We start from the raw sequence: 71,496 nt of genomic DNA on the forward strand, positions 1-71,496 counted from the left end.
TCCAGGATGCCTCGTGTCCACAGCAGTGAGAATTTGCCTTCTGGCAGTGCTTCCCAAAGTCACCTGATCCTAGGACCCCTGCGGTGGGGGTGGGTAGGGGCATTGTTAAAAACGCAGATCCCTGAGCCTACTCCGTGGTAGATCCACCACCCACGAGCCATTCAGTGCCCACAGGTGAGTCTTAAGATGACCTTGCATGTTTGGGAAACTCCACAGCAAATACTTTCTGTAAAAGGCCAGATGGTAAATATTTTAAGCTTTCGGTCTCATCCGAGCTCTGTCACCCCTTCCCCACCCTCCTTCTTCATAACCCTGTAAAATATTAAAAAGTCATTCTTAACTCTAGCGCTATACAAAGACAGGCTGCTGGCTGGATCGGCCCGGCACGGTGTGCTCACCCTGCTCTGGGAATTGCTGAGGTGAGACGCTCCATGTCTCTACATTGACTAGATATTGTCAAATGCTCCCAGGTGATTTTACAGCTGCAAAGTCTGTGACCTCCCTCTTCTTCCTGGTCGTCTGTGACCACTTTTCCCACCATTCTCACTCTGCCTTTTTTTGACATGCAGTTTGCCCATTGCACCGTTTCTTTATATTACAAGCACTTCTTGCCTGAACTCAGATTTTTATTGATTATGTTTGAGGAGCAGCATGCCAGTCTCTCTCTGTATAAAATCCTTCTACAGGCTGGACACGGTGACTCACACCTGTAATCCCAGCACTTTGGGAGGCCGAGGCAGGCAGATCACGAGGTCAGGAGATTGAGATCATTCTGGCCAACATGGTGAAACCCCATCTCTACTAAAAATACAAAAATTAGCTGGGTGTGGTGGCATGTTCCTGTAATCCCAGCTACTCGGGAGGCTGAGGCAGGAGAATTGCTTGAACCAGGGAGTCAGAGGTTGCAGTGAGCTGAGATCGTGCCACTGCACTCCAGTCTGGACAATAGAGCAAGACTCCATGTCAAAAAAAAAAATCCTTCTACAATGAGCTCATCACTGCTTCCAGAAACCTGTATGGCCTTGTCAGGCTGTCCAGTGTGGGAACTGTGCTCCCCACAAGAGTTTCAGCTCCAGAACAGATGCCATTATCAGGACAGATGTGACAGACAGCTCTCACTGAACACATAGCCACGGCATGCTGGAATTCCTTGGCATTCTTTTGGGAGATGCTAATTAAGGCTTCTGGTTTTTATGATTATCTAGGGTAGAAAATGTATGGGCAATGGAGGCAGTCCTGAAAAATTAAGAAAATGTTGACAAAGCCATGAATAAAGCATCAATATTTGTAAAGAAAAACATATAGTCAGGAACTTTCAAAAAATGAAAGAATCCAGGTCATTGGCAGTGGGGCCTCCAACAAGCTCATGCCAGTCACACTTAACAATGTTTAAGTTAGAATAACAGGAGGGGAATGGGTTGGCTCTGTTTGGATTAGAGAAGAAAGCACCTTGTTCTCAAAATCAAGTTGTTGGCTTGAATAAAACCTGGAATCCTGGAAGACCAGGGAAATGTGACATGGCCCCGTGGCCCTACAGGTGTGATGTCATTGGTTTCATTAAGGCAAAGGGGTAGACTGGAGGCTGCTACCACAAAGCCTTCTGACAACAATGGCCGCTGAGCTCCCTGTACTGCATGAGGTGGGAGCAAACAGGAAAGTCACCACCAGGCAGCCAGAGGAACTTGGCAAAATAGGCAGTTTTGGCCTCTGGGTCATGTAGACAAGGAGATAGCTAGAGCAAGTCCCAGACACAGCAAGGAGGGCTGCTTGCTGCCTGACAGCTTTGCGCAACTGGCTACACCCACCCCTTCTATCCTGTACCCCTGCATGTATGCACAAGGTGAAGCATGCACAGGATGCCATGTGCACAGGATGGGGCATGAACAGCATGCCGCATGCACAGGATGCCACATACACAGGATGCCGCATGCACAGGATGCCGCACGCACAGGATACCGCACGCACAGGATACCGCACACACAGGATGCCGCACGCACAGGATGCCGCACGCACAGGATGCCGCACGCACAGGATGCCGCATGCACAGGGTGCCGCACGAACAGGATGCCACACGCACAAGATGCTGCATGCACAGGATGCTGCATGTACAGGATGCTGCATGCACAGGATGCCACATGCAAAGGATACCACATACACAGGATGCCACATGCACAGGATGCTTTGTGCACAGGATTCTGTGTGAACAGGATTCTGCATGTACAGGATGCTTTGTGCACTGGATTCTGTGTGAACAGGATGCCGTATGCATAGGATGCCACACTCACAGGCTCACACTCTGCTGGCTCCACTGGCATTCTGTGCTCTGGATCTGCCTCTGACTTTCCCCACATCTGTTCCTCTACAAGGAGACACCATTTGGGTACCACTTCTCCCAAATGACACTGTGCCTACCTCAGCAAACAGCATGCACATCTTTGAAGGCCTGTTTCAGGCTATGTGGTAGGTGCAGGTGGTTCCTTCCTTGCCTCTCAAATCACTCAGTGGCCTGCTCAGCTGCTGGAAAGGAACAGCCCCGGACACACATTCTGTGCAGCCACAGTTCTGGACACAGTTCCACCACAGGACTGAGGAGTAGCCATGCTGACTCGGGTCACTCACCTCCTAAAGACATTGCAGGACAAATGGAAAATACCTCCTTTCCTTCTGTCTCCATGCCAGCAGTGAGCTAACAGGAACGGGTCCCTGTATCTGTCTTCCTTTGTCCTCCATGTGCCAGGGGCAAGGACAGCCCAGGCAGTGGCAGTATAGTGACTACCTCCTGAGCTGGCCCACGGTGTCCACAAGCTGGGCATGGTCTGCATTCAATCCACCTGAAGATGAGCACCTCATTTTATTGTTCCACTTTGAGGCCAATTTTGTAAACTCTGAAAGAAAAAGAAATCCTTGGCTAACATCTGTAAAAAACATACCCTTGGCATTTAATAACTGACATTAGTGTGGCATTTCATTGTTTTAATTTTTTAAAAGTCATTTGATATTCTCATCAACTCTGTGAAGCAGGTGAAGCGAATACTGTTATTTTTTAAAAAAATTATTGTCCCCTTATAGATGAAGAATTTAAAGCTCAAAGACAATTTTAGGCCTTCCTGAAATTTTTGAAGGGCCCAGATCTGGTATGTGATAAATCTGAGACTCAGGGCCAAATCTTAAAAATTACTTAATCCTATGATTTTTTTTTTTTTTAACTAGACCATTGGTTGTATTGGTCAGGGTTCTCCAGAGAAACAGAACCAATAGGACACACACACACACACACACACACACACACACACACACACACACACACTTATGTGTATTTATAAAAATGTATTATTTTAAGGAATTGGCTCATGTGAGTGTGGGACTGGAAAGTCCAAAATCTGTAGGGCAGTCTGGGAGGCTGGAAACTCAGGTGAGTGCTAATGATGCTGTTTTGATGCAGAATTTCTCTTTTGTGGGAAACTTTAGTTTTTGCTTTTAAGACCTTCAACTGTTTGGATGAGGCCTACCCACCAACGTCATTGAGATTAATCTCCTTTACTTAAAGTTGACTGATTATAGATGTTAACTATATCTATAAAGTACTTTCTCAGCAATACCTAGATTAGTGTTTGATTAAATGATTGGGTATTATAGCCTAGCCAAATTGATACATAAAGCTAACCATCACAAGTATACCATAGAAATTCTCCTAGTAAAAGTCTCAATTTTTGCCGGGCATGGTGGCTCACACCTGTAATCCCAGCACTTTGAGAGGCTGAGGCAGGTGGATCACCTGAGGTCAAGAGTTCAAGACCAGCCTGCCCAACATGGTGAAACCCTGTCTCTACAAAAATACAAAAATTAGCTGGGCATGATGGCAGGTGCCTGTAATCCCAGCTACTCGGGAGGCTGAGGCTGGAGAATTGCTTGCACCCAGGAGGTGGAGATTTCAGTGAGCTGAGATCACACCATTGCACTTCAGCCTGGGCGACTGAGTGAGACTCTATCTCAAAAAAAAAAAGTCTCAATTTTGTGGCTGGCAGAAGTAAGAATGAACACATAGAGGGATAAAAGGTGAAACTAAAGATTTCTGCAGTGGTCTGTATTCCATTGACAATGTGTCCCTTGAAGGTGGGTCTTCATCACATTCAGCCTTGGATCCCAGCACCCAGCACAGTGCCTGCTATGGTAGGTCATCAGTAACCATGTGTCCAAGGAATATGTCTAAGCCCACCTTATTATCTCACAGATGCTTATCATGGAATTAACCATAACTTATAAAATAGTGGCTGCCAGGCCTTTCCAGCCATAAGAGATGTGCTCTGGAACTGACTGTCTGGTTCCAAGTGTAGCCTCTCCATTTTCCAGCTGTGCCACCTTAGGCGAGTACCTAACCCTCTCTGTGCTCCATTTCCTTCATTTGAAAAATGTAGGTGATCATTGTTTCTACATAGGGTGGTTGTGCAAATTGAATGAGTTGATTCATATGAGGTACTTAACTCACTCAGTGCCTGGCACATAGAAATACCCAATAAATGTAAGCTATTATTCCTATTATCATGTACACATATGCCCTAAATTCTTTTGTGTTGAGCCCCACATTCTTCACTTGTAGGAAATCCAGACTTCACAGATTGTTCTTCCTCAGATATTTTCCAGATTCCTGGGTTACCAGGAATAATTGTACACATTGGAAGTAGATTGATAAATATATAATTAATAAGATTTTGCCTTCTGGAAAAGAATCCCTCCAAATTAAAACAATCATGATTAGCCTAGTGTATTAGTTTGCAGGCTGCCATAAACGAAGTAGCAAAAACTGGGTGGCTTAAACAACAGAAATTTATTGTCTCATAGTCCAGGAAGCCAGAGCCCAAGATTAAGATGTTGGCAGGGTTGGTTCCCCCGGAGCGCTCTGAGGGAAAATCTGTTCCATGCCTCTCCCTGAGCTTCTAGCCTCAGGCGTTCCTTGGCTTGTAGGGAGCTGTCTTCTCCCCGTGTCTTCACATCGTCTTCCCTCTATAAGTGTCTGTCTCTATGTCCAAATTTCCCCTTCTTGTAAGGATGCCAGTCATACTGGATTAGAGTCTTCCTGATGACTTCGTCTTAACTTGATCATCTATAAAGACACTATGTCCAAATAAGGTCCTATTCACAGGTGCTAGGGGTTAGAACTTTAACATCTTTTGGGGGTAACCAGTTCAACCTATAACACCCTGCTTTCATACTGGGCCCAGTAAACTGTAAACTGTGCTTATATCTTGGCCCCAAAGTAATGCCCTTTAACTGGTGAATAAATTCCTGGTTTCAAGGTATTTATGTGCAGAGGACTCCAGCTGACTAATGTTGAGGGCCATGTGCTGTTATTTTAACATTTACTGTTGTTATATTTCAATATCTTTTTTATATCTTACAATAAGCCCTCATTTAGTTGGTGATGCTAGTGGGAAAATATGGGTTGGAAATAAAACTAGAAATAAAAAAACTATGATGAAGGCCAAAACCATGACACACACTATGCTATTACCTTCAGAGGAGAGGAGGCTCCGTGAAATATCAGAGACACTGCCAAAATAATTTTTACAAAGCATTATTACATGGTTGTTGATGTACACACTCTGAGAAGTTATTTCCCTTCCTTGCATTTATTTCCATGTAAAACTGACTTTGGGTTATACAAGGACTTTGGGCTGAGTCCCTCGGTGCAACACTCCAGCTCAGCACTTATGGAATGCTGCATGCCCGCCCACACATCTTCACCCGCGGCTCCATTGGATGAAACATCATTTCCTGAGATATCACCCTGAAATGTATAGGGAGGCAACTGTCACTATATCATGTAGATGCAGTTACTGAGATACACAGAGCCTAGAGGCTAGTAAAAGGCAGGGCCCGTTTGTGCCATAGCCTCCGGTGGAAGAGCGTGGGAGAACAATAGAACCCTTCCATGTGTACAACACTGAGTTCAGAGTGTTCAAGGAGCTGGTTCCAAAGTTCTTAGAAAGATAGCAAAATCCGTAATGATGGGAAAAGATGGAGTTACCCACTGTGGATCCATTCTGCAATGTTTCTCCTTGAAGTGAGATCAAATGCCTGAGCACGAGTTGTCCTGAGGTCTCCTCCTTTTGAAAGAGATTGGCCAGAAATCAATTGCCTGATTGAAGTCAGCCTTGCTGTTAACTAAAGATCAAGCCAGATGGCGCAGGTCACTAAAGATGACTGGTTCTGCCCCTGCTGGGAACAGTTCTTGGGCCAGCTGCTCTAAGTCCCCCGCCAGCTTTCCACAAATGTCTGACCATCTTGTCACCCTCTTCCTGCAGACATGATCAGACACATTCCCTTCCCCTGAGCCTGTCTGTAGGGAACTGTGCAGTGCCAGCAGAGTTCTGGAAGGATGAAGTGCTGAGTCTCTGTTGGGTACAGACACATCCAGTTACTGGCAGGACAGAGTAGTGCTGTGGGCATTTAATCAAGATTCTGTTAGGCAGGGAGGTGTGCTGAGGCTGGAGTTCAGCAGGGAATGAGAGCAATTGCTTATATTTCCTGAGGAGCTACGATGGCCAGCTCAGCACTAAGTGCTTCATATACATTACTTCATTTAATTCCCACAACATTCCAGTGAGGCTGGTGGGTACTAGTACTGCTACTGTCCCTTTTCACAGAGAAGGAAACTGAGGTTCCAGGTCATAAAGAAGTTGCTTAAGCATACAGCTAAGAGCAGGAGAGCCAGGATGTTAGCCAGTTGGTCTGATTCCAGAGTAAGGTCTTCAGGTCTTGGAATCAGAGTTGGTCTGATTCCGAGGTTGGTCTGTCTGCAAAGACATCAAGGAGTTCACAGTGCAGTGGGAGAGAGAGACAAGCCAGCTGGGATTATATGAAATGATATGAGGATATGATATGGTAATGTGATATGATATATTATATGATCTGGTATAATGATATATGATGATATGATATGGTATGATGATATGATAATATGATATGGTAAGATATATATGGCCTGTGATGAGGCTGTGGAAACAGGGAAATAACACTGGATGGAGTCTTGTGGGGGCAGGGAGATCATGAAAGCATTTCCAAAGTTGGAGTTCTAGCTGTGTGTCCCCACAGCACCCTATGATGGTTAATGTTATGTTAACTTGACTGGGCCATGGGATGCCCAGATATTTGGTCAATGTTATTCTGGGTATTTCTGTGAGGATGATTTTGGACAAGGTTAACATCTAAATTAAGAGACTGAGGACAGCTGATTGCCCTCCCCAATGCAGGTGGGCCTCGCCCAATCAGCTGAAGGCCTGAAGAGAACAGAAGGCTGAACCTCCTGTGAGTAAAAGTCCTCCTGCCTGGATGCTTTCAAACTGGGACATCAGCTTTTTTTCCTGCCTTCAGACTCGAACTGAAGGATCCACTCCACTCTTCCTGGGTCTCCAGCTTGCAGACTCCCTCTGCAGATCTTGGGACCTGCCCACCTTTATAATTACGTGAACCAATTCCTTATAATGAATCGCTTTATTTGCACACACACACGTCCTATTGGTTGTTTCCCTGGAGAGCCGTGACTTGTACACACCCTGTTCTTATTCTGTCACAATGCCTGTTACAACATCTCAGCACTGGCCATTTAACTGCATCTCCTACTGAGCTGGAAGCTCTGGTGGATAGGGGCAGGTCTGCTCATTCACTGCTGCCTTCCCTGCACCTGGTACCATGCACACAGAATAAGCCTAGCAGAATGCCTGTGGATGGACTGACCAATGAAAGTAATGAGGTGCTGGGACCCGAAGGCTGAGTGGCATGAGTCATGAGGAGGCATAGGTGGAGTTGGAGGTGGGAGGAGGATGATGTAGCAAAGGTAATGGCATGAGTCAAGCGTCTGGCTGAGAATGGGCACAGTGAGTCTCAGACATCAGTGACTCCAGCAGGGCTGGAGCCTGCAGGGGGGTGGCCAGTGAGGGGGAGGGGAAGCTGGATGGTTGGATCATGAAGGGCTTTGCACAAAAGTTAAGCAGTTCGACTTTATCCTGCAGGAAGTGGGGGTGGCTAAAGAGTTGACAGATTCTGAATCTACCTAGCCGTGTGACCTTGGCCAAGGTATTTAACTCTGGACTTGGGTTTTGCTGTTGTTTGGTTAGTTCGTTTCTTTTTTCCATTAGAAAAATGAGGGAAGTAATGTGTCTGGGATGGTTGTGAGACTCCCATGGGTGTGTCGAGTGCTGTGTAAGGGGAGGCATGCTGGACATCTAAAGGCGCAGTGGGCATGGGGCCCACCTCAGCCTTGGCACACAAGCAAGTCCACAACATCCTTCTCCTCTGAAGGCTGACAATCGGCAGAATGTGATGAATGACTGTCTGATGGCATCAGAGAGTTGCAATGCTGTTAAAAGAAAAACCTTAGACAGATTAAGTTTAACAGAGTTTCATTGAGCAAAGAACAAACCTCAAATCGGGCAGCACTGAATGAGAATAGGTTCAGAGAGGCTCTGGCCCAGCCACATGGTCAAAGAAGATTTATGAATAGAGAAAGAAAAGTGACAAACAAAACGGAAGTGAGGTACAGAAACAGCAGGATGGGTTACAGCTCTGCATTTGCCTTATTTGAACATGGTTCAAACACTTGGCCACCTGTGATTGGCTGAAACTCAGCGCTTGGCACAAAGGTTATAGTTGTGTACAGCCAGCTAGATTACAGTTCACCATGTACAGAGAAACCTGGCTGAACTTAAAAATGTAAGGAGGCAGCTTTAGGCTAAACTTGATCTAACAATGCTTTCCCCATGCGCCTGGCATTTCTGTCTTGGGAGCATCCAGATGAATAAATGACGTCTAGGAAGAGTCCCAAGAGTCCCTGGGAGAGACTCACAGGTGCATGAGAGAGGAGTCTGTTTTGAAAGCAAGGCCCATTGAATTCCAACTAGAAAAATCTCCGTTCGTTTAAGAGCCATGTGTCTCCCTGCACTAGTTTGGTATTAATATTTATCCATGTTCTTAGTATATTCAGATCAGCTGCTGACAAGGCCTTTTCATTGATCAAATACACTACTCTATATGAAGAAACATAGAGATTGAGTGGATTAAATATATATCTCAAAGCCTTCCAAACCCCACTTTGCTCCCAAGATAACTATTTTATTTTTCTGAGCTCTCTAGAGGAAGAGAGGCAGATTAGTTTTCCCAATGGTGTAGTGACCAGGAACTCCAGAAATCTGGGGATCAGCAAGCCACTGCACCATTACAGGGCTCCAGGGTCCTACTCCTTAGCCACACTCCAAGGACCAGGAATAAGCCATTGCAAATGCTAGTTCCAGGAACACGCTGACCCAGCTGTGATCCAGGGATCAAAAGCTAACACCAAACCTGTTGGCTACAAAGCTTCCTGTGAGCCCTGCCTCCCTTTCTACTTAAATGAGTTCCTAATTCAAGGCTGCATGAGGGCCTTTGGGTGGCCATTCACAATCACAAGGAAACCTCAGTTGCAGGAGAGTCTGGGATATTCAGTTTGCAATATAAGAAAGCCCTTAGCAGAAGGTTGGGATAGATAAAGAGCTGCCATATTGTCACTGATAAACTGGGTTTTTTCACCACTTTGTGTCAGTCACAAAAAAAGAACATCCAGCTGGAAAAAGCAATCAGGCTTTATTCACTAGCCAAGGAATGGAGAAGGTGGCTCTCACTCGAAAGGTAGCTTCTTCCCAAACAATAGAAGGTGTGGGGTTTTAAGGACCAGGTGCAGGGCGAGAGAAGCGTGTTTGCATGTGCAGGGCGGGACTCCAGATATGCCTAATTCATAAATATATATGTTCATATATCACCTGTACACAAAATGGTGGAGATTTTCCTTTGGGGGAGGAAATTTTAGCATTATAATGATATGTTAATGATCTGAAGGCAACTAAGGGTCATCTATTCCGGTTTGTGCTGGTTTTGTGGCATCTTATCTTCCTCTGCTCTTTGGTCAGTGGTCAGTAAGCTCTGGTGCCATCCCAGGCCTTCTGGTTTCATTAAGCAGCTGTGCCTGTAGATAAAGGGACTAAAAGAAAATAGAAAAAGGAACTTTCCCAGTGACGTCATCAGGGCTGCCCTGGTAAAAATACTGGCTGCCCTGAAGAAGACCTAGATATTCCTTGTTCAGTGTATGCCCTGAAAGATCAATGCTGGAAGCTGGCAAGAGGGAACATTCTCACTAGCTTTCTATTTTAAACAGACATGATTTAATATATTTACCCAGAAAGGTCTGAGCACACATCCTCTACTCTACCTTCCTCCCCAAACCCCACATCCCAGCAAATCTGTACTCAAGGCATTCACAGTTTGCAGAAATGATTTGCTAATCCAGGCTGGGGCAAGCCCCAAGAGAAGAGCTGACAATGACCAGTTTTCTGGGTCAGAGGCACAGAATCGAATGGGCCAGAGGGAGCCCATTCATCTCCCTTTCTTCCTCTTCAAATGTTGCTCCCTGACCCTTTATCTAAGACTGGATGGTTGATGGTCAATAAAATTGAAGTTCCTAAGCTCCTAAAGAGGTTTATGGAAACCGGCGTTTAGCTGGTGTCTCAGTGTGGCTGGTTGGTTCCTAACCAGTCTCTGCTTCTAAACTTTACCTCCAGGGCCAGGCGGGTTCAGGCACGTTCCTGGCGGAAGGTGCTCTGATGCTGTGGAAGACAGTTTCTTCATGGATTCCAACTGCTTGATTTGTGGGAATGACTCAACCATGCCTGTTCTCCCCCACCTTTGATGAGGCATCTGACACTGAGTTAATTCATTTGCATGGTGTAGACTATAGTAAATCCAGTGTTGGGACACTGTGTCATCTTCTTTCTGATTATGATGGTAACAAACGCTTGCCATAGGAGACTGGAAAAATCTATCCTATAGGAATATTGGAAAATCTATCCTGTAGGAAGAAAGAAAAAACTCACCTAAACTTGTACCACACACTGTCAAATCTGGGCACTTTTCCTTCTTTTTGTCTTTTTCCCCCTAAAGCCACAGGCGTTTAAAAACAACCTGAGCATGAGTCAGCCTGTCTGTCCACATCTACATACATGTGATCGAGGCCCTCATCTTGCAGATACAGATCTATTCTCTTGCAGAGACTCAACCTTGGACAATATCATTGCTTTCCACTGCAATATTCATTACTCCATCAACAAATTTTTATTTTTTATTCTTTTGAGACAAGGTCTCACCCTGTTTCACAGGCTGGAGTGCAGTGGTGCAATCATGGCTCACTACAACCCAAACTCCTGGGCTCAAGTGATCCTCCTGCCTCAGCCTCCTTAGTAGCTGGGATCACAAGTATGCACCACCATGCCCAGCTAATTTTTTTTCTTTTTCTTTTTTTGTAAAGATGGAGGCCTCGCTTTATTGCTCAGGCTGGTCTCAAACTCCTGAGCTCAAGCAATTCTCCCGCCTTGGCCTCCCAAAGTGCTGGGATTATAGGCGTGAGCCACTGTGTCCAGCCAGAAAGTTCTATTTTGTATAGCTAGCTTAACAAAACTGCTGCAGTGCTAGCCCCTATTCTTAGTCTATTGCCCATCTGGCCTCCACTATCTGGAAGATAGACAGAAGAGCCCACAACCTTCTCCAGACAACAAAGAAACTGGCCGGTGAAATCATCAAGAGGCTAGCTGGCGTCTGGGGGGTGTGAGGGAGTGCATTGCATTAATGAAGTCTTTTTATTCTTGGAAAAGTGTTTGGACAAAGGCTGTGCTATGCGTATGGCGTCTCTGCAGCTCCTGGACATATGCTCTGACTGTGCTACTTCTGCACACGAAAGGTCAGCATATGGCTTCCTTTCTCTTTCCCCGAGGAAAGTGACAGGCTGGTCATGGATGCCTCACCTGCTGTTGCTCTCGCTCTGGAGAAAGAAGTGTTGGAGGCATCACTGCCAGTAAATCTTCACTGGGCTCCCAGCAGGCCTGGCCTAGCTTGACCCCTTCATGGGTAACAGCAGAAGGCCACCTGCTGCTCCGCGGCTGAGCAACCAAACAGCACAGCTGCTGAGGTTAGGGTTTGAGGTGAAATATAGCCACACACATCTCCCAGGGTCACACGTGGGTAGCCTCAAAGGGCAAATAGGTCTTGAAATGATGGTCTCAGGGGAGAAACCACTTCCATGGCCTGTTCTCGAGCTGTCCAGCTTGGCAGGGTGAGAAAAGTCTGCAATGAATGGCCTTCCTGGGTCTTTCCGTCAGAGCAGCCTGGAGTGTGTGCTGAAGGTGAAACAGCCACCCCAGCGCTTCTCCTCCTCCTCCACACTCCTTCGTCCTTTTAGGTCCCTTGCCCTACCTTTGTCCTTGTTATTGCTGACAGTCAGAGCATCCAGGAAACAGAGCTGGGAAAGAAAGAAACCAGAAGGGAGGAGAGGGGCCTAAGATTGAGGGTTTGGAGAACAGATTAATGCTATGACCTTCAGCCGCCTGGGGACAAAAAGCACCTTCCAGAGAGAAGCCATTGAGCAGTCGCTGACGTTGCATCCATCAGGCTCGTACTGGTTGTAGGATTTGATTTTTAAAAGGCACATGTTTATGACTACGTGGCTTTCTTGTCCCACTCTATAGCAAGCTAACTGAAAGCACTTTCCCCCGTGTCAATCAGTTAAAGAGAAGGCTAGCAAATATGTCTGTGACAGAATAATCTTGGTGTTTCCTAATTTCCACTTCATGGCACTGTGGAAAAAGACATCTGAAGGTGCTGTGGAATTATATGGACAAGGCTGCAGGCAGATGGCGAGGCCGTGGAGAGATTCGACTTGGAACCTATTGGGAGGATATAGGGTGGAGACGCGTGATTCTGGATCATGTGAACCCAGGATGCACGTGAATTTCCTGCATCACCTAAGGAGGAAAGTGGGGAGGCTGTTGAGCGAAAGCAGCTTGAAATTCTTCTTGGGATCCACGTTCACGTAATTGATTCCTTCCTTCCTTGCTCCTTTTTTGCCTTTCTTTTGTTGATTGATTCTTTCTTTCATTAATCAAAATCTGTCTTCAAGGATCTCACCTTCAGCTCTGGGAAGAAAGCCCATTAAGCAACCTCAAGGCAGTAAAGAAGGCAGGAAGAGACAGGAATGGTCAGAGTATATTGAAAAACGTTCCTCAGTCAGTCTCCCAAATGTTCGGTGTATGCTGGAATCACCTGGGGTTCTCTGTACCGATGCCGTCTCGAAGACCAGGGGATCTCAGGTGGTGATCAGGAATCTGCATTTCACCAGCCCCTGTCCCCACCCCATCCCCAGGGCATGCTTTTGGAAATCTGCTCACAACGTGTCCCTCCCCCTCCTTCCTGCTTTTATTAACTAGATGTTAAAATGCTTGGAGTCACACTCAGGAGTGTGTGGAGTCTTCTCGTGAGACTTAGGTCCTTGTTTTTTAGCACCAAGTAAACATTTCTAGCCTTTCTGTTTCTTACAGAACAATCCATTTCAAAGCCATACCTCCGAGGGGGCAAGGGTTTTCTCTAGACCATGCAACATCACTGTCTCTGGCCCTGCGGCTGTTGGAGCGGTGGGTACAGATGTGCTGAAGGTGCCAGTTCATGCCCTGAGGCTGCTGCTGAGCTGCTCGGACTGGAAACCAGCACTGAGCCTTGTGTGCACAGAGAAAACCACTGGGGAGTTCAAAGGACAAAAGACCCTTTCAACTTCATCGATGCCTATGGCAATGGCTTGGAGAATAAAACCAGTGCTTTTTTTTTTTTTTTTTTTGAGAAAGAGTCTTGCACTGTTGCCCAGGCTGGAGTGCAGTGGCACAATCTCGGCTCACTGCAAGCTCCGCCTCCTGGGTTCACGCCATTCTCCTGCCTCAGCCTCCCGAGTAGCTGGGACTACAGGCACCCGCCACCATGCCTGGCTAATTTCTTGTACTTTTAGTAGAGACGGGGTTTCACCCTGTTAGCCAGGATGGTCTCGATCTCCTGACCTTGTGATCCGCCCGCCTCGGCCTCCCAAAGTGATGGGATTACAGACATGAGCCACCACGCCTGGCCAAACCAGTGCATTATTAACACATGTTTCAAGCCATCGAATGTGGACCTGCAGTCTTAAAGCAGATCCCAGAACACCTTAGCTTGTATTTGTCCCTGAGGCCTGGCAGATGCTAGCAGTCCTGCCCCTCACTTTCACTCCTTCACCCTGTTTGACAGGCTAACCCCTAGGATGACCATATAATTATTCAAACCACATAATGTTGAGAGTGAAAAGGATGCAGTGGAATTGAACAAAAATGTATACCAGACTATCCTGGGCACACAATCTAACGCTCACTTTCTTAAGAGAAGAAATATGAGATGGTCAGTGTAAATGAAGATAAACTCTGTGGCTCTGGCCAGTTTGATAAGAGGAGTGAGGAGAGATGTATATTTCTGCCATGTAATTCTCAGCCCAGAGGAGGCTGAGGGGCCAGCCTTTGCTCTACCGCTACTTAGCTATGAACTTTGGGCAACTGCTGGCCTCCCTTGTCTCGTCTCCTGCTCTGTAAAATGGACTGACCTTCCAGATCATTTCTGGGGCTCTGTACTAATGAAGGAGTTGTGGGTTCCCGTTTCCTTTCTCCTTTTTCTCCCTCTTTTCCTCCAGCACCTAGTCCTCATTTTTGCATCAGCTTGTGAACTGCAGCACCTGTGGTTATTAATATTAATTTCAAAACTCCTGTTTTAACATGCAAAGTGACCCAATTACGAAATCAAAATTGATTTTAATTGTTAGCATGCCATTACTATACGGTATTCTATTCTCAGTTGTTTACATGCCGCTCTCCTCAAGCACAGTGTATAATAAGTCCCTTTCCGTGAGGCTGGGAGCTTACAGATTCCTTTACTGCAAAGACCTGCATAGTTGGAAGGTGCCAGAGAAGTGAATTATAGCAACTGAATTGAGCTCTTCGAGTTCTGGCAACAGCCAGGAAGCTAAAAAGAAGCTTTGTCTTAATGGTGGCAGGAGCCCAGAACTGCCTCAGTTTAGAGTGATTAAGAGTATTTCTGAATTTCACCCTACTGCTGTCTGAAACAGCAGCCAAGATTGAAGGGCGGGGGTGAAATGCTGCAAACTGCACCAGGAAAGGGGAGGATTAGAGGAGACCGAACAGCTTCCCTAAACCCTTACTGCTCTATGCAGAGGTGATGTCACCAGGAGCTCTACAAGACATAGAGATGCTTTAGGTATGCAATTTGCTAATGTCTTGATACAGCTGCTTATTTAAAATCATCCTTAGGGCCGGGCACGGTGGCTCACACCTGTAATCCCAGCACTTTGGTAGGCCGAAGCGGGTGGATCACCTGAGGTCAGGACTTCGAGATTAGCCTGGCCAACATGGTGAAACCCTGTCTCTACTAAACATACAAAAAAAATTAGCCAGGTGTGGTGGTGCATGCCTGTAATCCCAGCTATTTGGGAGGCTGAGCCAGAAGAATTGCTTGAACCTGGGAGGCGGAGGCTGCAGTGAGCTGAGATCGTGCCACTGTACTCCAGCCTGTGTGACAGAGCAAGGCTCCATGTCAAAAAAAAAAAAAAAAATCATCCTTTAATACAGCCCACTGTCTGTTTGTGTAGGGTCCTGAAGCTAAGAATCATTTTTCCTTTTTTAAATGATTATGGGGGGAGAGCAAAAGAAGGATGATATTTTGTGACATGTGAAAATGATATGAAATTCAAATTTCAATGTCCATAAATATTTAGTGGAACACAGATCACACCCATTTGTTTTAAATGTTGTTCACAGCTGCTTTCCACGGTAACTGCAGAGTAGTTGGGAAAGAGCCCACGTGACACTCTCAGCGCTGTTCTCTGCTGCCTGCACACAATAAATCGCAGCGATGCTGCCGTAAGTTGACAGCCTCTGGAGTGCTATCCCCCAGGCTGTACTAGAACATTTCATTTTATTTTGTATTACCAGCTTTTCCAAAGACTTTAAACTATAGAGAACAAAAGAAGAGGTGGTGAGTGAGTCTGAGGCATTCACTTCCAACTCCTGAGGAGATTTTGCTAAAGACTGTAGATCTCAGAATTCCTCATTTTTTTCCTTTTTCTTTTCTTTTCTTTTCTTTTTTTTTTTTTTGAGATGGAGTCTCGTTCTGTCACTCAGGCTGGAGTACAGTTGCACTGTCTTGGCTCACTGCAACCTCCGCCTCCTGGGTTCAAGTGATTCTCCTGCCTCAGCCTCCCGAGTAGCTGGGACTACAGGCACATGCCACCATGCTGGCTAATTTTTTTGTATTTTTAGTAGAGATGGGGTTTCACAGTGAGAATTCCTCAATTCACCTTGGTTCTTTGCTTTACTTTTTTAACCCGTTCTTACACTGAGGTGTATAGGGGTTAACAATTGAGATGGGATGGAATTAAGCTTAAGCTACAAAATTGCGTTGGGCTTACCTAATAGTTGTTTTCAAATATCTATCTGATGCCCAAGAATGTCTGCCCAGCTTTCTCTTGTTGTGAAAGTACCTACAGAATAGCCTTTTGCCTCTCGGCCCACAAAGCCTAAACTATTTACTATCTGGCCCTTTCCAGGAAAAGTCTGCCTATCACAGCTTTGAAAAATTCCCATCTCACTGTAGAAAAGTCCAGAGCCCTGGCATTCATTGGCTTTCACGCCTGAGCCCATCTCTTCTGCTATAGTCTGATTCCACGCGATTTCCTCACGTGTGCCCTGTGCAGCAGCAACAGCCGTGACCACAGGTTCCAGACGGCTGCTCCTCTCATCTCCTTACCCTCCCGGGGGCTGCTTCCAGGTCCCCAGTGTCCTCTCCCATACTGACTGCCCCCCGGGGGCAGGGGCACACCTTCCCCTGGCTTTATGTTTCTACAAGAGTAATAATAATAGCTGGCATCCACATCCTTACTGTACCCCATGGCCACTTTACACACAGCATCTCATTTTATCTTCTCCCAGCCTGTGGAAGTAGGTTTTATGACAATCTCCATCTTACAGTTCACAAAACTGAGACTCAGAGAGGTTAAGCAACCTGCCAAGGTCGTATAGATAGAAAGTGGCAAACCCAGGCTTGGGGTTCAGAGAGATGAGCTCCAGCACGCAGGCGCTGACTGCTTTGCCACAGGGCTGCTCTGGAAAAGCACCTGGCTTCTTGCAACCTTCCTCTGACCCTCCGTGGAGGCCGCCTTGGTGACCTGATAGGGAGTGGGGGTCCATAGCCCAGGGCTCATAGTTGGATGGGGCCAATTACATGCCTTTGAGTCCTGGGGTTTGGTTTCTTCTCCTCCCCTCTCCTTACTGTCCTGCACAGCAACCCTGGGTTGGGAAGTCTTCCCTGCTGTCCCCATGCAGCTGAACCACACTCTGTACTTGGGTGGGGCTGGGGTGTGTTGACATGCCCCCTCCATGTGTTTCTTTTTAACAGATTTTACTTTTTTTAGAAAAGTTTTAAGTTTATAGAAAAACTGAGAGGCTAGTACAGAGACGGCCCATTACCTCATACCTAGTTTTTCCTGTCCTTAACATCTCACATTAGTATGATACATTTATTTACAACTAATGAACCAATATAAATACATTCTTATTAATGGAAGTCCATAGTTTATTTAGATCTCCTTAGATTTTACCTAATCCCTTCTTTCTGTTTCAGGATCCCATCCAGGATACCACATGACATTTCATCATCATTATCATGTCTCTTTAGCCTCGTCTTGGCTGTGGTGGTTTCTTAGGCTTTCCTTGTGTTTGATGACCCAGAGGTTTTGCAGAAAGTCCCTCTGTTGGGATTAATCTGATGTTTTTCTCATGATGAGACTGGGGTTATGGGTTTTGGGGGAGGAAGACCCTGGAGGTTAAGTGCCCTTCTCATCATATCATGTCAAGGGTACTTGCTGTCAATGTGACTTTTTGGTGTTGATATTGAGCTTGATGACCTGGCTGAGGTGGTATTTGTCAGGGTCCTCCACTGTAAAGTTCCTCCTCTTTTGGCATGCCCTTTTGACCAAAAATCAAAAGTCATGTTCTCCAGTGGTCTTTCTTAGCAATAAAGCTGACATTTTGGCCTGTTTGTTCTTTGTGTCTTATTTCTCAATTGAGTCCATATTTGAGAAGGGAAGAAATAAATGGATGTTATGTATTGAAGCCCTAAGACCTCAATATTATCCCCCTGGCAAAATACTTCACATCTTTGTGGTTCACTCAAGCATCACTTCCTCTTTGAAGCCCTCCCTGATCTCCCCAGGCAGAGTCATTGTGTTCTCCCAGGTGCTCACACAACCCCCCACCTGCCTCTCTTGTGGGACTTTTCTCTTGGCTGCCATAATTCCTTCCTCCTGCTCTTCCTCCACTGGACGGTCAGCCCCTCAGGGACACCAGCGGTGTTCTAGTAATCTCTATGTCCCTGAAACCTGGCCCACAGTCTGGAATTTAGGAGATTCTTAGCAAATGTTTGCAGAATGAAAAACAAGTCTTTCCAAATCTCCCATCAGTGAGGGTTGCCTGACTCCTCCAGAATGGAGATTTACTGGGCCTCCTCTTGGTGATGAAGGCAGTCCCATCTAAGGACCATTCTATTCTCTTTTCAGCTCATTAAGAAGGAGGCAGGGCTGCTTAGCTGGTGCAGTTGGAATAACACTTGAGTCTAGGACCCACATTCAGTGAAGACCTATGGCCCCATCAATATTCATAGCTGTTATTGAATGAGCACCAGGAGGAAGGTAGTCTCTCCTGGGTACTGTGTTTCCTATTAAGTCATTAAAAAAAATCTCTAAAAAGAAGTGCAGTCTTAGAAACAGAGAGTAATCATAAAAATAGCTATCATTGTTGAGTATCATTGTTGAGCAATGCTATGGTTTGGATATTTGTTCCCTCCAAACCTCATGTTGAAATTTGATGCCCAGTGTTGGAGGTGGGGTCCAGTGGGAGGTGTTTGGGTCAAGGGGTGGATCCTTCATGAATAGATTAATTCACCCGCTCAGGGGTAAGTGAGTTCCCAAAAGAGTTGGTTGTTAAAAAGAGCCTGGAACTTACAATAAAATAAAATTCAAAAAAAGAGCCTGGCACCTCCTTGCTGCTTCTCTTGCTTCCTTTCTTGCCATGTGATCTCTGTACAGCCAGCTCCCCTTCACCTACCAGTGAGTGGAAGCAGCTTGAGGCCCTCACCAGATGCCCAATTTTGAACTTTCCAGCCATTAGAATCAAGAGCCGAATAAACCACTTTAATGTATAAATTACCCTGCTTGTTATACCTTTATAGCAACACTAAATGAACTCAGACAAGCAAATAGTATAAGCTCTGTGTTAGGTGTTTCATACATGTGATATTTCATTCTTACAATTCTGCAAGGTAGATTGTTGCCTTGACCCTATCTGAAGGTCATATGACTAGAGGCCCAGAGAGGTAAAGCAACTTGCCCAAGATGACAGAGCTATTAAAGGTCTCGACCTAAGTGGGTCTAATTCTAAATTCTTTCTAGGTCAGGTGTGGTGCTCACACCTGTAATCTCAGCACTTTGGGATGCTGAGGGAGGAGGATTGATTGAGCCCAAGAGCTCAAGACCAGCTTGGGCAATATGACAAGACCCTGTCTCTACAAAAATAAAAATAATTAAGCAGGTATGGTGGCATGTGCCTGTAGTCCCAGCTACCCTGGAGGTTGAGGCAGTTGGGCTGGGAGATTGAGGCTGCAGTGAGCAGTGGTTATGCCACTGCACTCAACCCTGGTTGAGAGAGTGAGAATCTGTCTAAAAAGAGAAAATATTATTCCATCTCTACTGATTCTACACTGATTCCCTTCATAACTTTCTGCTTTTTCTCATTTTCTGCTTCTGCAATTAGCTGAGTCTAAGGAACCAATGTGAGAAAGGACACAGTATTGGCCAAGAGAACACAACAGATGGACTGAGGTTCTGTTCTTTTTTTCATAAATAAGACTCCATTTTTATAATCTTGCCCTAAGGAATGCTGACTCTAAACTATTTCTGTACATTTTTTCTGTCTTCACTGATATGACTGACTAGTTTCTTGATTTTAAGATGAACATTTTCCCAAATTTTAGCATCCTCTAAAATTGGAATGTGTCTTACAATTTTATTCAACATGGATTGAAATCAAGTTTCTCTAGAGGGGATTTGCAGATAATTCTATTTAAAGTTGTCTCAAGTTGGTGGTCTTACCTACTTGGGTTCAAATTCTGCAGGGAATATATTTTTCCTACCTTCACCCAGTGCCAGTGAGACTTAGAAGTCTTCTGCTGTTCTTTTTTGTGGAGTGGATTTATTTCTCATTTACTCCTACAATGAAGGTATAGCCTTTGATAGCCCAGTTTATTTGTAGAGTCTTTCAATACTAGCCATTTTTTCTTTCTTATATGGTTGTTCATGCCTATAATTCCAGCTACTCAGGAGGCTGAGGCAGGAGGATTGCTGGAGCCCAGGAGTTCAAGGTACAGTAAACTATGATTGCATCCCTGCCCTCCAGCCTGGGTGACAGAGCAAGACTCTGTCTAAAAGAGAGACACAGAGAGACAGAGAGAGAGAGAGAGAGAGAGAGAGAGAAAGTTATCTTACAGCTCATGGTGTTCTAGGTCCTATATTAAAATATGATAATTTATTGAGGTCTGATGTTAGTTTCAAGCAGTGTGGTAGCCAGTCTCCAAGGTGGCCCCCAGTGATTTCTGCCTTCTGATATTCACACCCTTGTGTGTTTCCTTCCACACTGAATAAGACTGACCTGTGTGATGAATAGGATATTGTGGAAATGACCAGGTGACTTCCAATGCTGCATCATAAAAGACCTTGCTGCTTCTGTCTTGTTCTCTTTTGGATCACTCACTTTGGAAGAAGCCAGCTGCCATGTTGTGAGGACACTCAAGCAGTCTCATGGAGAGGTCCATGTAGCCAGGGTGATGACCTTCTGCCAACAGTCAGCACTGACTAGCCAGGCATGTGAGTGAATCAACCTGAAAGCAGATCCTTCAGCCCTAGTCAAGACTTCAGATGACTGCAGCCCTTAACCTCATGAGAGACTTTGAGCCAAACCACCCAGCTAAACTGCTCCCAGATTTGTGATTCACAGAAACTGCAAGATTACAAATGTTTATTATTTTAAGTCACCAAATGTTGGCATAATTTGTTATATAGCAACTAATACAAAAGCTAGAAAAATACTTTTTGAAACAAAAAATTTTACTTGTCTTTTCAAAATCAGTTTTTATCTCCTTGTTTTCAAATGATCTCTTCCACATTAATGAGGGAATTTCTGTTGTTTTCAGGACAACTGAGATCTAAAGCAACAATGAATATTTGCTCAGTTTAATATAAAGACTTGCAAGTGACTTTGTGCTGTATATGTCTTGCTTTGTGCTTGCTTCAAATTTTATAGTTTCATTGAAGAGATTTTTCTGATAATGATATAAGTAGGTAATACAAGTAGGAATAACTTATATATCACTATTTTTAAAAGAGTAGGAAAATGTTGATTGGGTTAGTTTAAATCCAGAAAGAATACTTGCAAAGATGTCCTTAATTACCCCAAAATGCCTTAGTTTGGGAGTACCAGCTAAAGAGCTATGTTAGGGTACTCATCAATATTGAAGAGACCATGATAACCCCTGGTTGCTATTCTAAGCTATGTATTTAGAGGTGCTGCAGGTCTTTCCTTTGGGCTTGCTGACACAATTACATTTTAATAAAGGTTTAATGTACACACCCTTTGGAAAGCTTACTGGTTTTTTTTTTGTTTTTGAGACGGAGTCTTGCTCTGTCGCCCAGGCTAGAGTGCAGTGGCGCGATCTCGGCTCATTGCAAGCTCCGTCTCCTGGGTTCACACCATTCTCCTGCCTCAGCCTCCCGAGTAGCTGGGACTACAGGTGCCCGCCACCACGCCCGGGTAATTTTTTGTATTTTTAGTTAGAGATGGGGTTTCACCGTGTTAGCCAGGATGGTCTCGATCTCCTGACCTCGTGATCTGCCCGCCTCAGCCTCCCAAAGTGCAGCTTATTGGTTTTTTATGTCATCTTTGGAAAAAGCCATCTTGTGCTGTCCTGTGCCCAAGACATCAGCTAAATCTATTAAGATTGATTAATGAAGATTAATATAATGTTTTCCTCTTTGGATTCAAATGGATTATTTTAACCTGCATTTTGATTATTATTGTTGATCGTTGTAAAAATTCAGTGGTTTCTAACCTTTCTTGCTCATCGAGATCTCCTGTGGAGGTGTTTATTTAATTTTTTAAAAATATAGGTAATGGACTTTTGCCTGATTTCCTAAATTAGCATCTTCAGGGGTGGGACTTGGGAACCTGTATTTTTAAAATTAACAAACTCTCCAGTTGATTCTTTGAGTCATTCCAGTGCATTGGCACTAACAGGGACATCAGAAGACACTGGATTCACTCCCTGCCATCCACCGCCACCTTCCATTCCAGCCTCCAAGTCTGCAGCAAGGGAAGATGCAGATGGATTTAAAGAACCATGGAGGATCTGCTAGAAGATACTTAGAGATAATTTGGTCCACGTGCCTTCATTCATCAGATAAGGGGACCCCTACTCCATGAGCGAAGTGAAGTGACTTACTTTCTTGAGGGATTTTTTATTCCATTAGTGTTATGACAATGTAGTTGAAAGTTACAAGTTAGCAAAAACAAATACAAAAACAATGGTTGCCACAGTCTCCATTCTAGGGGAGGGATGTCATTTATCATCTGGACTGCAGAACGGTTTAATTGAGAAAAGGGAGGCCTCCTCACTTTGCAAGTGATTGTACAGTAGTTTTCTTGAGGAGGCTTTTCTAAGTAATTAATATAATAAGTAGGAATGAGAATGCATCTCATTTTTAGACTGGGTAAATAATTGGTTAGATTATTTTTAATTCAAAAGGAAATATTTCACTTGCCTGGGTGCAAGAGGCTTAGAAAAAGAACTAATTCTGCAGTACAAGTAGCAGGATTTCTGGGTTAGGGGCTCATCATAGCCTGAGAGAGGAGGTCATTGGTAGGAGCTTTCAGGCAAGTGAAAGGTCACAGGATCCCTGTGAATATCAGTGGGCAGGAGATTTGAAAAGAAGGAATGCCCGTGAGCAAAATCTCTCAGGGCAGGGCGGGGGGTGGTGGTGGCTGGGGAAATCCAGGACCGTGGTATCAGTGCTGCGACATTGTGATTTATAATAAGAAATGTATATGCGGTCCCTGTTTCCCGGCATAAGGCTCCTAATACCCTTGGAATCTCCAAAGTAGTGTTTTTCTTTGTTTTTTTGTTTGTTTGTTTCTTTGTTTTTTGTATAATGATGACATAATTGGTGGGGTGAGGGCTCCGGATAGCCTCAGCATGGGGCTGGTTGCTGGAGGAGCCAACCTTGTAATTAGAGGGTTGGGACTTTAGTCCCATCCACCCCCTACCCTACCTCTAGATAAGGGAGAGGGGTGGAAGGTTGAGTTGATCACCAAAAGCCAATGATTCAATCAATCAAGCCTATATAATGAAACATCAGAAAAACTCACAGGACAGGATTCAGAGAACTTCAGGCTGCTGAACACATGGAGGGTGGCATGTCCTGAGAGGGCATGAAAGCTCCACACCCCTTCCCCCATACCCTGTCCTATGCATTTCTTCCATATGGCTGCTCTTGAATGACATCCTTTTATAATAAATAAGTAGTAGTGAGTAAAGCACTTTCCTGATTTCTGTGAGCTGCTCTAGCAAATAATCCAACACAAGGCAGGGCTCGTGAGAACTCACAATTTATAGCCAGTTGGTTAGAAGTACTGGTGGCCTGGATTTTTATTTGGCATCCAAAGTGGGGTGGGGGTGGTCTTGTGGAACTGAGCCCTTAACCTGTGGGATCTCACTCCGACTCCAGGTCAACAGTGTCAGAACTGAATTGAATTATAGGACACCCAGTTACTGTTGAAGAATTGTTCAGTGTGGGGAAAAACACACACATCCATGTTGAGTGTTGAGAATGTAGTAGGAGAAAACAGACAGTTTGGTTTTTCCTATCATACACCTGCTCTCTTTGATGCCTGAATTGTGCTATAATTCTCCCGCCATTCTCCCAAGTTTTACTAAAATGCCTTTCGGATACACTAATCTTGTGTTGGTGCTGCTTTGGGAGAGAAAGAAGAGGAATAGCATAGGGTGAAGTGATAAGGCATGAGGATGTAGAATTCAGTGGAAAAGGAAGATGAGAGAGAGAGAAGAGAGAGGGGAGAGAGAGCATGCACCAGGAGGAACCTAATCCCTTGGAAACTCCCAGCAGAAATGGGACAATGGGCTTCATAAAGAATGTGGAATGGGCTCAAGTTATTTTTCTCAAATAACATCCAAGGGAAGGGTAATCCCCAGAAGAAAGACTTGGGAATTGACATCCCAATAGCAGACAATTGGATTACATCACAAGTTTTCTGCAAAATGAATGAAAACATTCATGTCATACCACACACCCTTCTGCCACATGAAAACCCCAGGTCCTGATGGACATTCCCCCTAGAGGCTGAGACTGCCTTCCCTCATGCACATCCAGCTGGTCTTTGGGCACTGTTTCAGTGCTCCCCAAAGAATAAAGCCACAAGTACTCCATCAAAAGGAAGACAGCTTTACAATAGCTAGGGTCAAATGCTTAATTTAAACCCCAGGAAAGAGCAAGCGTTGTCAAGACAGAAGCGAGGGATCCCCCAGCTCTTCCCAGCTTTTGTATTCTGTGATTCTTAGGAAGAGAGGGGTCAAACCCTGGTTTTGTACAGTAATGAATAAAATGGCCTGGCTGGGTGTCAGCTGGCCTGCTAAAGTTGGCAGCTGACAGGGGAGAAACAGAGAACTTCGGAGGAACTGGTTCAATCTGCATGTATGATGTGTTCACGTAGACTGCCTGCGTATAGATTATATAACATCCATGACATACAGAGAAAGGCTTTGGGTTCCTGAGAAAGAAAGAAGCTCAGAAATAGACCATTTCTAGGGTGACACAAATCAGGATACAGATTCTAGTCTCACATATGGGGTGATCTCAGCTGCCAGAGGACACTTAGCAGCTAGGGAAGCACAAACAAAGGAAGTCATTCCCATAGTCAGGGCCCCTACTGGAAGCTCAGAGAGTCAGGGGTTGCCTGGCAACAGCAGAGTCTTCCTGTCTTTTCATTCACCCCTGTCAAGAGCATAAGATATCTCTTTCTTTTTTCTTCTGGACCTTCATTTTTCACCTAATTTCACCCGGAATTTGTTAGGAACCAGTGAGATATGTTTGAAGTCTCATAGGAATGCTGGTTGGAGACAGATCATTCTTCACAGGAACCTGAGCCCTGCAGAGATAAATGCCATGCCTCTGAGGCGTCCAGTTGCACCTACAGTTTTGCCGAATCTTACTGTGGGCAAAATGTGATGAAGGCTCACAGCTAGGGGGAGGGAGTTGACATGGTCCTGAATGCCTGAAGAAATGGCAGATAACCTATTTATGAATTTGTATGATTATTCCTACTGCAGGCCATCCTGATGTTTTGGAGAAGCAAGCTTTGTCTTGCAGTCCGAGATTCACCCCTGACTATCTGTAGTCACTTTGCCTCTTGAGGCCTTGCACTCTCAATCTCTATAAGAAATCAACTTCTCCCTGCCCCCAGCGTGGTGCTCTTAGGAGATTTGGTGAGAAGGTGAAAGAAAACTACTAGATTATAAAGGCTCTTGAGGATGGGATCATTGCTTTTTCATTCCTATGTACCTTACAGGCATCTAGCAATGAGTTTTTAAAAATATATTATGTATTCATTATTTTTGCCTATAAGGTACATATATTGTCCATTTTGTTGACAAATAAGAAGCACTTGTATTTCTTCTGGCTGCATGGTACCTGGCCTTTCCATTCCATTGCACCATTGTGTTTGGTTATTAAAGGAAAGGGTTACCCCAGAAGAAAGGCTTGAAAAGTGACATCTTGCTAGCAAAACCTGGATTACATTATAAAAGATTTTCTATGAAATGGAAGTATTGAGATCGTAGCATACATGCAGCTGTGTATACCAATGTGTCCTAATATGTGCTCACCCAGTGCATTCTTGCCATGCAGAACACAGAAGGTGCCAAATGGGATTCAATATTCCTGGCAGCTCTGAGTATTATGGAAAAGGGAGTTCACTGTGTATCAGGTCAGATCAGGTCTGGACTATTTTATGGAGAGGAGATGCTCTTCTTTTCCTTGAAGATTTGAGCTTTTGGGTTGGGGAGAAGGGCAGAATTTTACTGGGTGGAGGAAGCTTTGATGCTACCCACTGGATATTTCCTGCTAAGAAGAAAACCGATAAAGGGAACAAGGCCCCATAAGAAGCACCCAACTTGGAGCTGAGTAAGTCTGTAAAATTGCATGGAAGACTCGATGCTGTTGGTGGGGAACTCTTGCAACAAGCCTTCTACTTTGTGTTCCTAGTAGTGTGAGCCAGCAACTTTTAAAATTTTGTCTTCTTTTCCCTGGTTTTAAGTTATATTGCTTTCTCTTGCCAGATCTGAGGCATTTTTTAAAAGGGAGCATTTATCCTTTAACAGCACATGCTGTCATATTTTGTCCCTGTTACAGTCCTTTGAGGGAGGGAGCAGCCTCTGCTTTGTCACACGGTTGGTAGGGCTGGGAGAGAGCCAGAGCCCAGGATGTCTAAGTGACTTCCCAAAGCCACAGAGCTAGGAAATGGTGGAGCTGGGACTTGACTCTGTTGGTGGCCACACTCGCAAACCCATGCTCTGTGCCTTTCAATTTATTCTTGCTAGGCTGAACTGACAGTAGCAGGTCGAGAAAAGATGGCGCCCTCCTACAAATGAGGTGAATTTTCAAATAAGGTCAGATGGGTCAGGCTCTAAGATCAGACCTATTTTTTGCTTTAGACAGGGTCTCGCTCTGTCACCCAGGCTGGAGCACAGTGGAACCATCACGGCTCACTGCAGCCTTGCACTCCTGCGATCAAGTGATCCTTCCAGCTTAGCATCCTGAGTAGCTGAGACTATAGGCATGCACCGCCACAACCAGCTAATTTTTTTACTTTTTATTTTTTTGTAGAGACAAGGTCTCACTATGTAGCCCAGGCTGGTCTGGAACTCCTGAGCTCAAGGGATTGTTCCACCTTGGTCTCCCAAAGTGCTGGGATTACAGGCATGAGCCACCACACCCAGCCAGATCGGATCTATTAATCCACAAATGATTGGTGAGTCCAATCATCATCATCCTCTACTCCAACTTGGATATAGCTTTGTGATGAAGCTAGAATATCTGCCTCTGTCACATCAAGAAGAGGCATCTCAAAATACAGACAGTGAGAGTTCAAAGTCTTGGAACTGGAAAGATCAAGGCAGAAGCCTCTGGGTACCAGCAGAAACCACCGAGAAGCAGGACTGGAGAGCTGAGGGTGAGGGAAGAGGGGAGGGTGGGGTACAGAGATTCTAGGACCTGAAGAAGTGTTCTCCGTGGTGTGGTAGAGTGGGGTTCATTGTGTTGTGATCAGGATGTTGATCAGAGTTCCCTCAAAAATTATCAAGTAGTGATTGCCAGGTTAACTTCACCACTACACTACTAGTTAGAGTTGTTAAAGAGCAAGATTGCAGAGCTGATTTCTTTTCCTGTGTCACGTGAGGTGGTGCCTCCACCCCTAAGTAGAGCAGCTAGCACAGCAGTGTGGTTCTTCATGAAGGTGAAGGCTGGGAGTGAATGTTGGGTAGTTCCTGAGGCCATGGGGAGGAGTCGCTCCCAGGGAGGGCAAGAGACAGGGCGGACCAAAGGAATGTGGCTAGAAAGACATCCATCATATCAAATGGAGACTTCAGAGATGTCCAGAGACCATGATCAGCCGGTTTTGTTGGTTCCGTTTAACATGCAGAGGAAAAGGTGGAAAGCACCCTCATTTGGACACGCTGCCATACGCATCTTTAGAAAGGTTTCTTTGCAGACATCAATCTGATAAGGTAGCCCTGGGCTGGCTCCTGTCATGATGGTGCCTTTTCCCTCTGTCCTGTGACACCATGCTTAAGAGGGTGGTGTTGGAGTTATTTGGAAAAGTATTGTTGTTTTTGTGTAATCGTTTGATATTTTTATTAGATGAGGCCCTGGACCTGTGATTTTAAAAGGCTACTTGGTTGGAATTTTGTTTTGTTTTGCTTTGCTTTGCTTTTATAAAGAAAGGCCAGGTAACTGCCTCTCCTATTTTATTTCCTTTGGAAACTGGTTCTTGTGGAGGTGGCGCCTGGCACCAGAATGAAACTGAATTTCCTCCACAGGTGATGCAAAATCAGGTTCTGTTTGGGGTCATCATCTCGGTTGTCATAAAACTGCACATTTTAAAGTTTCTGGGTGTAAGATTGCTGAGAGCCCTGTGCCTGCACTGGGGGATGTGACCTTTGTTGTGGCTCTGGGGGTGAAGTTGGGGTATGCACACCCAGGTTTACTCAGCAACCACTGTTGGCTGTGTCAGCCACGTTCCTGTTCCCAGAGCTCAGTTGTTCATGTCTACACCCACTGATCTCCTGGCAAAGGCATGTTCTCTTTCAGGGAGCCATCCAGTCATGCAGCTGAGGAGGTGCCTCTGTGAGCTCCCCCGATCTGTCTGACTCACGAGCAGGATTTCCAGCATTCTGGGCCGTTCAGCTGAGCGATAATTTTGTCTCAGGCATTTGCAGAAATGGCTGCTTATATGTGCAGGCACGCGTGCTGCTGCCCCTGAATTCTCCATAAAGTCAGATGGTCCACTCAGCTGGCTCCGGAGACCCTTTTACACAGTCACGGAGTAGAAAATCAAGTAAAACATTCATCCCGTTTTAAACACTCCAGTCCATTGAAACTAGTGGTATTGTGATTGCAGGTGTTTTTGTGTGTTTGTCCGGGGGGACTTTGTAATCCTGGTGCCGGGTTGAACGAAAACCTCAGCCTCTGTTAGTATTGTCTGAAACACACTGCTTGAGGAGTGTGTGTTAAGGACACTCTAAAAAAGAGACTTGTGGGAGGTTTCAGGCATTTGGAAGTTTTAGATACGACTTCAAGTAAGATTCACTTTCGGGTGAGGTAAGGAGCTTCTTGATTTTCCTTCTGTTGGTTTTTAATCCAGAGGTGGACAGAGATAGCATTTGCAACATAGAGCCAAGAACCCAGCCACAGCTCCTTGCTTGGCACTGCTCAACATTCCAGCAAGAATCCACGCTGCTTGGACCAATGGCTTTAGAAGTTGAATTATTTAGGCTGGGTGCAGTGGCTCACACCTGCAATCCCAGCACTTTGGGAGGCCGAGGCAGGTGGATCACCTGAGCTCAGGAGTTCGAGACCAGCCTGGCCAACATGGTGAAACCCCGTCTCTACTAAAATTATAAAAATTATCCAGGCATGGTGGTGCACACCTGTAGTTCCAGCTACCTGGGAGGCTGAGGCAGAATTGCTTGAACCCAGGAGGTGGAGGTTGCAGTGAGTCAACATCATGCCACTGCACTGCAGCCTGGGTGATAGAGTGAGACTCTGTCTCAAATTAAAAAAAAAAAAAAGAAATTGAATTATTTAAACAAATTTTCATTTAATTCAGTGCAGCTACTTCTGTAGTGTCCTGAGAGAAAAGACACAGCTGAGGTTGATGGACCTGGCTTCTGATTTGTATTACTGTTTCCTACCTGTGAGCCCACGAGCAATTTACTTTAATTCAGAGTCTGCAAACTAGAGGCCTGCTGCTGAATTTGCTTTGCATACTTTTTTTTGGCTTGGGCAATGCAGGGTTTATAAAAATTTAATCAGTAACTAACATCTAAATATCAGAGTTTTCAGCATGAATCCAGATTTCTGGCTTCTTTAGAAAAATGGAAAGATCTGGCAATACTGGGCCTGAATTCCCGACTAGAAACAATTGCGTTGATCATTCTTTATCGAGGGCAGTACCCTTTATTTTAATCATGATGCGGTCTCTGCTGGCATTTAAGTTTGCAACCTTGTACTTTGTTGAGCCTCAGTTTCTTAATCCACAAGATAAGCATACCGTACTTGTTTGTTCTTATGCTGCTAATAAAGACATACTTAAGACTGGGTAATTTATAAAGGAAAGTAGTTTAATGAACTCACAGTTCCACGTGGCTGGGGAGGCCTCACAATCATGGTGGAAGGCAAAGGAGGAGCAAAGTCACGTCTTACATGGCAGCAGGCAACAGAGCTTTTGCAGGTAGACTTCCATTTATAAAACCATCAGTTATCGTGAGACTTTTTCACTAACACAAGAACAGTATGGGGGAACCACAGCCATGATTCAATTATCTCCACCTGGTCCCACACTTGACATATGGGGATTATTACAATTCAAGGTGAGATTTGGGTGGGGACACAGCCAAACCACATCACATACTATCCTCAATTCATAGGTTCTTCTATTTTTTTTATTTTTAGTTTTTAGAGATGAGGTATCGCTCTGTTGCCCAAGCTAGAGTACAGCAGCATTATCATAGCTCACTGTAGCCTCAGGCGGGCTCAAGTGATCCTCCTGCGTCAGCTCCTGAGTAGCTGGGACTACAGGTGCATGACTCAGCTTCTTGTGTGAAGACGGAGTAACATCCATAAAGCAACTAATAGGATTTCACACACAGTAGGCCCTTGAGAAACGCTGGATCTTATGGTTTGTGTGCAATCTACAAGGTGTTTCCCCATCAGGAAACGCAGGGGTTATAATTTGGTTGTTGGTCCCCTCTAAATCTCATGTTGAAATGTGATCCCCAGTGTTGAAGGTGGGGCCTAGTGGGAGATGTTTGGGTCATGGGGGCATATCCCTCATGAATGTCTGGGGGCCGTCCTCACGATAACGAGTGAGTTCTCTATCACTCCATGTGAGATCTGGTTGTTTAAAAGAGCCTGCACCTCCTCCTTCTCTCTTGCTCCCTCTCCTGCCATGTGACACACTGGCTCCTCTTCACCTTCTGCCATGATTTTAAGCTTTCTGAGGCTCTCAACAGAAGCAGGTGCCAGCAATAAAGTTTCCTTAGGGGAGAGATAATGGTGGGAACAGTGGAGGAATGTGTGCAAGCTGCACTCAGGCTTTGCTGTGACTTTGTCTTGGATGGAGCCTGTCAGGTTATGAAATGTCATCCATTCCACATCCCTCTATGGAGTCCTCTGGAAAGAAGAATGGGCAACTCTTCCATAGGCTTCCTGTACAGCCTGCAGAACTATGAGCCAGATAAACCTCTTTTCTTCATTAAGTTACCCAGTCTTGGGTATTCCTTTATAGCAACGCAAAGTGGCCTAACACAATGGGGTCAGCTGATTCCTAAGCAGTATGTTGGTTGACACTGTTAATATGCTCTTTTCCCCATTTCCAGACTTTTTGGATACTTCATAGTGTATTTATTGTGCTATTTCAGATGAATAGTTAGATACAGTGGAGTACTTCAGATGAATATATATCCAGTACTTCCCATGAATATATATCCAGTGTATTATTTGAAAATGTAGTTAACATTAAGTGTATCCCAAGTCCTCCTGACTTTGTGGATGCTGTTTACATAGAGTTTATTCATATCTCTGGGGGTGGTAAGGGGAGTGTATTCTTTGGGGAAGGAAACAATTTTTACAACTACTTCCTAATTCCAGCTCGGAAGTCAGCAGGGCAGGCTGATGTGATGTTGAGTCATGCTGGGTTGATATCACGATGACAGAAACCTTAGGCCTCATTTCCATGCCTGGTGCCATCTGACTCTCTTTCTGGAAGGGCTTATGTCAGCTGTCCTCAGTGGTAACAGTGGGTTGAGCTTGATAATACTGGTTACAGGATTCTGAAAAATCACAGAAAGCCCTGAATCCCAAGCATCACACCTTAGTTCTGTAGAAAAAAATCTAAAGCCAACAGTATTTTTTTTTAACAGAGCAAAAGGAAGCTCATGTAAAACAAGGAGAGACAAGAGCTACTGAAACCCTGAGTGGCCACTTCTGTTTCTCCTTATCCTGTCTAAGCATCTCCCTGGATGCTTAGCATTGTGGGTGGAAGGGACCTGGCCAGCCTACACAGTGGAAGTTATCCTCCAATACTGAGATTTTCCAGTCTCATTACTCACCAATGCTCACTCAGGCAGGAAATGTTGCTTATACAGGTGCCAGGCAACCCCATACCTCTTTCACTCATCTCCCTTAATTATTGCAAAAGGCTTTGGGGTCCACTATTTGGTTGAGGAGAGTGTGGTGTCATCAGAGGTGTGAGAAAGCCTCACCTCCATTACCTGGGAGGCAGAGTGTCAGGGACAGAGAAGGCCTTGCTTTGGCCACAGGCCCCAAGCTAAGGGACCTTAGCTCTCTGGCAGCCCATGGAGTGGGCCCTGCCCAGTCCATACCACTGTCTATTTCCCTCACGAGTGGGACAGAGGCCCTGTGCCTGGATCCTTGGGGACGCATTTGCTCTACCCCGTTCTTCTTTCCAAAGGGCTCCCCAGAGAGATGCAGAACGGAGGACATGCTCCATCCAAGACAGGGTCATGCTCAGCCTGAGTGTGACTTGCACAGTTTCCTCTGCCTTTTCCCCCGTTATCTACCCCATAAGGAGACTTTAGTGTTTTTTTATTTTTCCCATAATACCCTGCCTACTCCATAAGATTTTCCATGAAGATCAAACATGCATAAAAGTCCATTGTAGATGGTAGATCACTCTACTGATGTTATTATTATGACTAATAATAGTAGCTTCAAAGGGGCCCAGTGTTTCCACTTGATTTTCTTTATGCTGTGACTGTTTTATCTTGAAGAATTTTTCTTTTTGCTCACAGGTATTTATATCAGCCAGAGTCCCAGCAGGAAGATGGCATCTTCCACAAGATAAGTGGGCCAAGTTTAAAGATGAGATGATCTACACAGGTCTGGGCAGGGCTATGGGGTTCCCCAGGGGTGGAGGTGCCCCAGGGAGGGGAGTAGCACTAGCACTAAGCCTGAGAGTGCAGCCTGTGCAGTCACCTGTCAGTGCTCAGAGAGTCCCCGTGCTTCGTTTAACCCTCTGCTGTCACATTCTTGAAATCTCGAATACTTTTTGAACAAGGGTTTTTGCATTTCATTTTGGCCTTGGGCCCTGCAAATAATGTAGCCCATCTGCTTCGACCTCCTCCAAGTCTGAAGAGACAAAGGGAGGAAGGAATGACATTGGTTGGAGCCCAGCTATGGGAAGGGCTGTTTAATAGGGTCTGTTGTCTGAGGCCAGGCGCAGTGGCTCATGCCTGTAATCCCAGCACTTTGGGAGGCTGAGGCGGGAGGATCACCGAGGTCAGGAGTTCGAGACCAGCCTGGCCAAGATGGCGAAACCCCATCTCTACTGAAAATACAAAAATTAGCCAGGTATTGTCATGCATGCCTGTAATCTCAGCTATGTGGGAGGCTGAGGCAGGAGAATCGCTCAAACCTGGGAGATAGAGATTGCAGTGAGCCGAGATGGCACTGCTGCACGCCAGCCTGGGCAACAGAGCAATACTCTGTCTAAAACAAAAACAAAAAACAGGGTCTGTGGCCCAATACAGCAGCTACCATCATAACTGAGGCTTCCTATGGAGGAAGAGGGTATAAATTCCCTGGCTCTTTCTCCTCCACCCTCATGAATCCTGCCAGTGCCTCCCACTGGCTGAAACGCACGAGAGCCTGTAAATTCCCCAGGCACAGAACGAGGATGTGAACTGCAGGTAGAAGACCTGGAGGGGGAAGGGAGACTAACGGCACACATGTATGCAAAGAATCAAACGATCTGCCCTTCCGCAGCCTGCAGGCTCCTACCTGTATGGCACCTTCCTGCTCAGCCTCTAGAAACCACACCATCCTCCAGGACCATCCCAACATCTTTGCTGCCCATCCAGCTTGTTCACCTCCTCTGAGCCACTTGTATAGCATATCTGATCTGACTCCATATATTTATGCATTTAAAACTGTATAAATAATTTTAAAAATTTAAAGGACATACTTGAGGACCATCTGAGATACGGAAATGAGAAGCACAGTCCCTGCTGGGGTAAACAGCTGCCCACAGTTGGTTCACACTCTTGGCTGGTCCCCTTCTAAGTGAGTCTAGCCTTAGCCATGTGACTTGTTTGGCCAATGGGACAACAGCAAATGTAACACAAGTAGAGGGTTGAAACGTGCGTGCACATCGAGTCCTGCCCTGTCTTGCTGCTGAAAACTGCTGCCACCACGTGAACAAGACTGGGTTGATCACATGAAGGATAAGAGGTCCTAATTATCCCAGCAATCCACACCATGCCCGCTGAGGCCCCAGAAGCCCAAGGGAGGCCACAGAGACCATCCAGCACTACACAGCTGGCCCAGACCAGAAAATCCTCCCTCAAGGAACTTAAAGAATAGTCCTGAACCTGCAGGAGACAGATGTGTGGGCCAACAGTGACAGAGAGCACAGCAGTTACTTTGTCAGAGGCTTGTGTGGGTCAAGTGTGCAGAGCAGGGGAGCGTGGAGGGGGCCTGTGGGGACAGGAAGGACTGACAGAGGCCACCACATAGGAGCTGAGACCTGCAGAAGGAGCAGACGCTGGCAAGTGTACCAGCAGCAGGAGGATGCTCCCAGTGTTGGAGGACCCCAGATGCAGGTAGACATGAGGCAGACCTTGGCATCTGAGGGCTCTGCAGGAATCGTGTGCTGCTAAGGGGAACCTATGAGATGGGCTCACCCTGAAACAGAGATGCTTCCTGCAGCCTGGCGCGGAAACTCAAGGGAAAGATTGGCCAACTGATTGTTCTCTTAAATATTCGGTTTGACTTTCCAGGTTTTTATTACTTTTTATTACCCACATTTGGTGCGAGGGCAAATCTGTTTATAGACACCATCGGCAGGGCCTTTGTGAGCAAGTCTGGGACTCTGCGAAAAAATTCTTTGGGAGCCAGCAAGGGCATATGTGTATGATATAGACCACCCAGGCACCCACCAGACCCCCAAGTTATTTGTACTTTCATCCTTCCACCCTGCTGGGCAATTTAAAGTGATTCGAGATGAGACTTAAGGTTGTTAGTTATTCAGCTGGTCTTGAAACCACCTTTGCAAAGATTATGACAGTAAGAAAAGTCTAGGTGGCTGACTCCATCTTGCTTCTAGCCTCACAGGCTAGCTGTCCTTGCTCATTCCTGGGCATAGGCCAAGCTAACCACAGGATGAATTTAGTTTATAATTTAGCTTTGAAGCAAGAATGATAATAGTTCCTTCCTAAAATAGATCCCCTCCTGGCTCAGAGACTGACACTGCCTTTGTAAAACTAATGAAAGGCCATGAAATTAGGATTATGGGAGGGGCCGAATTCTGCTAAAATGTAGCTATAATTCCTAGCTGCTCAAGAGTCATGTGGCCACAGATCACAAGACTAGTGACTTCCCCCAATAGCTCCCTAGTAATGTCACTATTGTGGAGCCTAAGATTGGTCTTTTGAAATGTTTTTCAGACTTTTGCATTCTGGTGATCAACAGACTCCACCCAGACCCATGACTCATGACTCAGTCAGTTCTGTGGCCCCACCCAGAGGTGGACTCATTGCACAAGGGCCCTTTTCCACACCCTTATGATTTCATCTCCGACCAATCAGCAGCACCCATTCCCTAGTCCCCTGCCCATGAGACTGTCCATAAAAGCCTAGCCTCTGAGTTCTTGGGAGACTGATGTGAATAATAAACTCTCAAATACTGCTTGGCTAGCCTTGAGATAATTAAACTCTCTACTGCAATACTGCTGTCTCGCAAAAAGGATCCATGGGTATCTATATTCTCTCTCTCTCTTACATTCTCTCTGTCTCTCTCTCTCTATTTTTGCAGTTCCCAGGGAACACTGGAAAATGCAGTTTGTAGGGAAACATCTTTCTTTCCAGCTCTTTTGATGCCAATAGCAACAAAGAGGCCACATGACATGCTCTGTGCTTCTTGGAGCAGAGCCCAGGGTCTAGTGGTTAACAGGGACAACTAAACTGTACTCTTCGGCCATCATATCCAGGATGCCACATACCATGCCTGGAAAAAAGTCCTCACTCATGCTTATTCTTGCTGTCACTCTCATCTCTCTTGACCCCTTCTATGACAGTTCAACACAATTCACACTTTGTTATTGTGTGAAAGAAAAAAAAATTTTTTTTCCTCATGAAGATCTTGAAGAGAGCTGTTTCTGAGCGATCAACCTGACTGTTGCAAGAAGGCATGTGTTGACATGTTGATATGACTGTGCTTTTCTTTCTTTTCATTGTGATTTGCTTAGTGGGGCAGCAGACAGAGAGGTGGGGCAGAGATCCCTGTGATCCTCAGAGGGACTGTGAAGGGCTGGGACTGCTGCCTTAGACCAAGTTTTCTTGTCAATTGCAATGTCTGCGTCAAAATTTTTCTCCAAATGATGGTGGAGATCCAGCACCTCAGCAGCGAGAATTTGCCACGTGAAACATAAACCAAATTATGCAAAACCCATAAGACATGTGAGCCATCTGGGGGATAAGGATGTCTTCCCAACCAAGACTGGAAATTCAGAAGCTAAAATGAAAAAAAGTAGACTTATTTCTAAAATTTAAAATAAATACGAAATTTTTATGGCAAAATGCAACATAAAGTCATCAAGCAGGACATTTGGGGGAAAATGATAATGCAGAGGACAAAGATATTACATTTACACAAAGAGATTTTATAAATCAACAAGGAGAAAAGTATGAATAATTATAGCATTTGTGAACTTATTAGCAACCTAGTAAATATTTTTAAAAAGATTATACCCTATGACTTAACATTCCAGGATATGTGTATGAGGATATTTGCTAAGCTTTATTCAATATGGCAAAGCAAAACAAAACAAAACAAAAAATCTTGAAGCATTTACTGAGCACATTCTGCATGGCAGAAACTGTGTTAAGTCCTCATTCAACTGTTTGAACAGCACAATGAGTCGGCCATTAGACACAGCCCCTTATTAGGATGAGAAACTCTAGACTCAGAGAAGGCAAGCAATTCAGTCAAGATTATACAAAGAAGCTACATGGCAGTAAATGCCAGATATGAAAAAAGATGAAGCTAAAAATGAAAAAAAAAGAATAACATCAAGAAATGTAAAAGACAGAACTAAAACTTAAAGCTAAGGCCAGGAACGGTGGCCCACACCTGTCTTCCCAGCACGTTGGGAGGTTGAGGTAGGCAGATCGTTTGAGCCCAGGAGTTTGAGACCAGCCTGGGCAACATGGTGAAACCCTGTCTCTACAAAAAATACAAAAATTAGGGCTGGGCGCCATGGCTCATGCCTGTAATCCCAGCACTTTGGGAGGCTGAAAGGTCAGGAGATCGAGACCATCCTGGCTAACATGGTGAAACCCCGACTCTACTAAAAATACAAAAAAATTAGCCAGGCGTGGTGGCGGGCGCCTATAGTCCCAGCTACTTTGGAGGCTGAGGCAGGAGAATGGCGTGAACCCAGGAGGCAGAGCTTGCAGTGAGCCGAGATTGCGCCACTGCACTCCAGCCTGGGTGACAGAGTGAGACTCCATATTAAAAAAAAAAAAAAAATTAGCCAAGTGTGGTGGTGCACACCTATGGTCCCAACTACTTGGGAAGCTGAGGTGGGAGTTTTGCTTGAGCCCGGGAGGCAGAGGTTACAATGAACTGAGATCACGTCACTGTACTCCAACCTGGGCAACAGAGCAAGGCTGTCTCAAAAAAAAAAAAAAAAAAAAAGTAGAAGGTAAATACAAAGATAAAAAGCAAAGAACCAGAAAGTAAAAAGCAAGAGAGAAAAATGAGGTTTAGAAATTTCCATTTTCCCTTTGACTTTGTGTCTTAAAAGATAAAAAATAAAGAGATTTAGAATTTTTTTTTAAAAAAAGAATTAAGAAACAAAACAGTAAAACATAAACTAAGAGTGACAATATTTTTTAAAAGAGAAGACAGAGATAAACGAAGAGCTTAAAAAGCATGGGAATAAGAAATAATAAAAGGCTTAGTAAAAAGTTGGCGTGAAAGGTGACCCACCCACGGGCCGAGCCCTACCCATTCACTGAGCCTGGGAAATGACATTCAGCAGCAGGTGGAGGAGCAGCTGTTTTCTGTCACCCAGCTCTCAAGGGCCTGGGCTGGTTGTAGCTCCCTGTCACTGAAGCAAGCCCTGTGCTGGAGCCTAACCCCGGTGTCTCTCCAACTAACCCGCATGCTGCCCTGGCCCCTGGTATTCTCACCTCCTCCCATGGGAACCTGGGACAGCCACGCCTAATGTGCTGCGTCTTGACCACTTTGCCCAGTGCCTAGGAAGGTCTTTTTGGAGGCAGAGCCTGCCCTTGGCTGGGCCCTGCATCGAACTCTATGGAGCTCCTTGAACTGCAACGCTGGCCCCATGGCCTGATAAGGACCACTGCTACTGAGAAGCTCCAAGGACTGCTCCCTCTCATCACCCCTTAGTGTGCACCCCTGGACCATTGGCCCACATTGGACACCAGACCCTTAGGATGTGGATTTGAATTATCTGCTCTTTCCTGAAACTAACAGGTAATATTGGGGCAGAGGAGAAGGAAGGATGTCAGACAATATTTCATTTATCATTATTATTATTTTTAGAAGGAGTCTTGCTCTGTCACCCAGGCTGGAGTGCAGAGGTGTGATCTCGGCTCACTGCAAACTCTGCCTCCTGGGTTCGAGGGATTCTCCTGCTTCAGCCTCCCAAGTAGCTGAGATTACAGGCACCCGCCACCACGCCTGGCTAATTTTTTTTTTTTTTCTTAGTAGAGACGGGTTTTCACCATTTTGGCCAGGCTGGTCTCAAACTCCTGACCTCAAATGATCCACCCGCCTCGGCCTCCGAAAGTGTTGGGATTATAGGCATGAGCCACTGTGCCCGGCTCAGACAATATTTCAAATCAGATAATAGGACAAGGAGTAAAGAACCTAGACAGTTCTCCAGAGGAGCTTCTGGCAATGTTTCTGAAATCAGGGAACCAGCGGCCCCAGTGGGGTTTGATACTGAAAGAAAGCCTTCTAAGCAGAAACATTAGTTCTTGTCAAGGGTCAGAGTAGGTCTCAGCATGGTGGGCTTAGTGAAGAGGAAAGTAGGCTGGGAAGCCGGCCTGCAGAGTGAGTAGGGGAAAATCTACGCAGCCCCCGAGAGGGAAGAGGAGACAAATTTAGGTTAGACAATCCCAAAGAGCATCAAGTTACTGAGCCACCGTCTTTCTGGGGACAAAAAGGTCTCATGTAAAAGAATGAGCTCACACCCGGGTGGGACGTTTTGCAATTTGATGGAGAGGATGTCGAGTACGATGAAAGGCCTTCAGACCAGCGATCAGAACTTGAGAATGACCTGCTTCTTCCACTTACAGCTCAGTGTTGGCTGAAACACATGTAAGTCACTGTCAGAAATACCATTCAGTTAAAACTCTTCATGAGCAGAGGAGCTGTGTTAAAGGATTCCTTTTCATTTCTTATGAATCCCAGTGTATTCTAGATTTTACGTACCAGACATACCCCTGTGTATTCTGCAGTGGCATTAACATGCACCAGATATAACATATAAGCAGAGTTTTTGCTAGTAAGGAATTTAAGACTCATTTTCATTTAATAACACCATCTTATAAGTAAGAAACCAGGGTTCTAGCAAGTTAACTGGTGTCCCCAAGGTCACTGAGTTAAGAGTGAGCAGATCAGCTCCTGGAACGGCTGTCTTCTGACCCTTAGGCCAGAGCTCTTTCCATTATACTCTTCAGACAAGGTTTTCTATGTCCTTTATAAGCTGTCTCATCAAAATATACCCAGCAAAAGTGCAGGACGTCCCCACTTAAACCTGCAACACAAGTCGGAGCATCCTTTCATTAGCAGACCTGAGGGCAAGGAGGTGGAGAAGAATTGCTTAGGCAGCTAATGGATTCTCTGAACATATGCCTTGAGACACCGCAAGCCCTTCTTTGCATTGTGACATAAGACACAGTAGAAGCCTGCTAACAGTGACAACCCCTTCTGAAGGAATAATAGATCTGTGCAAAAAGCCTTTGGCTCAGGACATCGGGTGGCTTGGTGCAGCTGTCCTGGATTTCTGGAAGCTCGACTTGCTGTGACTCCAGGAGGTGAGAGCTCATGTCCATTCTTCCATCTTTGCAGACACAGGGGGCCTGTGGGCAACCTCAGACCACCCAGGCTGACCCTGTTGCTGCCTGGATAATGCATATTTTTACTTTTCCATGTCTTTGAAGCCTTGACATGGGCTGAAACAGGGACCCCAGGTTATCCCCGGATGAGGGCGAGTTGACAGACATCATGAACATATTAATGTCAGCTTTTCAGAATCACATTAAGATGTGTTCATGTCAAATCAGTCTTGACAGTGAATAATACGAATTAGTGACTTGCTTTGTGAAGGCTGAGTTGGGAGAACAGTGGCTCCAGAGAACCTTGGTTTATGAGTCATTTACACTTTAAATATGAGTCATTCACAAACAGTACTTGCTTTTCTGTATTGTTCATGCATCAGGGCCCTCAAAGTCAGAATATGCTGCTCCAGGCTGATGGGCCCTTTAGGTGTATGTACAGGGTGTTGATGATGGCTTAAATGTTGGTGTTTGCCCCTAAATCCTGGCCACAAATTATTTCTCAGCTTCAAGCTGATATCTCTTACAAGACAATAACTGAGATTCCCTTTAAAGGTGTGGCCCTGACTTAGTCTTCTACCCAGCTCTCTACAGGGATAGCTATGAGTATTGATTGCCCCTTTGGCCCAGCAATTCAAGCTGCTCTTCCTGCCTAGAGCTGTGGCAGTTGAAACATTGGGGTCTGCTCCTAGGCAATGGGGGATTGGCTGGCATAAACCAGTGGCTTCAACAGCTCTGGGGACAAAGATCAAAAGCCGGCTGCCACAGGTTTATTGCAAGTGAGAGTTTGAGTTTCACCCTGACACAGGAAAAATCAGCAGGAATCAAGCAGTTAGGAAGTGCTGCAGACTGCAATTACCGGGTGTCAATTCTGTCTGATCCCACAGGCAGGGGTGTGCGAAATTTAGCATGTGTTGACCAGCAGTATCCCACGGAAGCAGGATGCTAAGAACAGTTCCCGGCAACATGGCCTTTGTGTGGAGGCTGGAAAACAACAGGAGTTGTGAAGCTTATTTGGCTCAGGGAACAAGAAGAGCTGGGGGCTGTTAATAAGTAGGTCTCCGAGCTGTCAGTGCTGGGACTGACAGTGGCCGATCAGCTGGAGCCCTGTGGGAGCCAGCTCTCCCTTTCATGGCACCACCTGTGTGATGTATCTCAACAACATGGCACATATGGAGCCAGGCTATTTCTGAAAGATATTACAATGAATTTCAGCTTAAACAATTAAAAACAGATTTCTCTTTCTAAAATTAGATAAAGCAGACTGATTAGATAAATATCAAAGATTTCCAGAATAAGACAAGCTGGAGAAGGGGTTGGCAAACAGTGGTTCCAGGCTGGCAGCCTGTTTTTACAAATAAAGTTTTATTGAAACACACTCTTTATTTTATCAATCATATATGGCTGCTTTCAGGATACAACAGAGGGACTGAGTAGTTGCGACAGAGACCAAATGATCTCCAAGAGCCTAAAACATTTCCTATGTGGCCCTTGAAGAAAGTTTCCTGACCTCTGCTCTAGTGCAATGGTCCCTGGGTCAGGTCTTTTCAGTAATTCCAAAATCGAACTGGATTTGTGTGTGAAATGGCCACAGAGAATAACTACAACAAGGGATATCAAACTGGCGGAGCAGTCAAATCCAGGCTGTACACGTGCATTCTTTGGGCAGCAGTGTTGTGTTTTATAAAAATTAGCAACATTTTAAAATAAGGAGTTTTCACATAAAATGTCTGATTTGGGGCTACTCTTGGCCCACATCCCTGCAAGCAACTGTGGCCAGAGCCCAGCAATAGCAGCCTTCTTTAGAGGGGACATCTCCTGTTCCACTTTACCACAATTCCGACCACATCTTACTGTTTCCCCATCACTAAGACAGTATCAGACACCATGGGTCATGATTCTTGCCCCACTGGGTCCACACCTGTGGGGGCTTCATTTTGTATTACCTGCCAGTTGGCATATGAGTTTGCAACCCAGCACTGACATCAAGATTCTTTGCTTTAGGCTTGAATTCTCTCAGGTCACTCTCAAGCACAGGTTGTGTCCTGCTGATGAGAAGCACTGTTACTACTGACATTCAGTTATTCTGTTAACTATTACTCACATTAATACATTGTCTGGAAGAAAATAATAAAAGTGATGTTTCATAATGAAAAGATGGGGGAACCATTACTCTAAAACAGTGAAGGAAACAAAATATATTGTCTTAGGTAATCAGAGTGATCTTTCTTTACCAATCATTAGTAACCAGTAGACTGTCAACTCCAGGAGGACAAGGGGTCCAGCCACTCCCGATGTTTTCTCCGCAGCCAAGCAGGCCCATCTGCCTTGCTAACATTTTCTCCCAGGGCTTCTGGCTCTGAATGAGTGTTCCCCAAAGTGTGGTCCCTGAGCTACCTGTGTACAACCACCTGGAGTGCTTGTTAAAGATGCAGTTTCCTGGATCCACCCTAGGCCAACAAAAACAGAATCTGTTTGTTGGGACCTCAGAATCGCCATCATCAATTTTTTTAAACAAACAACTGTTGATGAGCAAAAGCCAACAGCATTGAGCAATGGTCAGCTGCTAGCAATTCTGCTGGGTCAACCATGTGAGCCTTCAATTCTAGACTCTCAAGATGACTCTGATATGCTAATGTGGAGACTATGCGCTCAGGAGAATGGCCAAACAGTATTCTAGAGAATAAGCACCAAACATGAAACATGCAAAGGGCAACGGTGATGCCCACTACTGGGAGGGAGCCCACCTTTGGAGAAAGCCCACCAGTAGACTCTCCTCAGTTACCAGGGAAGCCATAGAGAGAGTTCTGGAATGCCCTGGAATGCCCTTAGAAGTCATCTATGCTACAATTTTTGACAATTTTATTTGCCTTCTGATCTCCAAGGATGAAGGTACAGTTAACCTTTTTTAGAAAATTTGAGCCCTTATCTGCCATCACAAGGATTTACTTGCTTTGTATTTGGAGGGAAGAAAAGAATGTTGATTTTTAGAAGGGTTTTAAAAATAATAATTGCATCTCCCTCCCATCTGCTTGTTTACACAGTTTAGCACAGAAGGGGTTTAATTCCTTATTTGGAACCTGCTGGAAGTTTGAGTTATGAAACTCCCCAATTCTGTGCCTAACAGAAATGATGTTTAAAGTTCTGTAGCCAGGTGCCATCAAAAGACACTTGGTTGGGAGGCCGAGGCAGGCGGATCACGAGGTCAGGAGATGGAGACCATCTTGGCTAACACGGTGAAACCCCATCTCTACTAAAAATACAAAAAGTTAGCCGGGCGTGGTGGCGGGCACCTGTAGTTCCAGCCACTTGGGAGGCTGAGGCAGGAGAATGGCGTGAACCCTGGAGGCGGATCTTGCAGTGAGCCGAGATTGCGCCGCTGCACTCCAGCCTGGGCGACAGATTGAGACTCCGTCTCAAAAAAAAAAAAAAAAAGACACCTGGACAGCTTTAATTTGCTTCATCACAGAAGCCAATGCCTGAGAAAATGGAACCAGAAACAAAGGCTCTTGAAGTGGTAGTATAAAGCTAGAGGAGGGGGAAACTGAGGTACCATACAGCCTTCATTATTTGCATATATGTAACACCATTAGCATCTTCTTTAAATACAAAGTGGCATAGAACATTAGAAAATATAACTTTCCTCCCAAAGGCTTGGCTATTTCTGCGTGGAATGCATGAATAAAGTTACAGTTTTGTTTTATTTTTAGGCAACTCTATAGATCACTGGGGACTCATCCTGCAGATATCATTCAAGGTATCCGGTTCAGAATCTATCACCAGCTCAGACTGTAGCCTCTGAAGAGATCTCAGATGTTTTGTGCCTTATACATTTAATTCTGAGATCATAGAGCCCAAGGAGGTTTTGAGGACCCTCTACCCACACCTTCAGATGTTTTCAGAGGATTTGCTGGCAGGGCTGGGCCACTGGGCCTTGCTGGGCTCTAATTTTCCTACCCACGTGTGTCCTATAGACCGTGAATTTTCTTCTAAACACTCTTGACTTTTCACTTGTTAAATTAAAGCATTTTCTTAAAGAAAAGATTAAAACCAAGAGGTGTGAACTTTTTTTTATTGGGAGAAGGGCTATGTGTGTGTTTCTCCCAGCCCTAATTCACTTCCTCAATGTGCATGTCCATACACCACATTCTTATGTTCTTTAATCCTAACTTGGATTTTCCCCCCATCTTTAAAAAAACTACTTTTCTCAATTTCTTTTCTTTATCATTTTCTTCCTGTCTCCTGTGATGTACAAAATACTATTTCCAGGGCTTTTCTCCTCCTCCTCCTCCTCCTCCTCTTATTCTTCCTCACTTTCCTTTTTGCAAAGTTATACTCTCTGGGAACATAATTAATGTTTACTGGGCACTGGTGATTGATCCATTCTTCTGGTAATCCTCTCCCACTCAGTCCTCTCCTTCCCCATGACTCCTCCTCCACCCACCTTATCCAGGAATATAGAATTTTCCACTGCCTCAGATTCACTCCTTTATAACAGTTCCCACCCTTTTCCCTCTAATATGTGCTGCCTTTTCCAAGTTGCATTACAAGACTGGAACCAGTTTCTGTTTATAGCCTCATGACTCTGCAAGACCCTCCATCTTTACTACTGGGATATGGAGACTTGAAATCACCTGGCTTTGTCCCTTGCTTTTTAAAATACAAGCGAGCACCTAAAAGCAGCATCATTTTGTATAAGGTTGGATTCAGTGCAATTTGGAGCTCTGCTCTCATGACAGTGTTTTTACATTATACAAAATGCCTGTAAGTCCCCTCATCTGTGAATTCCCAAGAAAGATCAGTCCAAGTAAAGAGAAAGCTTGATTTATGACTCATCAAAGAAGGGAATAATAATAATTTTTAAATAATACATTATTCTTTGGGGATTTACAAATAAAAATATTAAAAGCCTTATTGGATTAAAATTAAGAAAACCATTTAAAAATTGAGATCTCCCTTCCAGTTCCAAGCTTATCATATAAGTGTGACTTTGGCCAAGTCACCCTTCTGCAGCCCCATGCTGTCTCATCTGCAAAACTGCAGCTCTAGGGGCTCTAAGAAGCCTATGGATGCATCTGAGATGGGATATTTTGCCTTGGTAACTCCTCATTCTATCCTCCAGCATAGAATAACCCCTCCCCTCTGAGCCACAGTGAATCTTTTCCTCCTCTTGCTTTTTACCTCTGTGGGCCATGGCACCTATCACATCATATTAGAGCAAGATGCTTGCCTGCCAGTTTTCCCAACCAAACAACAATCAGATTATATTATTATGTTGTAAGTAAGAGGAAATACAAATCAAGCATGCTTAAAAAATAAAGGTAATTTTTTGGTTCATGCAACTGAAAGGTCCAGCCACAGCCTGGCCTAGGGTCTGGCTAGATCCGGGCTCATGTAATGTAACAGGCTTCAATTTCTCTCCTTCCTGTGCCTCTGCTTCCCTGTTGCAGGCCCATTCCCAGGTGGACATGAGATGGCAGCCAAAAGCTCCTGCAATTACATCCATTCTCAGTCACATCCAAAGGGAATGAGAGGGCTTCTTCCGGTGGTTCTAATAGAAGGAAGACATTTTTCCTTCCCAGAAGCCTCTGCAAATTTCCTCCAGAGGTAGTGACTGTTGGGTTCGGGTCACGTGTCTATCCCTGAACCAATGGCTGAGGCCAAGAAGATGAGATATGCTAATTAGCATGAACTACTCAGGCTGCCCTGCCTCCTGGGAGCTGGGGGGTAGAGTCAGCCCCACCCACCTGCATGGCTGGGAATGGGGTGGGGGATGGAGGTGGAGGAGTGAATCCCCAGCCAGATGTTAGGGCATCAGAAGTGGGACAAGGGCAAATGGTGGGGAGGTCTTTGGAGCTGTCACTCCCCTGGCCATGCTGAGAGCCTGGAGACCCCATCCTTTTACCCCACAGCAATGTTAGTGTGTTCCAGCATCAAAGGAGCTAATGAAGAAAATGACCCATGAGTCAGGCTTTGGATATGACATTTACGACAAACGGACACAGGTGGGTATAAAAATTAAAAAAAAAATAAAACAAAAACAAGCAGCTTAACTTCCTTTGCTCAGCAATAAAATTGCCTGGGTTGAGCCTCTATCAGAAAGAGACAGGTGAAAGGCAGGAGTGGAAATGAGCTTTCGCCCTCATTCTCCAACAGCAATCTGGTATTTAGCTGGAGGCAGCTACTGTAAAAAGATTTGTGGCAGTGACTGTGAAAGAGATATGAAATGTCAGGGTCTCCTGCCTGGTGGGGCTGTGTTGGGTCAGGGCATATGGCATCCTCCATCCCCCTTCATCCAGGATGCTGAAAATATAATTTAAATGATATTTCCTTGACTTAGCAAACTATGGTCACCAAACATAATGGAATATGAGATAGCTAAGGAGATGCTATGTGAAAATGTTGATTAATATGGATGCTCTATTTGAAATAATCTAAGTTAAAAAACAAATCCAGAACTTAAAATAGCATAAACACACTGATTACAGCTCCACAAAACATGTTTTCACTTTTAAATATTGAAAGAGTGTTTGCGGTAAAGTAAATAGTTTATTAGGTTGGATTCTTCTGTAAAGTGCCTTAGCTCATAAATTTTAGAGAACTTTTGCAGAATGGCCTTCACTGGGAGAATGAGTTGTTCATTTTCAGGAACTGAATTCTGCTCATTCCAGGCCAGCTGGGTGTGGGTAGTGGTCTCAGCCTAAAAACAACGGTGTGGAACATGAGGAGAGGAAGGAAAGAAGGAAGGAAGGAAGGAAAGAAGGGGGGAGGGAGAGAGGAAGGGAGGGAGGGAAGGGAGGAAGTGAGGGAGGGAGGAAAAAGGAAGGGACGAAAGAAGGAAGGAAAGAAAGAAAAAAGGAAGATAGGAAGGAAGGGAAGGAATAAGGAGGGAGGGAGGAAAAGAGGAAGGAAGGAAGGAAAGAAAGAGGAAGGAAAGAAAGCGGGAGAGAAAGAGGGAAGGGAGGCAGGAAAGAAGGGAAGGAAGAGGGAGGGAAGAAAGGAAGGAAGGAAGAAACGAACGAAGGAAAGAAGGGAAGGAGGAAGGAAGGAAAGAAAAGAGAAAGAGGGAAGGAAGGCAGGAAAGAAAGGAAGGAGGAGGGAGGGAAGGAAGGAAGGGAGGGAGGGAGGTAGGGAGGGAGGGAGGTAGGGAGGGAGGAAGGAAGGAAAAAAAGGAAGGAAGGAGGGAACGAAGGACGGAAAGGAATGAAGGAAGGAGGGAAGGATGGAAGGAAGGAAGGAAGGAAAAGACTGAAGGAAAGACAGAAGGAAGGAGGGAAGGCAGGCAGGATTGGGACAGTCTGCGAGTTTCCCACCTAAGCATGTCAAAGCCCATAGTGATCATCCTGCAGTTGTGCAAACCTGGAAACTTTTTCTAAACTTGTGACAGCAACTCAGACTGACTTGAGACAGATTTATATATCCAGTCCCTGAAGCCCCGATCTCAAACAATAACTGTGTGTTCCTTGGGAACCTGATGCGGATCCTTCGGTTAACATACAGTGTCCAGGCCTGTGCTAGGAGCTGTGGAGGGGCCATGAGAGGAGGAGCGTGGTCTCTGTCATTAGCAAACACTTTCCATCTCATAAAACAGACAACAAAAACATATATTAAGCAGCTTGCAAACAAAACCACATATACTGAAATGCAAGATTGAAAAGTACTGAGAAAAGAAAAAGTGTTCTATAACTGAAAAGAGAGAAATTAATGACTTTGGGGGTAATCAAGGAAGGTTCCTGGGAAAAGGTGGCAATTTGACTGGGTCTGAGAGCACGGCTGTGATTTAGATCAGGGGTCCGCAACCCCCAGGTGACAGACCAGTACCAGTCCATGGGCTGTTAAGAACTGGACCACACAGCAGGAGGTGGGTGCGGGGGCCAGCGAGCAGGATCACCTGAGCTCCGCCTTCTGTCAGATCAGCTGTGGCAGTAGATTCTCATAGGAGCACGAACCGTATTGTGAACTGCGAGTGCGAGGGTCTAGGTTCTGAGCGCCTTATGAGAATCTAATCAGTTTCATCCCAACCCCACCTCCACCCGCCCCCACCCACCACCTTCCTATCCCACCTCCACCTTCCCCCACTGCCCCCCGACTCCCAGTCCGTGGAAAAATTGTCTTCCATGAAACCCGTCCCAGGTGCCGAAAAGGTTGGGGCCTGCTGATGTAGATGATACATTTACAAAAAGGCCCAGAGACTGTGAGTAAGGGGAGCCAGAGGCAATGAGTCCCACCCACCCGGGGCACGGTGGGTAGAGCAGAGGGACACAAAGCTGGTGGGGGCTGTGAGTGGGGGTGTGGGGGTGGGTGGGGGTAGATCCTGGAGGGTCTCAGCAGCCAGGTGCTCAGGAACTCAGCTTCAGGAGAAAGGAGGCCACTGTAGGCTTTTGAGAAAAGGTGGCATTTGGGGAACATTGATTTGGCAGTGGGGGTTTGGTGGATGGGGTGTCCACTGGGGTCAAGAGAAGCAACCAGGGGGGAGGTTCACAGAAGTCCAGGTGAGGCAAGCATGGGCTGTGGAGAAGGGCAGGGCCTCCAGAGCTGTCCAGAGTGGAAGGGAGAGGACAGAGAGAACCACAAGGAAAAATTAACCAGCCTCCTCTCCCCATATCTTACCCCAATGTCGAGGGTGTAAGACAGAGAGATTGAGCTCCCAGCAGCTCTGCTAACTTCCTCCTTGGCCTTGGGTGAGTCACTCCATCTCTCTCTCTGTCTCCTTTTGTGAAGAATCAGAATATACTTGCCTTATTTCTTTCAAAAGATGCCTAAGGGAAGCAGACAAAATAATTTTTTAAACATTTTGCAAAATATAAAGCATTAGGCAAATACTTGCTATTATTCTATATAATTGCTATGCTGTAATCTAAGATCAGGCTGCTATCAGATTGCGTCCAGAATTGGTTCCTTCTGGTGGGTTCTTGGTCTCACTGACTTCAAGAATGAAGCCACGGACACTCGCGGTGAGTGTTACAGTTCTTAAAGATGGTGTGTCTGGAGTTTGTTCCTTCAGATGTTCAGATATGTCTGGAGTTTCTTCCTTCCGGTGGGTTGGTGGTCTTGCTGACTTTAGGAGTGAAGCTGCAGATCTTCGCAGTGAGTGTTATAGCTCTTAAAAGTGGCGCATCTGGAGTTGTTTGTTCCTCCCAGTGAGTTCGTGGTCTCGCTGACTTCAGGTGTGAAGCCACAGACCTTCGCAGAGTGTTACAGCTCATAAAGGTAGTGTGGACCCAAAGAGTGAGCAGTAGCAACATTTATTATGAAGAGCAAAAGAACAAAACTTCCACACTGTGGAAGGGGACCCCAGTGGGTTGCCGCTTCTGGCGCGGGTGGCCAGCTTTTATTCCCCTTTTTGGCCCCGCCCATGTTCTGCTGATTGGTCCATTTTACAGAGCGCTGATTGGTCCATTTTACAGAGTGCTGATTGGTGTGTTTACAAACCTTTAGCTAGACACAGAGCGCTGATTGGTGTGTTTTTACAGAGTGCTGATTGGTGTGTTTACAATCCTTTAGCTAGACAGAAAAGTTCTCCAAGTCCCCACCCCACCCAGAAGCCCAGCTGGCGTCACCTCTCAAGATAAGCTACAGCTTTCTGCCTTCATCAGAGATGGTCTTGGAACACCATTCTTTTAAGCGTCTCTCACAGCTTTCAAATCATCTCCTCCCTCCCAGAGTGTGGTCTTGCTTCTGCTGCTAACCTCTGTGGTTCCTGTCTCTCTTATACTTTTGTGCTTCTACCATAGAGTTGTAAGCCAATAGCCAGTTTCATTAGGACTGAATGTAAAGTAAGAATAAATAGGTGCTGAGTGAGACCTTAAGAAGGCTCTCCTGATGCAAAGTTATAAATGTTGGGTATTAACTTTTTGGGATCACTTTGGCTACTCATTTTACTTAATAAGAGTAAAGATGTCCTGAATGCTTGGCGCTGATTTCTGGACTCTCAGTGCATTCCAGGCCATGGAGACTGTCGGGTGAGTGATGGCTGAGCAGGAGAGATGTCACACAGTGACACTATTGGAACTCTTACCGCGCTTGGTGGAGATTGACCACTGGGAGTCAGATGCAGTATACAGGAATTCAATTAAATAAACATTTCATTTATAATTTGTATTTCTGTCAAAGGAGTATATAATGGAAATGATTTGTGAAATATTTGACAAAGACAAGGACGTTAATTATAGAAGCTGGTTTGCAGTGAATATAGATTATTCTATTTCATACATATTACATTTGAGGTGATGACAATACATGGCCATGGAATTGTCTCATGGAAAATGGGAGATTCGGGAGTAGAACCTGAGTGACAGAGAAGGACTGAGATCAGAGTGAAGGCATAGGAGTTATCTGCAAATCAGTGGTAGATTCATTTAAAAAAAAAAAAAAAGCACACGAAGGGGCTGAGGCAGGAGAATAGGGCCTGGAGGCGGGGAACCTAAGGAATTCCTGGAACTAAATCAAATGGAAACACTTCAGCAATGACAGGAGTGTGACTGGCTTTGTAACGTCACTTCATCCTACCCATTTACACAGGCAGTAACATCTTCTCTGTTTACATAGGATGCATACCGAGTAAATGACTTTGTAACTTGACTTTATCCTCTTTATTTACATATGGCATACACCAAGTAACCAATGGGCAACCTCTAGAGGGTATTGAGACCCCAGAAAATTCTGTAACCAGGGCCCTTGAACCCCTTGCTCGGGCCCACTCCCACCCTGTGGAGTGTGCTTTCGTTTTCAATACATCTCTGCTTTTGTTGCTTCATTATTTCCTTGCTTTATTTGTGCATTTTGTTGAATTATTTGCTCAAAACACCAAGAACCTGGACACCTTCAACCAGTAACTGGACTACTCCATGTGGAGAGGATCAGAGGACCAAAGGTTGAGCCCCGTGCAAAGCCAGAGGTGGGAGCAGAGGGTGGAAAGTGTGAAGCACCACTCCCAACCCCTAGGAGATGCCGTCTTGTTGGAGACACTGAACACACGCATCATGAAAGATGAGAGAGTGATGCATGGCTATAAAAAGGACACACGGTAATTTGGGCTCCCCACGCTGTAAATGCTGTAGGCAGTCAGAGGGAGAGCGATGCCCTGAGTTAAAGCAGCTGCAGGAGGCTTCCTGGGAAGAGGGAGAAGCTCAGCCTGGGAAAGGTGGCCCAGGGGGTTCTGAGTTGACTTCAGTGTATTTGGGGAGCCCTTTAGCACAGAGGCAAGGGAGTAGAAATGTGGGAGACGCTCATCCACCCAGTGAAAGGGCTCCCTCCCTGCCCCCAGCCACCAGAGACATCTCCCCAACATTGCCTCCCTCCTCCACTCCCCTAAATTCTTCCTCCAGGTCCTGTGCACAAATCTTGCCTCTGAATCCTGGCCTGGGCTGCCCTTCCCTGCCTGGATGGTCTTTCCCTTCCTCTCCTGCAATGATACTTTCTGGAAACCTGGCAGGGCCTCCCTAGTTGACCTCTCCTTCTGTGCAACTCTAGTAACATTGTTTTCTTTGCCATGTGTTTGGAACTTTAGATATAATTCTTTATATTGTTGTTCATTATTTATGTGTTTGGCCTGTTCCTCAATTAAATTGTGTATCATCTGCTTTCAAAGATTGTTCTCAGGCTCAGGGGCAATGTCTATAAGGCACCAGCACAGGTAGGCGCTTGGTAAGAGCTGGCTGTTATCCATGATATTGTGATGCCCCTTGAGACCAGCAGCCATGTGTGATGCCCTCTGCACCCCTAGCTAGTGGCAGGCACATGGTAAGTGCCAGTGAATGGCAGGAGAATCTCCCCCCAGTCAACTGGCTGCTTCTGCATCTCTCTTTGCCGGGGATAGCAATTTTGTTTAACAGCAGGGACTTAAGAGCTCATTTCTGGGAAGTCTTGAGAAGATATTTACCCATTTAATTTTTTTTAAGAAATGGCTGGAGAAAAGCCAGCTCTCTTCTTCTTTCGTGATGAAGGACAAGTTGCTTTTGTTAAATATAACATCTTAAAATGTTTCAAATGGACATGAATGCTAATGACAAGACTCAACCTCAGCAAACTGCTGACAAATGGGGACTTACTGGCTCAGGAAGAGAACACACACAGAGAGTTTTAAATCCCTGGCTGTCCCTGGGTGCTTGATCCATTAATGGAGTGGGTAATGCCCTTAGTGCCCCGTGCTAGTTGGGGATTTTGCCTCATATTTTAGAGCACCTGCAGAAGGGGAGAGGGGAGGGAGAGGAGGGGGAGGAGGAAGACGAGGAGGGGGAGGAGGAGGAAGAGGAAAAGGAGGAGGGGGAGGTGGAGGAGGAGGAGGAGGAGGAACAGGAGAAGGAGGAACAGGGAAAAGGAGGGAGAACAGGAGGAGGAGAGGGAGGAGGAGGAGGAGAAAGGGAGGAGGAAGAGGGAAGGAGGAGGAAAGGAGAATGACCTGGTTTTCTTTTTGCAAGTGACAGGTATGAAGCCCAGCCTGGATGATTTCCATGATATTATATTTTGAAACAGCCATTTTTAGAGTTTGAAGTGGCTTCAAGTCAGATCAGCCCCGTTGTCTCTGATGCTGGCAGGAAGAGGAGGTGGAAGTGTTTGCGTCCCTGGAGAGGGTTCAGGTTTCCTCTTAGCTGCAGCAGTCTTGGTCTGGCCTGCTGTAGCATTTGCTGGGAGAGGGATGGAGATGCAGCTATTGGAATTCCTGGGCCACATCTCTTTTGCACACTGACCTTCAGACTTTTGCTATTTTGTTTAAGTTGGTATCTTCAGAATCAGAACAAAAAGCCTGCTTATTGATACTTATGAGTATTTCACATTTCACATTCCTATAGAGAATGTCTAAAGAGTGGTAAAGGGAAGACATGCTTCTTAGTTTCTTGTCTACCTCCTCCAAGAAACCTGGGTGCATTTCCATGTCATGGAGATCAAGCCCAAAAGGAACTCAGATAGGTGGCCTGTCCTTAGGACATGCTGCTGGTCCCTCTGGTCAGCAGTGCCTTTCCAAGTGACCACCTGGACACTTCCTCTGCACCAGACAGGCCTGGCCTCATCATGTGGTCACCTTCAGCTTCCTTCCAAGGAAACAGCTGCAGGGCCCTCCAAGAAACCCCACTGCACCCTCAATCCCCCCTCATCCCTGAGATGACGACGTGAGGAGGATGCCTGCCTCTGGGGCATCCAGTCTGTGCCGCCGACTTGAGATATGGCTGGGAACTGAAGCCTCATTGAAGTGGGGCAAAGTGATTAAAACCAGAACCTCTCCCTCTGGAATCTGCGTTGGAGAAATGGGGTCATCACTAATGCTGGATTGCCTGAAAAGACCTGCAGATTGCACAGGAGGTCCAGGAGGGGGCTGAAGCAAGTGGTGAGGCTGAGAGAGACACACTAGGTGGGCAAGGGAGGGACTCTTTGCTGGCGCCAGGGGCACAAGGGGAGGACATGAAGGGCTGGCTCCATAAGAGGGATTCCTACGCTCTGGCCATCTGGTCACTAGAGTGGCCTCGAATCAGAAACTCCTGCCACCTCCTGCACCCTGTGGGTTCTGCACTACGTGAGGCCAAAGCCCAGTGGCTGCTGCCCATCCCTGGGCCCAGGAGCCTGATGGTCCAGCTTTTCCCGATTTCCATGAGGTCCAGACAAGGGTCCTGTTTTCCTCACTCCCACACATATCCTTAAGGTAAAGTTCTGAGGCCGGGCGCAGTGGCTTTTGCCTGTAATCCTAGCACTTTAGAAGGCCAAGGTGGGAGGATCACTTGAGCTCAAGAGTTTGAGACCAGCCTGGGCAACATAGCAAGACCCCATCTCTACTGAAACACAAACAAACAAATAATCTGGGCATGGTGGTGTGCGCCTATAGGTCCCAGCTACTTGGGAGACTGAGGTGGGAGGATTGTTTGAGCCCAGGAGATGGAGGCTGTAGTGTGCTGTGATCACATTACTGGAAGAAAAAAAGATGAAGTCCTTGTTCCTTGAATGCAGAGTGAGTCTGAATCCTGACTCCTGGTGGGGCAGTCTGTCATCTCACCTCTACACCAAAATATTCCCATTTACTGTGATTTTTTTGTTTGTTTTAGGAGAAGATATCAAGACTCTGTGGGACAGGGCTGGGCATGGTGGCTCATGCCTGTAATCCCAGCATTTTGGGAGGCTGAGGTGGGCAGATCACTTGAGGTCAGGAGCCGAGATCGTGCCACTGCACTCCAAGCCTGGGTGACAGAGCGAGACTCCGTCTTAAAAAAAAAAAAAAAGACTCTGTGGGATGAATAATGCATTAAAGTTACACTGAGACTTGATGGATATTTCACTGTAAAGAGCTCAGGCTTCCACCTGCAGAGCTCAGGCCAGACAGCCACCTTAGCTTCTCAGGTTGAAACCAAGTAACTAAGAGCTGTGCAGGAACCCTGGGGGGCCAGGGGCTAAAACCAGCAAGGCTGAGGGGTCCTGGAAGAGAAAAGTGAGGAGGGAGCCAAGGAGAAAAGGGACTCCTCAATGCCCAGCCCAAGGTGCGTTCTGAATGGATTTGCAGGTGACCTGATCTTTGTTGATCTATTAATTCATTTATTCATCATTCAACAAGGATTATTGAGCCCCTGTGATGTGCTGGCAACATTTCTAATTCTTATTGTTTATTGCATAAATAATAAGGTATATTAGGTGATGCTAATGCCCAGAAGAAGAGTCAAATGTTGATGACGGTGAGGGAGAATATGTGTATATGTTTGCAATTTTAGGTAGCTGGCATTTGAACAATGGCCTGGTTATAAATAGAAACTCAGATGATTTCATAAGAGAATTGCGGGAAGTTGCTCCTGAGACTTGTCTCTTTTTCTCCTTTTTTGCTTTAAAAATCAGGGCGCTGACTGGGGGAGTGTTAGCCTTTAGCGTATCCAGTCAGGGAACAAAATGCAGAAGAAAGGGGGTGCCCAGAGAGCTCTCACTATTTTGAAGTAACCACCCATCCATGCCCAGTGTCTCAGCACCTTGGCAATTCAGACGGACCACGCCTGCCTTTCAGGTCTGGATTCAGAAGCAAATCCCAGAAGATCTCCCTGACTCCATTGGGATCTGCCCTCTCCACCCTCACAGGTGATCTGGACAAATTTGTGACATGTTGCTGAGGCCTACTGTTGGCCATTTTCCCCACAAGGTGTCCTGGGATTTACCCGGGACATGTGGCAGGCATGAGGCAGCTGGTGGGGGCTCCCTCTGAGCGGGCACTTGGGGCCCTTCAGAGTCCCTGGGCTCAGGCTCACGAACACCAGTGAAACTGACTCAGGCTGCCCACACTAGTTCTGGGAAACCAAACCACTGGCTGTTCAAGTTGCTTTTGGAATAAAACCACTAAGAAAGAAATGACCCCATAGCTTAGGTCAATTAAAGATTTGAATGTCACAGATGTTTGATTTTTAAAAACTCTTCTGACTTGACCCATGATTACTTTTATATTTCCTGATGTGGGCCACCTCCCTTGATAGGGGTGTGGAGCAGAGTTGGCTTATGTCAGGGGACATTCAGGCATCATTCATTGTTGAATGGTCCATCACTGCCTGGCAGAGGGAGGGGAGAACAGTTGCCCCAGGGGGTGGGGGGTCTTCACCATGACAGGCCCCTCCTCAGTGACCTCATGTTCCGTAGACTGTTGCTGCAGTTGGGAAACTTGATCCCTAGAAACTTCACTTTTTTGGGCTGGAAAAAAGTGGCTTGTGTGTCAGCTGCCGCTGCTTCCATGTGGTACTACCACCTGGCGCTCCAGAGTACTACCACCTGGTGCTCGATGGTGTCTCCCTTTTGGGGACCCTCCCGAAGTCTCTGGCTACTGAATTCAAGTCTTCTCGCTACAGAATGCAGGAGTTTACAAATCTTCCCAGCAAACATCTTCCCTGTCACCTCTGGTGGGAGATGATGCAATGAGCAGAAAACAGCAGGGTCTGGCAGTGACCATCTGAGTGTTGATACTTTTTTTTTTTTTTTGAGATGGTGTCTCACTCTGTTGCCAGGCTGGAGTGTGGTGGTGCAATCTCGGCTCACTGCAGCCTCTGCCTTCCGGGTTCAAGCGATTCTCCTGCCTCAGCTTCCAGAGTAGCTGGGATTACAGGCGCGTGCCACCATGCCCAGCTAATTTTTGTATTTTTAGTAGAGACAGGGTTTCACCAGGTCGGCCAGGAAGATCTCGATCTCTTGACCGTGTGATCCACCTGCCTCGGCCTTCCAAAGTGCTGGGAATACAGGTGTGAGCCACCGTGCCCAGCCGTGTGTTGATACTTCTGAGCTCTCAGGGCAGGGGCCGCTCTGGAGTCAGCTGGCACCTCGGTGTGGCAGTCTGGACTCTGCCTTAGGGCTAGACATGAGGGACTGGAGGCAAGTGTGGTTGGTGCTCTTGGTAGTTTGCTGACTACAGATCCCTGACAAAACTGAGCATGTAGCGAAGAATGTGACACACCTGGTGGCCTCCCCAGTGGAATACTATTTCTGCATCTCAGCTCCAGAGCGCAACTGAGCTGGCCCTCTACTTTTCTTTCCATCTACCTCTAGGCTTAGGAAAGCACACAAGCTAGAATCAGCAGTTGGGGAGCCAATTGTTGGGCTCACCTCCACAGCTCACAGGGCTCTGTGGCCTAGTGGCAGGACTTTCTAATGGTTACACACATAGACACTGCAGGAGGTGCCCATTCGATGACCTCCTAGCTGTGGGTAGGTTACTTCAGTTCTCTGTGCCTCGGTTTTCTCCTGGGGACGATAATATTGCCTGTTTCATAGGATTGTCATGCAGGCTGAATTGCTCCAACATGAGAATTTTCAGACAGTGCCTGACACAAAGCAAGCATTTAATATGGAAAATAGCTTAAAAACACTGGAGGCACTTGAGGTCAGGAGTTCGAGACCGGCCTGGCTAACATGGCAAAATGCCATCTCTACTAAAAATACAAAAATTAGCTGGGCATGGTGGTACATGCCTGTAGTCCCAGCTACTCCAGAGGCTGAGGCATGAGAATCGCTTGAACCCAGGAAGCAGAGGTTGCAGTGAGCCGAGATCGTGCCATTGCACTCCAGACTGGGCAACAGAGTGAGACTCCATCGCAAACAAACAAACAAACAAACAAACAAACAAACAAAACACTGGAGGCAAATGAGTAGGAACTTTTCTGTAGGACTGTTTGGACTATAAAAATTCAGGTCTAGTTCTTTTCAAATATTCTGATTTTCTACTACGAACCAAAAGGTATCTGAGACAGGTCTCAATCAATTTAGAAAGTCTACCTTGCCAAGGTTAAGAGCATGCGCCCGGGAGGCAGGTCTGTGCCTTCTTCAAAGATGATTCTGAAGGCTTCAATATTTAAAGGGGAAAGGGTGGACATTGGGGAAAGAGGAAGGCATTTTTTAAAGGTATGGGTAGATAAGAGACAAATGATTGCATTCTTTTGAGTCCTTGATCATCTTTTCACCAAATACACAGTTTACAGGTGAGAGGGGGTTAGAGGAAAAGTCACTTATGCCTTCATCTAGTTCCTTGAATCTGTATGCTTGCATCAGAGAAAGCAATCAGATATGCATTTGTCTCAGGTGAGCAGAGGGAGGGCTTTGAGTTCTGTCCTTTGTCCCGCACCTGTGAAGATAATCTATCAATTTACATTGTTAGGGTGAAATTCAACAGAATTGTTTTAGGATAAAGATCTTGGGGCCCATAAGGAATTTCCTGGTGGGCAAGTGGTGAGGGATGTAGGTAGCTTTAAAAAAAAAATCTTTGTAGCTATCTTATTTAGGAATAAAATGGGAGGGAGGTTTGCCTGATGCAGTTTCCAGCTTGACTTTTCCCTTGGGCTTAGTGATTTTGGGGTCCTGAGATTTATTTTCCTTTCACACTACTCACTAGAAGCAAGAGCAACATCTCTTCGACAGATTGGTTGTGCTTTGACTGTTATTGTCATCCAGAGACCACCGCCTGCAAAAGCTGATTCCATATGACCTGAAAAGTGATTTGCTGTGCTCATTGAGGAAAGGGTTCCCAGGACTGAGTTTCTGGGTGTCTCTCTCTAGGACAAGTGGCATTAGCAAGACCCCTGCAAGTGGCCACTGCTCCCTGTCCACCTGGCACATGCTCGTCACACAGTAGGTCCAGCAAGGACATCACCAAATGTCTGTTGAGTAAAGGGGGAGAAGGGGTGGGCCTATTTTGAACTTGGATGGAGTTTCGATTTCTTCAAGACCTTTCTATGCATGTGAGGTCCTTGCTAGTGTCTTTCTGGAGGCCATGCCTTCTTAAAACAGAGCCTTCCTTGCACTTCATAAGAGATAGTGACATGGATAGACAAAATCTACTGTTTAATAAATTTAGTGTGTCAATCAAATCAGACTCAAAATACAGCCTTCAATCTAAATGACCCTGCCTATAGTTGAGGAAGTGAGGTACATGGTTTAGTTACAGCAGCAGACGAGGCTGAATGTAGCTGTGTGTCCAGGCAGTGGGCCAGGCCACACACTAAAAGGAACTCACTGTATCCTTCAACTGAGCCCAAGCCCAGATATAGTTTCAGCCTGGTCAGCAGTGGCTTCCCCGTGTCCTCTCAGCTAATCCTGGCACGGAGCATGTGGAGCTTGGAAGGCCTACGCAAGATAAAATGCACTCTGGAGCCGCGGTGTATTTTATCACTGCCCGTGCACTCGTTGGGATACCTTGCAAAGGTGCTGATTTTCTAGGACTGGGAACCACACGGGGGGGCTCTTCCTGGAGTGCAAAGATGGCATAGATACAAAATTAAAAACAACTTATGTTCTGAGAATTAGTATCTGGAGAAAATGCAAGCCATTGTGCTACTTACCGTGACTAAAGTCAGTAAGGATGTAAAAAGGAGCCAACCAACTTCAGAATTAACAGCACATGTTTTACAAAATTTCAGAGCTCTTCAATTTAGTTCATTTTTTGCAGATGAGGAAACTGAGGCGCTATGGGAATTAAGTGAGTCTAAAGGGGTCACACGATTTGTAGTAAAACCTTGATTAGAACCCAGATCTTCTCATCTCACATTTTGATGCTAAAAAACAAAAACAAAAAACAAAAAGAACGCAGATTTTTCTAACTTCAGTTCAATTCCTGGACTGAAACTACTTTTTCTTTTCTTTTCTTTTTTTTTTTTTTGGTTTCAAGTGTTACTAATGATACATTTTTTCCAAGATATTTATTCAGGTTTGTTATTTTGAAGTGACAGCCAATTGGAACTTTTTTCCCAAGGATTTTTTTTTCAGGGAAAAAAAAGATATATCACCACCATTGATAAACTATCACCTTCTGAGTTAGCCTTGATTCCTCCTCCTCCCCCTCCTCATCAACATCTAATCTGTCAGGAGGTCCTGTTCTATTGTTGAAATGCATTTTAAATCCATCTCCCACTGTAAAACTTCTGTTACAAGCCATTTCTTGCCTCGACTGTTGCAAAAGCCCTCCCATCCATTCTCCATACTGAGACAGAATGTTTTTTTTTTTTTTAATTTTGAACTTTTTATCTTGAAATCATTATGGCTCACAGGGAGTTGCCAAAAGAAAAATCACTTTTTGGGTAAATGTTAAGATAGTTGTCTTTCTTTTTCTGTGTTCTGTTTTGTATCCTTAAGAAGGATTCAAACCCATCTCTCTCTATATACTACATGTCCCAAATAATACAATGTTGCCCTGATGATAAAAGTGTATGCTCACCCAATAGCTTGTGCTGCCTATATTTGCCTCAGCTTTCTCAGCCCCTCCCATGCAGGGGGACTTCATGACTGACCATGTTTAAGATTTGTCCTGAATGCATGGCTTCAGAATGCCCCTTGGTTAAGCAAGGACGCTGAAGATTTCATGCCACCTGGCCATCAACATGAGATATCCTGGATTTATTAGGTCCTTTCAAAACTTTTTCTCTCCATCGCAAGCCCTTAGGATTCATTCCTATCATTTTTAAGTATGGAGGTTAATTTTTCTTCAAATGTAGCTGCCCAGAAACTCTCTTTTTCCTGTGAAGCCCAAATAAGCTCCTGAAGCTAGCTCTGGACCCCCGGTGGCAATGTTGTCGGAACGGGGGAACTTTCTTTTTATACTTTGAACCAAGGGAGTCTGCTGAGGTGACACAGGCCATTGGAAACACAGGCTATTCTGTGAAGGCTCCTTGATCACATCATGCCCTGTGGGTGGACACCCTCCTTTGTAGGACCTGCCCTGGACAAGACTGAGAGGTAGAAGACACTTGCCTTTCCATTTCTCCCCAAGGTTCCCTCCGTTCGGGGCCATCCACAGATCTTTCTCCAGCTCCATCTCTCTCTGAAGCTGGCAGACAGGGACAGCCTCTCTTCATGTGTTCCACGTTTCCTTGTGTTACAATCTGGACTTCAGTGTTAATCCATTATTTCATTAAACACCCACTCATTGGGACACCTCTGGGCTGGGCTTAGACCCTGGGGATAAGAAGATGAAGGGCATGGAGGTTCAGGCCATTTCGGAACTTCCAGGTCCCTCAGGGAGGGCAGAGAAGTGGACAGGCAAGCCCAGGAACCCGTGAAGGCTGCCGTCCTGCTGTCAGTTATGTGTGTTGTGCAACCAAGACTCATAGATTTTCATCCCAGCAAAGCCAGCTGGGAAAGGAAAAGGGACAGTTGTGAGCTCTGAGAGTCAGCTTCCTTGAATTGTTCTTTGAGTTAAAATCAAAGCTGGCAATTAAGACTCTCCTACTACCAAGCTGTGGAACAAACTGTCCCAGGAGGCCCGACTTTCCCCTCTCCTCACCCTGCAAGCAGCAGCAGCTGGTGTCACCAAGGGGCAATGAGCGATTCCTCTCCCGAATCTCCTTAGTCACCCTGTATTGGGTTTTTCTCTTGCACCTGCTGTGTCCTTGACTAAAATCCAGATGTAATCACAAGGACAGGAAATTCGGGCAGGCCCTTGGCATGGCCCGGGCACAGCCAACTGCAGTCAGAGGAGACCCTGGCAGAGGCCCCCATTTGCAGTCTCCATGTTCACCATCCTCTCCCCGTGACTGAGTGACGCCTGACGAGGGAGGTGGCCAGGGTTATCCTTAGGTTTATTAAAGTATACTTCATACTTTGCTGATTTTTCTCTTGTTTTCTTCATTGGAATTTAAAAATTCGAAAAATAGAAGCCATTTGTTCTCCCTTTATTCTGAAAGAAAACTATTGATAAAGAGCTTATGTTCCTTCCAGACATTTCTATTGCTCTCTCCTCACCCGGTGATTCTACTGAAGATAAAAATCTCATTGCTGGAAGCAGATGCACTCTGGGGCTGGAAATGCCTCGCTTTCTCTATTTCAGGTCATTGCGCAATGCAGATAGACCCAGGGGCTGCTTAGGGCTGGAGTGTATGTTTATCTTCCTTGGAGTGTTTCAGGAGGATTAGAAGACACCGGGTGCCCAGGAAGAAACGAGAGTGCGGAGGTGGCAAGGCAGGGACTTCAGGGGCTGCATCTGCCCCACGTGCCCCCCGCCCTGTTTCTTGACTGTTCTGACAATCAGTTTCTTCACCTGCTAAATGGGGGCAATTCAAGTGCCTGCCTCACAAGTGATTTGGACTACACATGTGCAGCACAAAGCCTAGGATCTGGCACTGTAAATCTCTTTGGAAATGTCAGCTACACTAGTTATTATACAACTTATTGACTGACCTCAAATGTGAACAAAACATAAAGTAGAGACAAAGAAATGCTAAGACCATGGCAGGGCGTGGTGGATCACATTTGTAATTCCAGCATTTTGGGAGGCCAAGGCAGGTGGATCACCGGAGGTCAAGAGTTCGAGATCATCCTGGCCAACATGGCGAAACCCCGTCTCTATTAAAAATACAAAAATTAGCTGGGTGTGGTGGCGCACGCCTGTAGTTCCAGCTATTCGGGAGGCTGAGGCAGGAGAACTGTTTGAACCTGGGAGTCAGAGGTTGCAGTGAGCCCAGATAGCACCACTGCACTTCAGCCTGGGCAACAGAGTGAGACTCCATATCAAAAAAAAAATAAAAGTCAAAGAAATGCTAAGACCATATGTAATGCTTCTTTGATCGCCTCGAAGCCTAAAAAGAGCAGCAATCACAGCGCAATGGGGCAGACGACCCCCCCAGGCATCTGTGACCAAAGCCTCTCCACAGCCAAATGAGCCTTTCCCTCCCAGGAGTTCGGTGTCTGCCTGGTTATTGGCATCTCCCATCTTGGGTAAGATCACTCAGCTGGATCATCTCCAAAGCCCAGCTGCTCCCCTGTGGTCTCCTGGCAGCAGCTTCTGCAGATGCAGAACTGCACTGTGTGACCCAAGAGGAATGCACTCACCACGACAGTCAACCTTGAGTGAATGAGTGAGTGACAGCCAGAGTGGATGGATCCCCAAAGTCCACTATACTTGGGAGGAAGGGTGGGAGGGAAGTGAAAGAGAAAAGACTACATATTGGGCGGCACAGTGTATACTACTCAGGGGACGGGTGCACTGACACCGCAGAAGTCACCACTAAAGAACTTGTCCACGCAACCAAAAACCACCTGTACCCCCAAAATTATTGAAATAAAAAAGAGTAGATGGATCTTCTCTGCATCTTGGGGCCCTCTGAATGTAAAGCCTGAACAAAGCTACTCCTGGTGTTCTTAGCAGTATGTGAGTCAGGTTCCTATAGTAAAGCGATCTATACCATATAACTGAGAAAACTAAAAAACAGGCCAGAAGCAGACTGAGGACAGGCCCAGCAGCTGGTGGGGGAGTGGAGCAGAATGAGAAGGGAGCTTGGGGGGAAAAAAGAGGTGTGGGCAGGCCAGGAGGCCTCCCCAGAGCCGTCAGACCCCCTAACCCCCGACTGTGGGCCTAGCTTCCCTTGGGGCCACATGGCTGCTGAGGGCCTGTTTCCTGTGCTGGGAGGACAGCTGGGTGATGGCCAACCTCAGGTATTCCCAGGAGAATTCACTCCATTTCATTCATCAGCTTCTCTCTGAGGTTGCAAAAATGGAAACACCCTGACCTGCCCAGCCTCTGTTCCCTGGCATCCTCTTTGCTAAGTTATTTCTTTGCACATTTGAAGAGTCCAGAGGAACACAAAGCCACAGCCCCCATTTCTCTTTCCTCCCTGCTGCCTGCTGCAGGCTGGAGGCATCTGGGTGGGAGGGCACACTGGCAGCTCAGCAGGAAGGCAGGGCAAAGAGCCATGTGGGTGCTGGTGTTCTGTGACTCCTTCTAATCTCAAACATGTAGTTACCTTTCCCCATTTGCTCCCTCAGGTTCCAAGTGACCTGGAGCCCTTCCAGGTGCCGGGAACAAAAAAGGCCAACAAAGTGGAAAAGCATTTCCTGCTCTCAGAGAGTTTCTATCCTGGAGAGAGAGACCGACAATAAATATTCACTGTCAAATGGCAATGAGTGTTACAAGCAAAATGGAAGCTGGGAAAGAGGTAAAACATCTGGAAGGGTTTCAGGTTGCAGTTTTAAATAGTGAACAGGTGCCATCGGGCAGGGACTTGAAGAAGAAGGGAAGGGAGTGAGCCTGCAGATATAGGGGCAGAGAGATGTCAACCTACAGTCACAGGAGACAGCAAGTGCAAAGGCCCTGAGGTAGGAGGGGGCCCAGCCTTTTCAGGAAAAAGCCAAGAAGGCCCAGGTGTCTGGAGCAGAAGAAGTGAGGACACATGAGGAGAGGATGAAGTTCCAAAGGTGAACTGGAGATGAAATAATGCAGGAACTTGTAGGATTTTGGCTTTTACGATGGGTAAGACGGAAAGCCAGCCAACTGTTTTGAGAGTGTTGTCATCTAAATTATGTTTAAAAGAATCGCACTGGCTGGTGTCCTGAGAATAGAACAGGAGGGGCAATAACAGAAGAACAGAGAAGAGTTCGGAGGCTAGTGCCTGAGGATGCTGGCTTGGACCAAGGATGGTGCAGGGGAGGTGGTGAGAAGTGGGTTAGCAGATGTGATTTTAAGAAAGCTGAAAGAGAGAGGGAGAAACTATTTTTCTGGGATGGTGAAAACCACAGAAAGAGCAGGTTTGGGAAAAAACAACAACAACAGGACTTCAGTGTTGAGCAGACCCTGCCTCACTATTTGGGGCAGGAACCAAGAATGGCCATTGTTTAATGGCAGTTAAAGCCATTGGCCATATAATTACTTGCTCCCAATTTAAAATGTGACTAGGGGCCTGTTGTGGTGACTCACACCTGTAATCCCAGCACTTTGGGAAGCCGAGGCGGGAGGATCGCTTGAGGCCGGGAGCTTGAGATCAGACTGGACAACTTAATGAGACCACGTTCTACCAAAAAAAAAAAAAAAAAAAATTAAAAATTAGGCGGGCGTGGTGGCGCATGCCTGTAGTCCCAGCTATTCAGGAGGCTGAGTCAGGAGGACCACTTGAGCTCAAGAGTTCAAAGCTACAGTGAGCTATGAGTGCACCACTGTACTCCAGCCTGGGCAACAGAGTGAGACCGTCTCTAAAAAATAAAAAAAAAATGGCAGAAAGAAAGTACTGGAGAAAAAATTCACAGAACCTGAGATCTGGGGGAGACCCCTCTCTTAGGCCTGTTTTTTTCCCCTTTCTGTTTTAAAAACCTTTTATCCATTTTTCTTTTTTATTCCAACAAACTTCAGTCTCCATAGAGACTGTCAAAAATTGCCAGTGCCGACTGTATTTCAAGTCGTCACGGCTGGGTATTGGGAAAAGTTTTCAATTAGCAATAATCGCCCCTCGGATAAACCTCATTGGCTCCGATACTGTCACTGTGCAAAGCTTACCCATTTTTCTATGCCTGTTTTCCTCACTATAGCTTTTTGGAAATTTCTCTTTTGCTCCACTAGGAATTGGAGAGAAGAGGATTCGATGACAATCAGAGTCAGCATGAGTGTGGGTGCTGCCTGCTGCGTTTCTTTGGGACCCGGTGGGAGGTAATTGAATCCTGGGGGTGGGTCTTTCCTGTGCTATTCTCGTGATAGTGAATAAGTCTCATGAGATCTGATGGTTTTATAAAGAGGAGTATCCCTGCATAAGCTCTCTCTCTCTCTTGCTTGCTGCCATGCAAGATGTGACTTTGCTCTTCATTCACCTTCTGCCATGATTGTGAGGGCTCCCCAGCCATGTAGAACTGTGAGTCCATTCAACTTCTTTTCTTTGTAAATTATCCAGTCTCATGTATGTCTTTATTAGCAGCTTGAGAGTAGACTAATAGAGAGGGTTTGAAACGGACAGCAGGAAAGCAAGGAGGAAGCTTTCTGCTGTGTGCCTCTTGACTTCCCCTCTCTGGGTTTTGGCCATGGAGAAGATATTTTGGATAAGTTAAGGGCTACTTAAAAGTAGTTGATCTTGCCCTCTGACTAATTTAGGGGCCTGGAGTGGCTGATATCCAAGCCACTGCCACACCAGGCAAAGGGATGTCACAGATAAGTCAGTCAGAACCCCAGTAGTCAGATGCAGGCTCTCAGGAATCATTTTACCAGGATGCCTGAGGTCCTGACGTGGCTTGTGCAGGGCCCAAAAGTAGCTGGGACTCAGGCTGAGGGCGCTGCCAGAGGAAAGCTCTATTTCTGGGCAGCATAAAGCCTGTGCCAAAGGACCACAAACTAGGCTAAGTGGGAGTTTTGCCAGGCCTCTGGTAGGTCTACCGCACTGAGTAAGTGATAGTCTTCAGCCCTGAAGCCCCACCGGCCAGAGAGGCCCAGGATCAAAGGGAGAGGCAGAGGAGGAGGACACTGCCTGAGAGACCTAGCATTTTTATCAGAGACTGAACCCTGCCCTGGAGGCCCTGGCTCAGTGCCTTTCAAAGTTCCAGTTGCATGAAGGCCACCCGGAGATCTTACAAAATGCAGATTTGGATTCAGTAGGTCTACAGTGGGGCCTGAGACTGGCCAGCCCCCAGCTGAGGCTGGTGCCACTGGGCTCAGGCCTCACTTTGAATAGCAAGATTCTTTGTTATTGGATCAAATCGCCGTTGAACTGGACTGGAATGTTAACAATTTCTTCTATTAGGTAGTGGTGGAGACTCAGGGGGAGAACAAGAGTTGTAGACTCTTAACAGAAATATATATATATTTGTCAGGGTTTTCCAGAGAAACGAAAACAATAAGATGAGGTTTATTATGAGAATTGGCTCATGCAATCGTGGAGGCTAAGAATTGCCATGACATATAATCTGCAAATTAGAGACCCAGGAAGGTCAATGGAGTAATTCAGACTGAGTCCAAAGGCTTCAGTTAGGAAGAAGGCGGGAGAACACTGATGTCCCAGCTCAAGGGGAGAGAGTGAAAATGTGCCTTTCTCTGGCTTTTTTGTTCTATTCAGGCCCTCAGTGAATTCGACATTGGTGAGGGCAGATCTTCTTCACTCAGTCCACTGATTCAAATGCTCATCTGCTTTGAAAACATCCTCACAGACGCACCCAGAAATAAGGCTTTACCAGTTTTCTGGACATTCCTTAACACAATCAAGTTGACAAATAAAATTAACCATTACAAATCCACCTCTTATCAACCTGACACCCATATGTCCCTTAAAACATAATTAATCTCCAAATAAAGACAATAACAAGGTCATAATTTATCCCACAATGATACAACTATCCTGCTTGCAACTGAAACTCACTAATCCCTTCCCTGGAAGAGGAGGTAAAGTTCTTGCATAAACTTTACTCTTTGGATATCCTGTAACTTCAATAATATGATGTAAAATTAACAATACTTCAATACTGATATAAAGTCAATACATCTTATGTTACATGATAAGGGAATAAGAGGAAAGAAAATAAAGATATTTACTTCATATAGGTGTATATATATATACACACAAACATATTGGGAACAAAATAAGGAGGAATACTCATGAAAATGACAGTCCTTTCTGTAACTGGTCACGTGGTCATAGCTGGTGTTTATAACTACTTTCTTTTACTGCCCATTTTGTGTTCCCTAAGCCTTCAGCAAACACTTCACCTGGTAATGATTCTTCACCTGGTGGAGTGACCCAAATATTCATTCGTGAAGGATCTGGGCCATTTATAGCCCTGCCTGAATTGGGTTGCTGTAGTTTCCGTTGACCTTAATACTAAGAGACACACTAAGGGACCTTTTGCATTCTAGACATACTCTTTCTTATGTCCATGTTGAAGTAGCAGTCTGATTTCCTCTTGGCAGTGCAGATCAATCACCCCAGCCAGCATCATTACTCCTCTCTTAGCCTGCTGACCCAGAGGCACGAGGAGTCCAAAGTGGCTGAATGGCAGTCTTAATTTCCAGTTCAATGAACTTGTGTCTGCTGGTGGAAACATTTCTCCTTCTGGAACTAAGACCTCTAGGCAAGCAGCGAGCATAAATCCTTGGGAACGAGAAGCAAAAATCTTTGCTAGTGGGTCACTAGGGTTAATAGTCAGTGGTGCCACTATCATTTCCACCCCTTCATTCCTGGACCTGTGAATCCTGGCTGTGGGAGAAATAGAACCATATATTAGATGCTGGTTCCATGCATATACAGCCATCTGGAGAACCTTGTCCAGGCTGTGCAAGGTATTACCTCCTACCTGATGCTATAACTGAGTCTTTTTTTTAAAAAAATTATTATTGTTGTTATTTTTTATCCAGTCATACTCCTGAACCAGAATAGGTTCAAAACGCCTACCAGTAACTGAGTCTATAAAAGGCCATTCCACTGTTCTATTAAGCCAGCTGCTTCAGGATGGTGGGGAACATGGTCAGAAAGTGAATTCTTGGAGCATGGGCCCTTTGTTCTATCTCTTTCGATGTGTGGTGAGTTCCTTGAATAGAAGAAATGTTGTGTGGAATACCATGACAGTGGATAAAGCATTCTGAAAGTTCATGGATGGTAGCTGTGGCAGAAGCATTATGTGCAGGGAAGGAAAATCCATATCTAGAGTAACTGTCAATTTCAGTAAGAACAAAATGCTGCCCTTCCATGATGAAAATGGTCCAATGTAACAAACATGCCACCAGGCAGCTGGCTGATCAGCCCCAGGGAATGATGCCATACTGGGAGCTTGATGCTGATCTCCATTGCTGGCAGATTGGGCACTCAGAGGTGACCATAGCCAGGTTAGCCCTGGTGAGTGGAAGTCCATGTTGCTGAGCCCACGCATAACCTCCATCCCTGCCACCATGTTCCCTTTGTTCATGAGCCCATTGGGTGATGATGGAGTGGCTGGGGAAAGAGGCTGACTTGTATTCATAGAATGTGTTATCTTATCCACCTGATTATTAAGTCTTTGGTCACCCTTTGGTGCTTTGGTGAACATCTACATGAGGCACAAGTGTCTTCACATTTTTTTTTTTCTTGCCCATTAAGAGAGGTCTATCTACACACCTCTTTCCCAGATGTCTTGGTTACCAATTTTCCAGTCATGTACCTTCCAATTCCCTGACCATCCAGCCAAACCATTGGCTACAGCCCATGAATCAGTATATAATCACGTGTCTGGCTATTTCTCCTTCCAACCAAAGTGCACAACCATATGCTCTGTCCAGACTTCTGCCCATGGGGAAGATTTCCCTCACTATTGTCCTTCAGCAATGTTCCAGAAAGGGGCTGCTGTCATGCTGCCATTACTGCCCACTTTCAAGTGGTGCCTGCGTATTGTGCAAAACCACCTGTAAACCAGGTCCAAGTCTCTTCCCTGTGATGGACTTACTTGTGTCTGTAGGGGCTGCTCAGGCCCTGGTATGTATATACCCCTTCCATTTGATGATGGAGTGCTGCTGTGCATGCCTAACTTTATGGCTTGTTAGGTCCAATGTCAGCCAGTTCATGATGGAGAGCCCAGATTGCATGGGAACTTGGTGGCTCACGGTCAAGTGTTCAGTTTTTACTAAGGCCCAGTAGCAGGCCAAGAGCTGTTTCTCAAAACGAGGGTAGTTATCCATGGATGGCAGGGCCTTGCTCCAAAATCCTAAAGGCTTCCATAAGATTGATTTACAGGGCCCTGCCAAAGACTCCAAACAGCATCCCTGTGTGCCATCGACACCTCAAGCATCATTTTATCTGCTGGATCATATGGCACAAGTGGCAGAGCAGGTTGCATGGCAGCCTGGACCTGTTGCAGGGCCTTCTCCTGTTCTGGACCCCACTCAAAACCAGCAGCCTTTAGGGTCACTTGTTAATGGGTTGGAGTAACACACCCAAATGTGGAATATGTTGGCTCTCAAATCCAAATTTGCCTACCAGGCATTGTGCCTTTTTCTTGGTTGTAGGAGGGGCCAGATACAACAACTTATCTTTCACCTTAGAGGGGATATGTCCCACACCACTGCACCCCTAGCAATTTCATTAAGAAAGAAGGCCCCCGGATTTTAGTCAGATTTATTTCCTACGCTCTGACATGCAAATGTCTTACCAGTAAGTCTAGAGTAGTTGCTACTTCTCACTCACTAGGTTCAATCAGCATAATGTCATCATGTAATGGACCAGTGTGATATCCTGTTGAAGGGAAAGGTAATCAGGATTCCTGTGAACTAAATGATAAAATAGGGCTGGAGAGTTGATATGTCCTGAAGTAGGAGAGTAAAGGTGCATTGCTGGCCTTGCCAGCTGAAAGCAAACTGATACTGGTGGGCCTTATGGACAGGGATGGAAGAAAGGGCATTTGCCAAATCAGTAGCTGCATACCATGTACCAGGGATATGTTAATTTGCTCAAGCCATAAAACCACATCTGGTACAGCAGCTGCAATTGAAGCCACCATTGGTTCTTATGTTATCCTACTGTTATTCTAGAAGCTCCATCTGTCTTCTACACGGGCCAATTAGAGCAGTTAAATGGGGACATGGTGGGAATCACTACCTTTGCATCTTTCAAGTCATTGATGGTGGCAATAATCTCTGCTTTTCCTCCAGGACTGTAGTATTGCTTTTGGTTTACCATTTTCCTAGGTAAGGACAGTTCTAACGGCTTCCATTTGCCTTTATTACCATAAAAGCCCTCATTCTGGCCAGGCTCAGTGGCTCATGCCTGTAATCCCAACATTTTGGGAGGCTGAGGCAGGTGGATCACCTGAGGTCAGGAGTTCAAGGTTTAAGATCAGCCTGGCCAACATGGTGAAACCCCATCTCTACTAAAAATAAAAAACTTAGCTGGACATGGTGGGGGGTGCCTGTAATCCCAGCTATTTGGGAGGCTGAGGCAGGAGAATCACTTGAACTCTTGAGGTGGAGGTTGCAGTGAGCCGAAATCACGCTACTGCACTCCAGCCTGGGCATCTCAAAAAAAAAAAAAGCCCTCATTCCACAGGTCAGGGAACCAATGTGGTGATTCTGCCAGCTGCTGCCTGGTCCAGTGATGTATCTAGAAATGGGGAAATAAACACAGGGTAAGTTCAAAGAACCACTGGCCCCACTATGAGATGGACCTAATCTAAGACTCCACTGATGCCCTGACTTCCGTAAGCCCATACTCTGAGTGGGGAAACCACAGTGACATTTTGGGTGTATACCAGGGTCCTTCCTTGAGGGGACCCTGCCTTCCTTTCATTCAAGAGGTTCTGGGTTTACAGAAACTGGCTGAAATCTGGGAATTGACTGAGAGGCTATGATTCTCTTTATAATTAAAGTTAGACTTTTGTTCACTTGACCTGAAACTTTTCTGCCTATACAAATCAAGTCAGAATTTAGTAGGCATCCTATCTATTTTAATTCTAGGAGCACCACAACTAGCCAGTGCCAATAGTGTGCTAGTGTGCACGAGTCAATAGTGTGCGTGAGTCAATAGTGTGCCAGTTGACAGTGTGCAAGTTGATAGCGTGCACGAGTTGATAGCGTGCGCCAGTAGATAGTGTGCGGGAGTTGATAGTGTGTGCCAGTTGATAGTGTGCATGAGTCGATAGTGTGCATGAGGTGAATGTGTAACAGTTGATAGTGTGTGTGAGTCGATAGTGTGCCAGTTGATAGCATGCACTAGTCAATTGTGTGCACGAGTTGATAGTGTGTGTGAGTCAATAGTGTGTAAGAGTTGATCGTGTGTACAAGTTGATAGTGTGTGTGAGTTGATAGTGTGCGCGAGTTGATAGTGCGTGAGTTGATAGTGTGTATGAGTTGATAGTTTGTGCCAGGTGATAGTGGGTGAGTTGATAGTGTGCACGAGTTGATAGTGTGCACGTGATAGTGTGTGCACGAGTTGACAGTGTGTGAGTTGATAGTGTGTCAGTTGATAGCATGTGAGTTGATAGTGTGTGCATGAGTTGCTAGTGCACGAGTTGATTGAGTTGATAGTATGCAAGTTGATAGTGTGCACGAGTTGGTATTGTGTGCAAGTTGATAGTGTGCACGAGTTGATAGTTGCAGGTTGATAGTGTGTGCACGAGTTAACAGTGTGCAAGTTGATAGTGTGTGCATGAGTTGCTAGTGCGCGAGTTGATTGAGTTGATAGTGTGCAAGTTGATAGTGTGCACAATTTGATATTGTGCGCGAGTTGATAGTGTGCACGAGTTGATAATGCGTGCGAGTTGATAGTGTGTGCGAATTGATAGGGTGCATGAGTCAGGCTACTCTGATTACTGGCTTTGCCTGCACTGCCTGTTGCGGTGGCCACGCCCACCTTGCCTTTGGTGATTGAGTGTTGCCATTTGGCTTCTGCCATCCTGAGATCCAATTACTCTCATTGCCTTGAGATC

The 71,496-nt window shown here is 45.7% G+C and overlaps 1 long non-coding RNA gene and 1 pseudogene across 2 annotated transcripts, besides 3 other annotated features; one reads left to right on the top strand and one right to left on the bottom strand.

The window, feature by feature from the left end:
- Positions 1,997 to 2,497: an enhancer, noted in NCBI's record as "H3K4me1 hESC enhancer chr6:150585269-150585769 (GRCh37/hg19 assembly coordinates)". NCBI's record gives its function as "activates a minimal SCP1, AML or CMV promoter by ChIP-STARR-seq in primed H9 embryonic stem cells {active_cell/tissue: H9 hESC(primed)}" and the evidence as "EXISTENCE:reporter gene assay evidence [ECO:0000049][PMID:30033119]".
- LOC105378054 (uncharacterized) lies at positions 7,276 to 43,989 on the top strand. 2 transcript variants are annotated; one of them, XR_943109.3, is made up of 3 exons: positions 7,276 to 7,834; positions 32,644 to 32,731; positions 43,650 to 43,989. It is a non-coding gene; the product is annotated as an uncharacterized LOC105378054 (long non-coding RNA). The 2 variants fall into 2 exon arrangements; XR_943108.3 differs by lacking the exon at positions 7,276 to 7,834 and adding an exon at positions 28,791 to 28,930.
- Positions 9,223 to 10,255: a transcriptional cis regulatory region, noted in NCBI's record as "candidate enhancer chr6.5240 targeted for multiplex CRISPR interference". NCBI's record gives its function as "positively regulates PPP1R14C gene expression with high confidence in K562 cells {active_cell/tissue: K562}" and the evidence as "EXISTENCE:mutant phenotype evidence [ECO:0000015][PMID:30612741]".
- Positions 11,454 to 11,954: an enhancer, noted in NCBI's record as "H3K4me1 hESC enhancer chr6:150594726-150595226 (GRCh37/hg19 assembly coordinates)". NCBI's record gives its function as "activates a minimal SCP1, AML or CMV promoter by ChIP-STARR-seq in naive H9 embryonic stem cells {active_cell/tissue: H9 hESC(naive)}" and the evidence as "EXISTENCE:reporter gene assay evidence [ECO:0000049][PMID:30033119]".
- On the bottom strand, positions 64,428 to 64,927 carry RNU4-7P (RNA, U4 small nuclear 7, pseudogene; annotated as a pseudogene).

This window comes from Homo sapiens, chromosome 6, assembly GCF_000001405.40.
Source record: "Homo sapiens chromosome 6, GRCh38.p14 Primary Assembly".
Lineage (NCBI taxonomy): Eukaryota > Metazoa > Chordata > Mammalia > Primates > Hominidae > Homo > Homo sapiens.